The sequence below is a fragment of the Aethalodelphis obliquidens genome, unplaced genomic scaffold (genome assembly GCF_003676395.1).
Source record: "Aethalodelphis obliquidens isolate GAN/ISIS:26980383/991018 unplaced genomic scaffold, ASM367639v1 scaffold62, whole genome shotgun sequence".
In the NCBI taxonomy this organism is placed as follows: Eukaryota; Metazoa; Chordata; class Mammalia; order Artiodactyla; family Delphinidae; genus Aethalodelphis; species Aethalodelphis obliquidens.
This window is the reverse complement of record NW_020838006.1, coordinates 4944103-5014305: the sequence shown is the minus strand read 5'-3', so window position 1 is coordinate 5014305 and position 70203 is coordinate 4944103. Positions and strand designations below refer to the sequence as shown.

General features: G+C 40.5%; 1 protein-coding gene across 3 annotated transcripts; it reads left to right on the top strand.

Annotated features, from left to right (window-relative positions):
* The first annotated feature begins 22015 nt into the window (after window positions 1-22015).
* DYNC1LI1 (dynein cytoplasmic 1 light intermediate chain 1) lies at window positions 22016-67402 on the top strand. 3 transcript variants are annotated; one of them, XM_027088356.1, is made up of 13 exons: window positions 22016-22293; window positions 22487-22560; window positions 44920-45036; window positions 45774-46004; window positions 54838-55007; window positions 57290-57383; window positions 59938-60073; window positions 60658-60769; window positions 62511-62570; window positions 62697-62741; window positions 63404-63524; window positions 64461-64616; window positions 66431-67402. In XM_027088356.1, exons 1-13 carry the CDS (start codon window positions 22148-22150, stop codon window positions 66541-66543), a joined length of 1575 nt encoding a protein of 524 aa, XP_026944157.1. In that variant the 5' UTR covers window positions 22016-22147; the 3' UTR covers window positions 66544-67402. The 3 variants fall into 3 exon arrangements, with proteins under 3 accessions (XP_026944157.1, XP_026944158.1, XP_026944159.1); XM_027088357.1 differs by lacking the exon at window positions 64461-64616 and having other exon boundaries at window positions 22071-22293; XM_027088358.1 differs by lacking the exon at window positions 45774-46004 and having other exon boundaries at window positions 22075-22293.
* Window positions 67403-70203: the final 2801 nt, after the last annotated feature.

Below are 70203 nucleotides of genomic sequence, written 5' to 3'. Positions count from 1 at the left end.
TGTGTGTGTGTGTGTGTGTGTGTGTGTGTGTGTGTGTGTGTGTGTGTATTTGGCTGAGAGGCTTGTGGGGTCTTAGTTCACCAGCCAGGGATCAAACCCGGGCCCTCAGCAGTGAAAGCACAGAGTCCTAACCACTGGACCTCCAGGGAAGTCCCCATACTGTATATTTTAAATGTGGGTCACATGGCTCATTTACGAATCAGACCCTGACCCTTGTCACAGGTGCTGTCAGTGTCCCACCCATATGTCCTTCGGCTTTGTGGAGAACTTCCTAGTCTCTCTGTCCAAGACAGTCTCTGACCCTGGGAAGTGGGGCTGCTCAGTCCACTCTTGGACAGACCAGAGGCGTCACATAATTAATTCCCCACATTCAGCCCTTAGTCCCTGAGGGATGGGAGTGGGTGTATATACACTCCACCTCTCCGCCCTCAGTGGGATGGTTTTGAGGCATGTTCCAGGACCTTCAGAGTCCTCAGAGGATGAAGCCGCAGGGGCCATGACAGAGACCTGTTGATGAGCATCTGCTTCATTGTTTCTCCACCCTCCTTTCTCCTCTTCCTCACTGTGGTCCTCAATAAACCTCGTGCACCAAAATCCTTGCCTCATTCCATGCATACCTGACAATGCTCTGGGCCATTTGGAATAAAAGACATCACCTTTATCCTCCCCAAACCAAGGTGGAATTAGGGGTATCACGTTCACTTACTGCATAGGCCATAAAGCAGGAAAGTACCCTAAATTCCAATGGTTTGAAACTCAGTTGGATATGAGCAATTAATCGTTTCCTGTTACTACAAAGAAAGAACTCATTCTGGACAGTGGCTGGAAAAGAAAAGAGAACCTACGTCATTTCCCTAAAGCACTGGAGACATTTCCTCCCAGGCCAGCAAGAGCTTTGAAATGATTGTGCCCTAAAAATAACATTCTCACTCCTGAATGCGTTATAAAAACTGAAACGATGGGTTATTTTCATCCACCTCCAGACAGCTGCTCAGGAACTCTGAACGTCGGAGGGGATTATGCAATGACTTGCCACTGTCTTCCGCTTGGCAAAGTAAATCACTGTGATGGGCTTTCAAGGTAATGCAATAGGACGTGTGAGGATCCATGCAAGGAGGGAAGGAAAGGGGTGAAGAGTGGGGAGAACGAAGAGAGGATTAGAAAGGGGGTCACACGCAGGGCCTGCCTGCCTTCCTGCTTACCTTGGAGAGCACCCTGCACTTGCCCTCTGCACCTCGCCCAGGAAAGCCCTGATCCTCTCTGCCTTATTCGCCCTGGCTGTGACTTTCCGCACACCACCCCTGGACTTGACCACTGGTCTAGAATTCACTACTGACCTAAACTCCATTCCTGACAGGTCCTTGGAGAACACACAGGCTTTCCAATGGAGTCAGACACTCCCAGCTTCCTGGAAGAAGCCACTGAGGCCACACTTGATTACAACTCAATTTACACAGAGAGCTTTTTCAGTGAAGATTATACAGATATCACTGGTGTTTATCATGACTGGAGTACCAGACCAGCCCAACACCTCCTTGGGAAGTGACAGTAAGTCCCAAATAAAGAATTATTTATCTCATATATCGAGAAGTCCAGAGGTAGGTTGTTCAAGCCTAGTATAGCAAATCCACAGTGCCCTTAGGAACCCAGATCTCTTGCACTTTTCTGCTCTTCCATCCTTAGCATTTGACTTTCATTCTCTTGACTACAAAATACTACTACCTTCAGGCATCACACCTATATGCAAAGAAGGAAGCCAGAAGGGCAAAATCCATATGTCAGCTGAGTCTTTCCTTCTCTATCACTGAAATAATAATTTTGTGGAAGCCCCATCCAGTAGACTGCTGACCAAATCCCATTGGCTAGGAATGGGTCACCTGGTCTGCCCTAACCTGTATGGGAGACTGGGAGATGACATATTTTAACTGGCACATTGCCCCGAGACAAAATTGCAGTTTTGTGAGTGAGGAAGAAGACAAGAGTAAACATTGGATAAACAATTGTTAGCTCATGCCATTGAGCCCACCTAAGCACACTGGGAATGGGGCGGTGGAGCAGGCGTCTGGCCCCAAGCTTCCCAAGGCTTATCGCAGGGAGCAGACAGGGCCACTGGCTTTGTCCTCAACGTCACAAAGGGCCTCAGATTTTGTCCTTTGACCTTATATATATGTTCAATCATTGCATTTTGTGTATATGTTAAATTATAAACTTATTAAAAATAAATATTTGAGGGGACTTCCCTGGCGGTCCAGTAGTTAAGACTCTGCCTTCCACTGCAGGGGGCGCAGGTTCGATCCCTGGTTGGGGAACTAAGATCCCGCACGCCATGCAGTGCAGCCAAAATTTTTTTTTTAATCTTTTTTTAAAAATAAAAATACTAAATAAATAAATATTTGAGATATATAGTATCTTTTTTTCCCCACAATTCTCTTTTGACTTTTCTTCACTAAAAAATTTTCCCAGGAGTTTAAAATATATCCTAGTTGTCTCATTTTCTGGCTCTGTTGCAATGACTTAACTAGTAATGATGGGCAGTGGATGGACATACGGGCCCTCACATACAACAAAAGCTCTCTGTGATCAAGGGAAGTCTGCAGGCTAGGTGGGAGCAAAGCAAAGCAAGAGATGTGTGATGCTGTAATTTTGGTTCTACCCATGTGTGGTAGAAGGTGGATATCTTGGGGCCATAGGCCTTTGGATGGTCTTGACCCTACCCAAGGGGCTTCCATAGACACTTCCCAAGGCAGTGCAAAATTAAACTCCTGCCTCAGTACAGCCAAGGTCTGTTCTCTTAGGCAGGACAATACACAAGAATTCTGAGTCAAGACCGTGACATCCAGGGCACCCGCTTTCCCCAAACTGCTCCCTGTTCTCCCTGTTTCTCAGCTCTCTCCTGTAAGGAATTTCAGTCTGTCTGCAGACAGGGCAGATGCTCTAAGGGAAAAGTTGCTGTATTAGGTTCAGTTGAAGCAAACTGTGCGTTCCACTTTAGCCAGTTTCTACTCACTCCAAATTCAGACACCAAAGCACCCCTAGCCTTTGGGTTCCCGTGTACTATTCCAGCTGCATCAGCTGTTTTCCTCCAGTTGTTGGAGAAAACATCAATAATGTTAAGAATGATGCTTTAGACGCTTCTACTCAAAGTGTGGACCACACACCCACATCATCTGGGAGCTTGTTGGAAATGCAGAATTTCCATCCTTACCTCTGATATTCTGAATAAGAATCTTCATTTTAACAAGATCGCTGGTGATTCAAATGCATACTGAAGTTTGGAAGGTCAGCCTTAAATGTTAGCACCTTAAATCATGAATCATAAATCTAGCTCTCTTTGCTCATTCGTTCAGCCATCTAATGATTATAATTTGACTGCTGCAGCAGAAATGCCCGACCCAACGTCCTTTTCCTTGCCTTCTTTTTTTTTTTTTTAATGTTTATTTATTTGCCTGCATCGGGTCTTAGTTGTGGCATATGGGATCTTCATTGCGGCATACAGAATCTTTAGTTGTGGCATGCAGGCTCTTAGTTGCGGCATGTGGGATCTAGTTCCCTGACCAGGGATCGAACCTAGGCCCCCTGCATTGGGAGTGCAGAGTCTGAGCCACTGGACCACCAGGGAAGTCCCCTCCTTGCCTTCTTTTTATTTATTTATTAATTTATTTTATTTGTAAATTTATTTATTTATTTTTGGCTGCGTTGGGTCTTTGTTGCTGTGCGCGGGCTTTCTTTGCTGCGGCGAGCGGGGGCTACTCTTTGTTGCGGTGTGCGGGCTTCAGTAGCTGTGGCTCAAAGGCTCTAGAGCGCAGACTCAGTAGTTGTGACGCACGGGCTTAGTTGCTCCGCGGCATGTGGGATCTTCCCGGACCAGGGCTGGAACCCGTGACTCCTGCATTGGCAGACAGATTCTTAACCACTGCGCCACCAGGGAAGCCCCTCCTTGCCTTCTTGATAATAGACTTCAATTTTATTTGGGCAAGCAATATGCCTGCCTAAATGACCACATTTCCCAAGTACCCTTGCAGCTAGATGAGGCTGTGAGATTCTCACCAATGACATATAGGTGGAAGTGTTTATGGGACTAATGGAAACTCTCTGAAAACCAAGTGGTATAACCTTCTTTCTTCTTTCCTCCTAATTGCTGCCTGTGATATGGACATCACGGCTGGCCTTTAGAAGTCATCTTGGGACATGAGGTGACCTTGGGAATAGAAGTCACAGGCTGAGAATGGCAGAATAGAAAGAGGAAAGCTTATGTCCCAGAAGACACAGTGAAATTACTGTATCAGTCTGGATATGCCGATATAGTGTCATATATTATATCATATGTTGTGTATGTCCAGACTTCTTTTATGGGAAACTTCTATCTTGTTTAAGCCACTGTAATTTTGGGTTTTCTGTCATATGTAGTTGTTATTTAGGTAAGTGTCTAGAACTTACTGGCAAAAAAGAGAGCAAATATTCAGCCCCTTAGCAGTTAAATCTCTCTTTGTACATTAATGAGATTGAGATTCTGGTTTATACATCGGTCTTTCTGAACTCTGGTAATGTGAATCTGTCCCTGAGAAATGACCTGGTGACTAAGTGTTGGGGGAAGGGCAATAAGGGTGTCAGCCGGGAGGACCACCAGGTGGCCAGCTGGTCCCTTTCCAGGCAGCACTCTTCTCTCTTGCCTTTCATTTTCTTCTAATGTTAGTACATACTATTAGCAAGAAGAAGGAGAAATAAAAAGCCTAATAATTTCAGACAGAATAATCCATTGTTCAATCTCTAATCAACTTATTTGTAAACTGTTTTCTGAGTTATGAAGAGTTAATTTGTCTTTATAAACACATCAATATTCTAGACAGAACATCTCTTTTGAAGACTATTGTTCTATTCTTATTATTAAGCATGGAGAATTTCACTGTAATTCTGACATCTTAAATTATTTTCCAAACTACAGTTACTAATGGTAATATTTGTTGTATGCTTTCTACCTTACAAAGCCCCTTCACATACTTAGTTTTATTTAATCCTCTACAGCCCTGTGAGTAGGTATTCAACCCATCAACTTATAGATAAGGGAACTAAGATTCAGAGAGGTTAAGTAATGTGCCCAAAGTCACACAGCCAGAAAGTAGTAGTAATTTCACCAGGCTCCTGGCCACAGTGCCACACGGCTCTAATCCTTTGCAGGGCCTCACTTAATGGGGCCAGAGAGGATATACTGGGGAAGTGGCACATAGCGTCCTCTTCCATCACATCATATAGCCTTTGCATATTTATGTGTGCAACTGTCTTTTTTATGTTTTTATATTTTTATTTTTTATTATTGCTATTTTTAAAAACATCTTTATTGGAGCATAATTGCTTTACAATGGTGTGTTAGTTTCTGCTTTATAACAAAGTGAATCAGCTATACATATACATATATCCCCATATCTTCTCCCTCTTGCATCTCCCTCCCACCCTCCCTATCCTCTAGGTGGTCACAAAGCACCGAGCTGATTTCCCTGTGGTATGCGGCTGCTTCCCACTAGCTATCTATTTTACATTTGGTAGTGTATATAAGTCCATGCCACTCGCTCACTTCGTCCCAGTTTACCCTTCCGCCTCCCCATGTCCTCAAGTCTATTCTCTACATCTGTGTCTTTATTCCTGTCCTGCCCCTAGGTTCTTCATAACCTTTTTTTTTTAGATTCCATATATATGTGTTAGCAAACAGTATTTGTTTTTCTCTTTCTGACTTACTTCACTCTGTATGACAGACTCTAGGTCCATACACCTCACTACAAATAACTCAATTTCGTTTCTTTTTATTGCTGAGTAATATTCCACTGTATATATGTGCCACATCTTCTTTATCCATTCATCTGTCAATGGACTCTTAGTGCAACTGTCTTTTTACAGCTGCAGGTTACACACAGGCTGCAAGCTGGTTTAAATTTTTCGTTTCTTTCAGAGGTAGAAAGGACAGGAGGTTATCCACTATTACGTACCCCCATCCCTCAGATAAAGTCTCCAAAGCCCAAAGAAGTGAAACAATGTAATCCAAGATCTCAGTTAGATACAAGTCCTAGACTAAACCCCCAAACCCCTTACCTCTGGCAGAGTGAACGCTCCTCCTAAAACATCCTTGGTTTGTGTATCAAGATGCAACACTGGATGCTAGTTAGATCTGGCCCAGACTTCCACTGATTAACACCAAAATGAATCACTGGCTGCTCTAGGACCTGCATATTAGTACAGGAATGAGTCCACCTAGAAGCCAGAGCTTGCACAGCAGTTACTGTCTTAAATCAGCACGTGATTACCTTTTTTTTTTTTTTTTTTTTTTTTTTTTTTTTGTGGTATGCGGGCCTCTCACTGTTGTGGCCTCTCCCATTGCGGAGCACAGGCTCCGGACACGCAGGCTCAGCAGCCATGGCTCACGGGCCCAGCCGCTCCGCGGCATGTGGGATCTTCCCAGACCGGAGCACGAACCCACGTCCCCTGCATCGGCAGGCGGACTCTCAACCACTGCGCCACCAGGGAAGCCCACGTGATTACCTTTGAACTACCCTGAATTGATATTTGAAAAAAGCCTGAAATCAATCACTACATAGCTTTAGACTAAGTATTACTCTACAGGGCTGTAGACACAAAACCAGTTTTATATGTAAGCCCCAAGCAGCCAGCTTTTTTTGCAATGCAGGAGCTGTTTCTTCCACTGAGCACCAGATGAAGTAGCTGATTTGCAGTTAGGCTTCATGTTGTATGAAAAAACCCGTACCTTTACTAGAAGCACATTCAGTGTGGCCAGCCAGCGCCTTACGAGAGGCAGGTGAGCAGTGATGTGCCAGTTAGCTGGCTCTCTGAAATAGAGCATCCTGATTTGTAGCATTTGTGACATCTATGGGGTGAATACTCCCACCATAGCCAATTTCAAGCTACCAACATGATGTCACTGAACACAGAGTTGGGAAGAGACGTGCACATTTGCTCCAGTACCCGACTGAGAGCCGAGGACTGACTTGCCTGACTCAGAGATCAGTGGATTCTATCTCCCACTTTCCTCTCATTTCAGAATTCCAGAGCATATGTCCTGAATATCAGACATCATTAGCTGCATGATTGAATATTTTTGTTCTTTTCTGTGTTTTGTTTTTTTGGTCAAATGCATTTAATTGAGTCAATGCAAATGAATTGTTCCTCTGATGTCTGTCTCACCTTTAGTTGAGAAACAGGTAAATTCTTTCATGCTCAGATAAAGTGGATCACTTAGATGATACTCTGGTCACTTGGGAACCAAAGGTCCCTGTGATGGCCGGGCTGAATTTACGAAACACCGAAGAATGTGTTCTTCCATCTCTACCTCAGTCTCAGCAATACCCCCAGATTCCTATCTGCCTTGGTCTCTCCAGGCAAACAGAATGAGGAGCCAGCTTCATGCTGGAAGCAGCTTTGATATCCCCTACGTGCACGGATGTGTGGATGTTGAAACTTTATTTTCCATCACTTTTTGTTATGTTGGTGGATATTATTTATGCAAGGTAATAAAAAGAAAGTACATTAGCTGTATCCCACTAAAAATAAAAAATTAGAATTAGTATAAAAGCATTAAAATTTTTTTTGGCAAGAATCATATTCTTGACCTTTTTATTAAGGTCAATATGCATATATTAAAGTGTATGATGCACATTAATCTTAAATGTACAGCTTAAGGAATTTTTACCTAGGTATACACACACTACTAACACCCAGATCAAGACCTAGAACATTTCCAGCATCCCAGAAGTCTTCCTTATGCTCCTTCCCAGTCAATATGTGCCCTGCTCACACACACCCCCACACCGCCCCGGCCACCTGTCCCAGGTATCTTTTTATTATTATTATTATTATTTTTTTTGTCTGTGCTGCACGTCTTATGGGATCTTAGGCCCCGGTCCAGGGATTGAAACCGGGCCCTTGGCAGTGAGAGTGCCAAGTCCTAACCACTGGACCACAAGGGAATTCCCTGCCCCAGGTATTTTAATGTTTGTTGTTGTTTTTCTAAAGATAATTCTTAATCATAGGCTCATAAAATGGTAGAATTCATCCAAAATGCTTATTGTACTGACGAGGCAATGGAAACTTAGAGGCCAAGTGACCCTCCCAAAGTTGTCAATTTGTTGTCTGGGCTGCTTCTAGGAGCCAGAACCCAATTCTAGTCCAGCGGTTCTTAATGTGTGTCCCCCAGACCAGAAGCAACGGCATTATGTGCGAACTGACTATAAATGCAAATTCTTACGTAGCCCCACCCCCACCTCCTGAATCAGAAACTCTGGGGTGGGGCTCAGCACTCTGTGTCTGGACAGGCTCTCCAGCTGATTCTCATGCTCACTCAAGGTTGAGAACATCCCACTCACTTCACTCATGTGCCTGCCTTACCCCTACACGTGTTTGATCTGTGAGGATTGAAAGAGACAGTGTATGAAGAATCCCTAACATGGAAGGAAGAATATCTAGCTTGGTGCTTGGCATGCAGTTGATTCCAAAAATGTTAGTTTCCTTTCACTCTGTTTATTCATCTTGATCCCAGAAAAGGACGTTGGCATCTATTTCCAACTTTACCCTTATGCTCAGTTGTTCAATGTGTACATATAATCGAGAAGGGATATAATTGAGATGGCCAACAAAATGGGTCACATCTAACAAGGTGAGGAGAACAAAAAATGAAAGCAAATCAGGGGAGAAGAAAGAGACTGAAATTCTTCAGTCTAAGAAAATAAAGGCCGAGAGGAGACACAATCAAACCCATAAAATCTTGGACTTCTCTGGTGGCACAGTGGTTAAGAATCTGCCTGCCAATGCAGGGGACATGGGTTCGAGCCCTGGTCCGGGAAGATCCCACATGCCGCGGAGTAACTAAGCCCAGGAGCCACAACTGCTGAACCTGTGCACTAGACCCCCGCGAACCACAACTACTGAGCCCATGTGCCACAACTACTGAAACCTGCGCGCCTAGAGCCCGTGCTCCGCAACAAGAGAAGCCACCGCAATGAGAAGCCCGCGCACCGCAATGAAGAGTAGCCCCCACTCGCCACAGCTAGAGAAAGCCCGTGCGCAGCAACGAAGACCCAACGCAGCCAAAAAATAAATAAATAAATAAGTTAAAAAAGAAAAACAACTATAAAATCTTAGACAGAAGGTGTGAAAAGTGAGAATTTTGTTCAGGATATATTCCTTCCTTCTCTGCCCCACCTGCATGGGAAAAAAGTACCTCCACATCCCATGGATGCTGGGCTTGGCCATGTGGTTTGTTTTGGCCAATGGAATGTGGGCAGAGCCAACACGCTGTCAATTCTGCGTGTGTGTTTGTGAGCTCTGCACCCGGGCCTCTGGAAGATTCTGACCTCCACCAGGAGAAGAACGTGACCCGGGTAGCCACTAGCCCTCATCCTGGACCACAGAAGGAGCCCTGTGAAGCAGACCCACAGTCTGAAACCAATTCCAGCTGACCTGCAGACCCACAGCCATAAATACATGCTTAGTGTGGTATGCTGCTGAGTTGCGGGGTGCCCTTTTATGCAGCATTATTGCAGCGAAAGCTGATCACCCGGTATATCTGGTGACAAACTTTTATAATTTCCTAAATGCAAGGATCAGGCATCTAGACATTGTTTTGTGTGAAACTTCAAAAGAGAAACCATTTCTATCTGGTCCCTCTTCTTTAAAGCCTCCACTCTCACTCTCGATGTCCCCTCCCTCCATTGCCCCCGATTATTTGGTTTCAGTCATACACTGTGGGTACATTTTCCCCATCTCCTTATTTCCTCAAAATGAGCTGTCCTTTGGGCCATTCCTCAGAGTTTTACTTCCTCCCCAATGATGATATTAATTAAAGCTAATAATAAATAGTGCTTTCCGGGCTTCCCTGGTGGCGCAGTGGTTGAGAGTCCGCCTGTCGATGCAGGGGACACAGGTTCGTGCCCTGCTCCGGGAAGATCCCATATGCCGCGGAGCGGCTAGGCCCGTGAGCCATGGCAGCTGAGCCTGCACGTCCGGAGCCTGTGCTCCGCAGCGGGAGAGGCCACAACAGTGAGAGGCCCGCGTACCGCAAAAAAAAAAAAAAAAAAAAAAAAAATAGTGCTTTCTACGAGGTAGGGAATGTTCTAAGTGCTTGACAAAGTTTAACTCATTTAATTTTCACAGTCGTCTATGTGGTAAGTACTATTTATTAATTTCCATTCTGTAGATGAAGAACTAAGGCAACAGAAATTAAGTAATGGCTCCAAATAGCACAGGGTTAGTAAGTGGACGAGTGAGGATTCAAGCCGGGTAATTTGACCCTCCACTCCAAGCTCTTTGCCGTTGTCCTTTCCTTTTTAGTGGTGGGTTAAATGAATCAGCTAATCTACATTAACATTAATTAGGTATCCAGTATTGGTTTATTATTTCCTCAGATACCATAATGTCAGGGACTTCCCTGGTGGTCCAGCGGTCAAGACTCCACGCTGGCAGTGCAGGCGGCGCGGGTTCAATCCCTGGTTGGGGAACCGTGTGCTGCGGGGCCGAATAAACCCCCCAAAACCATAAGGCCATAACTCATTACGTGTGCAAAGGGCGCCCTGAAGAAATGAATCTAATGATGGAATTTCGCCCTGTGACATGCCACTAAGTAGATAATTTGAAGGAGATTTTTTTCCCATGTCCCTCGGACCATACTCTAATTTCAAGAGGGCCAAAGAATTAGCAAACTCAGACTTTGAAAGAAGAAATTTTGGCAAAAAAAGGAAGTGACTCTTGTCTTTGGACAGTGCGTTCTCCACATGCAAATCACATGACTGTCAATGCACACCTGAGTGTTGCGGGGGGGGGGCCCTCCTACCAGGTGCCTCCCCAGGATTTCAGACTCCGCCTCCTCATGCTTGTCTGGATCCTGGCAGCTTCGGTTCTATCGTTCCTGCATCGTGTCCGGATACAAAACTCCATCTCCTTGGTGGTTCCTGCAAGAATATCAATGAGACTAGGCATACGATTGTTTTCTATTTTTACTGAAAACACGTTAAGACACAGAGGAGGGGATCACATCGCAGATCACACAGTCTCTGCCATCTCGCGAGGCCCCATCCAGCGCCTCAGGTCACCTCCCTCTTTCCAAAACCACGACACCCTCTGTACACAGAGCCTTGGGTGTGCAGTCCCCAAGCTTTGGCTGCTTCTCTCAAGAGGACCAGGCCCACCAAGCCATCTGTTTCTCTAGCTTTCAGCTACCCTTTCCCCTAAAATTCTGATAAATCCAAATTTCTCTATCTTGTTACTGTAAGAAGTACTAAGGAAAGTGGTGGGCTATGATACCATTCCCCAACAAGAAAATCTACTTGAAATGAATAAAATAGTTCAGCAAAATTGGTGGATAAAGGATCAATATACAAACAGCAATAGCATGCTGATATACCAGAAACCAACAATTACATAACCTTAATTTATTATTATTCCATTAATAAATAACAAATGAATCAATGCCATTTAGCCTATTTACCAGAACTATAGGATACCTAGTGATAAGTCTAACAGAAGATATCTAATAGAACAATTTAACTCTTCCTTTGAGGGAGAGTGGATTAAATAAACTGGATTATTCATACAGCAGAATTCTGTATAGCAACTAAAATGAAAGATCCAAGACCCTCCTATATATCTAAATGGCTCAATCTTGAAAATATAATATTGAGTGAAAAAAGCAATTTGTAAAATGTACACATAGTATAAAATTCCTGTAGGGACTTACCTGGTGGCACAGTTGTTAAGAATCCGCATGCCAATGCAGGCGACATGGGTCCAATCCCTGGTCCGGGAAGATCCCACATGCCGCAGAGCAACTAAGCCCGTGCACCACAACTACTGAGCCTGAGCTCTAGAGCCCTCGAGCCACAACTACTGAAGCCCGCATGCCTGGATCCCGTGCTCCGCAACAAGAGAAGCCACCGCAATGAGAAGCAGACGCACCGACCGCAGCGAAGTGTAGCCCACCCACCCCAGCTCGCCGCAACCAGAGAAAGCCCGCGCACAGCAATGAAGACCCAATGCAGCCAAAACTAAATAAAATAAATAAATTTATTAAAATAAAATAAAATTTATGTAAAAATTTAAAACCTACAATTGAATATACAAATATACATCTGCATGAGAATGAAATTCACCTATTTTTTTTTAAAGATTTTGTTTTTGATGTGGACTTTTTTTGTCTTTATTGAATTTGTTACAATATTGCTTTTGTTTTTTGTTTTGGTTTTTTGGCCATGAGGCATGTGGGATCTTAGCTCCCCGACCAGGGATCAAACCCGCACTCTGCTTTGGAAGGAGAAGTCTCAACCACTGGACTGCCAGGGAAGTCCCAAAATTCACCTATTTTCAGGATGAGGCTACCTCTAAGAAAGAAAGGACTGGAAAAGTGGACTTCCTTTAAAAAATTCTAAGAGGATTGTATACCTCAAATTTATACAGTGTTATATGTCAAATATATTGGATAAAAATAATTTCTAAGAGGGAAAGACGTTCTATGGTGATATTATGTTACTTTTATATAATGTGCATATTATTAATGCATATTAATATAACAATAGATATATATTACTTTTTGGTGTTTATACGTTTGAAATATTTTATAATTAGAAATTGAAATGGAAATTTTATATGGGTTCAAAAAAGGATTTCAATGAGATAACGCTGAAAAACCTTTCATCTTCTTTAATTACTTTATTTTGCTCTAATCATGTATATTTCTAAATGTCCAAGACAAAAAAAGGAAAACGAAAATTTGGCCCTTAGCAGGAAGCTAGAGAGGCTAACCAAATGTTGTAAAATAAGAGATCAAACTCCCTGATTGAAATTTTACCATTATGGAAAGATCAGATCAGATGTGCAATAACTTGCCCTTATTTTGAGAGGTTTTTAGGTAATCCTGAAACAGGGCAAGTCACTTAACAATCCTGCACCTCAGTTTTCAGATCTAGTGGCTGAACTAAGAAGTCCCATCCAGGTCTAACATTTTATGAGATCCTAGAACCCTACGCTCTTCGTGTGAGGTTTGAACTCAGATCAGCTTGCCTGGAAGGGCCTGTTCCTGGCAAAAGTTAAAAGCAGTCTCTTTTCTGTCAGCTGGAGAGAATCAAACAGGGAAGGCTCAGAATACAGAGGACAATGTGGAGAGGAAATCAACACCTAGACTTGGCAGATAAATTAAGAACTGGCAGTGAGGGGAAGGATGCTGAGGATGTCAGTCCTGCAGGTAAGACAATGACTGCCCTGCCCTCTTTGACCACAGCTATGTTTAGGAAACAAGCAATATTTACTTTGTTCTTAAGTGTGGGGCTATTTTGAATTCTACTTTAACATGTATACATGCATCTCATTAACTATAGTAAAAATTGGATGGTAATTTAAATATATGCTATAAATTCAATAGTTGCAGTATGTTTGAAATAATTACTATAATGGTATACTGGTTATGGTTTTTGTTTGTTTTTTTGGCCGTGCCGTGCAGCATGCCAGATCTTAGTTCCCTGACCAGGGATCGAACCTGCGCCCCCTGCACTTGGAAGCTTGGAGTCTTAACCACTGGATGGTCAGGGAAGTCCCCAATAATGGTTCTGTTTTTAAAGAAAAAGAGTCCTTGGTTTTTAAAAATATGTATTGAAATATTTATGGGTGAAATAATACTATGTCTTGGATTTGATTTAACCTAATTCAGAGATGGAAGAAGAGGGTGAGAATCAAACTAAAATAAGACTGGCCATGTGCTGGTAACTACTGAAGCTGAGTGATGGGCTCATTATACCTCCTCTCTACTGTGATATACGTTTGACATTTTCCATACTATAAAAGGTAAAAATACTGTCGGTAAAATAAAATGCTTCACAAGCTAGCTTCTTTCCTCAGTTATCTCAGTTACTTGTAGAAATTCTACCCACTCTGACTTTAGGTGCTATCACTTGCCTGGCGCATTTTCCCAATCTGTTCCCACAACATTTGCTTGCTGTGCAATGACAAACTTTTAAATCAACGTTGAAGTGGATTTCATAATGATCGAATTCTAAGAAATTTTCAAAGATTGGAATTTTCAGCTTTTCCACGGAGGAAAACTACTATAGTCTCAAAACTACCATAAGTCTCCCATACTGGATGGACCAGTAAAGCATTTCTTATAGAAAAACTGAACTCAGATTTGTTAAGTACTTACAATATGTCAGGTATTATCTGAGTTCACTATTTTTTATTTAACGAAGATTGATTTAATTAGAAATACATATTATTATCTCCATCTTAGAGATGAGAAAGCTTGACCTTGCCCAGGTCATACTGCTAACATGTTTGGAGCCAGGATCTCAGTCTGCAGATGGATAAATCCAAAGCCTGAGTTCTTTCTGCCGCATATCCTTGCTTTGTGGTCCAGCAGTATAGATACTCACTTGGAAGCTTGTTAGAGATGCACTCTCAGGCTCCATGCCAGTTCTACTAAATCAGAATCTGCATTTTAACAAGGTTCTAAGGAATTCATGTGCACATTTAAACCATTTCAACGTTGAGAAACCCTGCTCTACAAAACACCTAATAAACTTATTTCAAATAAGAATAACAGTAAATATTTCTGCTGAGTCCTCACTATATGTCAGATTCCATTTGTTTACCTCACAACTCTATTAGAGGTGAGGAAACAGGCTTTACAGTTTAAACAACTCCAGGGTCACATAATAAGTGGCAGAGTCTAGATTTGAACTCAAATTGGTCTGATTCTGGAGCCTGGGCTGTACCCATGACCCCATGCACCTCACTGCAAACGCTGAATCCAAACACTTTATTTCATCTAAATGATGCAAATCAGCTATCTTTTTCTTTCTTTCTTTTCTTTTCTTTTTTTTTTTGGCTGCATTGGGTCTTCATTGCTGTGCGGGCTTTCCCTAGTTGTGGCGAGGGGGGGCTACTCTTTGTTTCGGTGTGTGGGCTTCTCATTGTGGTGGCTTCTCTCTTGTGGCGGAGCACGGGCTCTAGGCATGCGGGCTTCAGTAGTTGCAGCATGTGGGCTCAGTAGTTGCAGCACATGGGCCCTAGAGCTATAGGGCTTCAGTAGTTGCTGAGTATGGGCTCAGTAGCTCCACAGCATGTGGAATCTTCCTGGACCAGGGATCAAACCCGTGTCCCCTGCATTAGCAGGCAGATTCTTAACCACTGTGCCACCAGGGAAGTCCCTGCAAATCAGCTGTTTTATCTCTTGATTTATCATTAACATTGTTTAATCCAATACTTAGGTTTGATGGTGTGGACAGAGTCTAAAATGTCAGACTCAATATAATATTGCTGCTATCTAAAAAAAAAATTTTAGGGCTTCCCTGGTGGCGCAGTGGTTGAGAGTCCGCCTGCCGATGCAGGGGACACGGGTTCGTGCCCCGGTCCAGGAAGATCCCACATGCTGTGGAGCGGCTGGGCCGGTAAGCCATGGCCGCTGGGCCTGCGCGTCCGGAGCCTGTGCTCCGCAACGGGAGAGGCCACAGCAGTGAGAGGCCCACGTACTGCAAAAAAATAAAATTAAATTAAAAAATAAAAGCAAAATTTTAAACCATGAGGTCACATGACAATATACTCCTTAGGCTAGAGCTGGTGTATTAAAAAATATATATGTACTAGGGTGAAAATTCTATTAGGTTACCTGTCATCATTTACCAATGAACTGAAATAAAAGATGAGGTTGATTCTTCAACACAATCCTGAGATTTTCTGAGGAAGAATCAGATAGGACACTCTCTTTCCCGATTTCACCTTTACAGTACTTGGCAACTCTAACTTTCTGTTTTCTTATAGTAAAAAGTTGAAGATCATTAGAATCTCCTTAAACACCTTCGAATAAACAACTCTTTAATCTTAGATGATGTAAAATAACTGATTCATTTTGCTTATAAGAAACTTCCCACTGGGCAATTCATTCATCCTCTTTCCCATGTGGGGAAAATGTAATGTTTTTGTCGGTGCAGAATATAATAGGTTATATTCTAGGCTTACTTTTAGTAAAAGCAATAAGAGACCATAATTAGCTCTAGACTAAAGTAGACTAAATTGTTATGAACATGAAATCACCTGCAGCTCCAAAAGACAGTGCATTTCTAAAAATGCCATGGAAATTCATATTTTTTGCCTCATGTAGAGCCCCCAGAGCAGAAAAACTTAATGACCTTGATGATCTAGTGTTGGCAGATCTCAATCTATAAAGTCAGTTATTAGATATCTTCTCCTTTAGGAAGTAAAGAGGCTGGCAGAGTGTAATTCTGGAAATCTAAGAAGTAAGCGGCATTAAAATCACTATTCTTTTGAAAAGGTAATGGACTTGAACTTCAGAGTATCTGATTACAAGGAAATGAGATCCTCCAAAAACATATGTAAGAAGTATCCAGCTAAGAATATATTAATCAGTGAAGCTTTTTCTTTCTTCTTTTTAGTGGGAAAGAACAGATTAAAACAACAATGACAACTAAGCATTCTAAAAATCCTAATTGTTCTGTATTAAAAATGAAGAAACATTCTTCTAGCCTAAAAGATAAGTCTCTTTGTTTTCCCTGTGTCTCACAGAGCATCTACTCCATATGAATGTGGATTGATTTACAGGTTGTTACCCTCTTATTCATCACCATTTTCCAGGAATGAACATGGATATTGTGGTGAGGAGCTCAGTCAAAAATGAAAAGACAATTCTAATTATTGTCTTATTCTGGAATTTTAAAAACTATTCAGGGCATATTATTTTTCAGTGATACATTTATAAGCAAATGAAACATTTTTTCTTTGTAAACTGTAATCCTCAAATATGCTTGTACACAAACACACACAAATGCATACACAAGCATTTGTTTTTTTAAAAAGGAGGGGCATGGATTTCATTTTAGACCCAGAAATAGAGGAGATTCTCTTCTGCTGTTTCCTATGAAGGGGAAAAAAAAAAAAGCCCCTAAAAATGTCTATTTCCATCTTCTCCTGTCAGGTATTTCCCCATCTCTTTCTTTGTCTAAGATATGAAGTTCTGTCAGGGCTCACCTGATAAAAATCCTAGGTGAGTGGTAGGAGAGAGGTTAGATCTGTAATTTAGAGGGACTGGTGACTGAAAAGTGAATTAAATACCCATCATTGTATTCATTCTAAGGAGGTACTTAGAGTGAGATAAAAACGACTCAAAGGAAAGCAAAGAAACCAAGATTCGGTGTCTCTTTTCCCTCTAATTGGATCCCTGGATCTCCTGCTGGAGAGTAAGAAAGGACTTACTCTTACTTACTTGTAAGCAAGGACTCTGCCAATTCTAGCATTACCGTTTTGTCTCAAATGTCAGGGATGTTAACAACAACAAAAAATTCATACCATGTAGGGGAGGGCACTCTTTAAACTCTGAAGTTCGTTCTGACACTTTTATTTTTCAAGTTGTTCACAAAGTCAAATTTTAAGGGGCCACTCATCGCCTTGTTTATTTCCTTTTTCTTTTGGTTTTGGCTTTTCAGCTGGCATTTCTATCAAGTGTGATTGCCAGCATTTGGCGCAGTGGGTGAAGCAAGTCTTGTTTGAAAATCTGCCAGAGGCGGCCTGTGGAAGTTGGTACGTCAGGAAGCAGCTTGAAAGGTGGCTGCTTTGTCTCAGTTTTCAAACTCAGAGGGAGGCATCCCTGGCAGAAAGAGGAAGTGGCCTGCATCCCCCACCTCAGCCCTCCAGAAGGTTCCCCTCCCTAAGCTGTTTTCTGCAGAGCTCTTTTGCCTGACAAATGATTGCTTTTCTTGAGATACAGAAATACCTAACTGTGGCCTTGAGGAAGCTGATGAGTAAGCAGAGGATGATGGTTGACAGACAGAGAGGAGAGACGTAGCTCCCGAGAGATGGTAAGATGGAGAGAGGAGCTGTCCCTTCTCTGACTAGTGTTCCATTTCCCACTTCCAGGCGCCCAGGCTCAGCTGAAACGAAACCAAAAAGGATATCTGGGGTACACCCTGGGGTATCCCAGCAGGATCTAAGACTTCCCCATACAACAGCAGGATACTATTGGATATTATTGAGAAACCTAAAGCGGCCCAGAGCCTTCAAGAATAGGTAAATCAGTACTCAGGCAACCTGTTAAAGTAGCAAGAGGACATGGAATACTTTTATATCAAAAAGTGGTTAAAATATTGTAAAAGAGAGCTCCTGCTTTCCGGTGTTGAAGAATTTTTTTCTATCTCCTTCTCCTCTTGAAACACACACACACATCGTCATCATCATCATCATCATCATCATCATTCTGAAATTTTAGAAACCTGGTGACAAGCAGTAAATCTGTTCCTTTATTCATACCTTCAACAAATCTTCACTGAACGTCTGCTATGTTCTAGGCACAAAGTGCTCGGGGTACGTTAGTGAAGCTCTCAAGAGCTTAAGTTCCAATAAATAAGTAAATTCTACGGTCAGCCCTCTGTATCTGCGGGTTCCACGCCCACAGATTCAGCTAGCCTCAGATTAAAAATATTTGAAAAAAATTCCAGAAAGTTCCAAAAAGCAAAACTTGAATTTGCCATGTGCAGGCAACTAGTTATATAGCATTTACATTGTATTTACAACTATTTTCACAGCATTTACATTGTATTAGGTATTATAAGAAATCTAGAGATGATTTAAAGTATATGAGAGGATGTGCATAGGTTAAATGCAAATACTACCCCATTATATACAGTTGAGCATCCATGGATTTTGGTATCTGTGGGTGGGTCCTGAACCAATCCCCCGCAGATATCGAGGGATGACTGTACTATGTTAGGAGGTAATAATCAGTACATTTTATACTATGTTAGAAGGTAGTAAATGTTATGGGAAACAAAAAGGCAAGCAAGGTAAGAAGAACCTGGAATTGCAGGGGTGAAGATTTAAGTTGCAGCGTTGAATGAGGTGGTAAGGGTAGACCTCATTGAGAGGCTGAGAACTGAGCAAAGACATTGGAGGAGGAGAGGGAGTTAGCCAAGTAGCTATCTGGGGGAAGATATTGGTTTGGGCAGCTCCTTATCTCCTTCAAGCCAGAAGGAACAGCTAAATCAAAAGGATACACAGGGCTTCCCTGGTGGCGCAGTGGTTGAGAGTCCGCCTGCCGAGGCAGGGGACACGGGTTCATGCCCCGGTCCGGGAAGATCCCACATGCTGCGGAGCGGCTGGGCCCGTGAGCCATGGCCGCCGAGCCTGCGCGTCCGGAGCCTGTGCTCCGCAACGGGAGAGGCCACAACAGTGAGAGGCCCGCGTACCGCAAAAGAAAAAAAAAAAAACATACAAAAGGATACACAATATGTTTAAGGAACAGCAGTGGAGCCAGTGTTGCTGGAGATGGGAGAAACTGAGGGACAGGGTGGAGCAGAAAAGTCCAGAGAGGCAGTGGAGGCCAGATTCTGTAGAGCCTTGTGGGTCATTGTAAGGACTTTGGCATTTACTCTGATTGAAATGAGCAGTGACTGTGGGGTTTTGAGTAGAGGAGTAACATGATCTGATTTTTTTTTCTGGTGTGTGGGGGTGACGCTGGCTTATGGGCTCTTAGATCTCCAACTAGGGATTGAACCCAGGACTCGGCAGTGAAAGCACCAAGTCCTAAACACTGGACCACCAGTGAACTCCCTTCTGGTCCACCAGGGAACTCCTTTTTAAAGGATCTCTCCAGCTATCATGTTGAAGAGCCTTTTACAGCAATTCAGGCAAGAGATGATAGCTCAAAGTGGTTATCAGAGAATGAGTGATAAGAAGTTGGATTGTGGGTATATTGTGAAGTTAGAGACTCCAGGATTCCTAATGGATTCAATTGTGGAGTGTGAAAGGAATGGAGGAGTCAAGAATAGCTCAGGCAACAAGGAGCTGCTACCTAGTGGAGAAGGTGATGGGTGAAGTGGGATTTGAAGGGAGAGGTCAGCAGCTCAATGTGGAGCATGTTGAGTTTGAAACGTGCTGTTAGACATCCAAATGGAGATGTGGAAGAAGCAGTTGGGGGACTTCCCTGGTGGCTCAGTGGTTAAGAATCCATCTGTCAGTGCAGGGGACATGGGTTTTCCCGGTCTGGGAAGATCCCACATGCCGCAGAGCAACCGCGGAGCAAGTAAGCCCATGTGCCACAACTACTGAGCCTGCGTGCCACAACTACTGAAGCCTGTGCACCTAGAGCCTGTGCTTCGCAACAAGAGAAGCCACCACAATGAGAAGCCCACACGGTGCAACAAAGAGTGGCCCCTGCTCAACGAAGAGTAACTAGAGAAAGCCCGTGTACAGCAACGAAGACCCAATGCAGCCAAAAAAAAAAAAAAAAAAGCAGTTGGATGTATTAATCTGGAGTTCTAGTTGGAGCTCTGGGCTGCAGAGAGAAACCTGGGAGTTTTTATCATACAGATGGAATTTAAAGCAACAAGACTGCATGAGATCACCAAAGGAGTGAGTATAGATAAGAGGAACAAAGGCTGAGCCCAGAAGTCCTGTAACATTAAGTGGTCGGGAAAATGAGGAAATGGTGGAGGAGACTGAGCTAGTGAGGCAGGAAAAAAAACCAAGAGAACATTGTGACTCGGAAGCTATGTGAAGAAGGATATTTAGAAGGGGTGATCAGCTGTACCATATGCTGCTGAAAGGTCAAGAAAGATGAGGAAGGCGAATTTACCATTGGATTTAGCAACAAGGAGATCATTGATAAGAAGAATAAGAGCAGTTTCTGTGGAGTCATGGGGTAAAAGTCTGATTGAAGTGGGTTCTAAGGGCAAAGGGGAAGAGGAATCGAAGACAGCATATAAAGACAAATATTTTAAAGAGTTTTGCTGTAAAAGGGAGGAAAGAATATAGCAGTAGCTGGTGAAGGAGCAGGGTTAAGAGAAAATGATCCAGTTGAAATCAATAAATGATTATATAGCGAAAGAGGGGGGAGAATTGTTGGAGCAATGTCCTTGAGTGGAGGAGAGGAAATGAAATCTACTGCACAAGTGGGGAGATTGCTTTAGTGTAAGGGTATGGATTATTTGTCTATGATAACTGGCAGGATAATTATTATGACAGTGCAGGCACAGGAAGGGGGTATATGGGTTAGTGGAAATCTGTGGAAGTTCTAAAAGTCTCCAAGTAGGGGGGAAAAAAAAAGAACACGTAACAAAGGATTAGCAGTCAGAATGACTTTGGATTTCTCAGGGACAACACTAAAATCTAGCAGACAAGGGGTCAAGGCCTTGAAAAACCTAAGGGAAGATAATTTGCCACTTAAGAATTCTACACCCAGGCAAACTATCACTGATTGCCCTCTGGCTTCTGGTAGGGTTGCAAATGTGAGACACTGGCAGGATACCGCAGGGCAGAAAGAGCGGTTACTGCTGTGTTCCTTAACTCAAAGCCAAAGATCTTGCTGATCAACGCTTTTCCTATAGCTGCAGCTCTCTGGATTCTAGCAAACATCCCTTCCTTTTTCCCCTTCAGCCCTAAATCTTCCTGCTGTTGCTAGCCGCATCTCCTCGGATCACTCACACCTTTGTAAATAGTTCCTTCATTAAGCTTTCATCTGGGCCTTGATTGAATACACAGGTCTCCAAAAATGTAGCCATACACTTTTTTCTCATAAAACTAATGGAGAAAGTTCTCCACTAAGATAAGAAAGAAGACGACACAGGAATGAGGCAAAGAGAATCTGCAGAACAATGGTGAAAGGAGATTTCAGGATGAAATTAGGAATCTCTTTTGTATTACGTACAAAGAACCACCAATTCCAATTGCAGCAGTGACAGTGCAGGAATTCCACACCCGCTGCGGGGTTTGTGGACCCGACTTAAGAGTGGGAGGGAGCACTGTTCACCTGACACACCCCAGCGCGCCCAGTTGCAGCCTAGGGCTGCGGAGGCGGTGGCCAGAAGCGCTTCAGCCCACTGAGCTCAGGAAGACTGGGGCTGCAGGACGGCGTCCCGCCGAGCCACCTGCGCACGCGCATTTCCCCCTTCGCCGGCCGGCGGCCTGCTGCGCACGCGCAGCTCGCCGTCTCTCGCTCCGTCAGTCCCTGCAGTGCCTGGGCCCCACCCCCGCAGGCCCCGCCCCGCTGCCGTGCGCCGAACGCTGCATATCCGGGTTCTCGCCTCCGCCTCCGCCGCCGCCGCCGCCGCCGCCTCCGCCTGGCTCATTCAGCTTTGCTGGGACCGGTGTGTTCCCGACTAAGATGGCGGCTGTGGGGCGAGTCGGCTCTTTCGGCTCCTCTCCGGCGGGATTAACCTCGACTTACACGGGCGGTCCCTTGGCCAACGAGCTAACCTCGGGTAACGGCGGCGCCGCGGCAGGGGACGACGAGGACGGGCAGAACCTTTGGTAAGGACCGCACCCTTCCCCGGTCCCCGCCGGCACCCCCGGGCCGGGGACGCCCCGGGGTCGCGTGCCCGCCGGAGCTCGGCGCCCTGCCCAGGCCGCCGCGTTCTCGGCCGCCCCCGCCCGGGCGCGCGAGGCCGGTGCCGTTCCTCCCGCGCGGGGCTCCAGCCTGAGCGTGCGCCTTGTTCCCCGCCAGGTCCTGCATCCTCAGCGAGGTCTCCACCCGCTCGCGCTCCAAGCTCCCCGCGGGGAAGAACGTGCTGCTGCTGGGTAAGTGCCCCCACCTGCTCCCCCCTGCGCGGCCCCCCAGCGTGGCCTGGGTCTGGGTCCGCCCGCCGCTCTCTGGCTCGCTTTGTGCGGGCAGCCGGGGCTGGCCCCGCCCCGCCGCCCGACCTGTGGCTGACAGCTGGGGGAGAAGGAGAACAGGGACCCCTGCCCCGGGATCTGCAGGGACCCGCCCTCCCCTGAAAGTTTCTCCTCCCCTGGGTGTGTGGGGTTGGCCCTGACAGCTTCCTCCGGGAAGGACAATGCGATAGCCCCATCTGAGAGATTCTAGTTTACCTAGAAAATAAGGACGTTTTTTCTTTCATGACAAAAATTGGTAGCAGGAGGCTCTTCGCGACAGCTCCAGTGCAAATGGCATGCCATCAATATTTAATGGCTGGCTCTTTGTATAATTTACAGAAGCTAGAAATGAGGCCTGGTGTAGTCGTGATAAATGTAATTATTTGATTCCGCTTTTACGGGTACAGTGGGCTCGTGTTGCAGCTGTCTTTTTCACTGTCACTTATAATTCTGAAATTTGTAAAGTGCAGAAAACGTTTACCTTTCTCGTTCAGTCCCTTCGGCCTGATGGGTGTAATAATGAGAAATGGTCTAACGTCTCAAATCTCCTGATCTATATTCCCTCTGCTCTCTGGAAGTTATGTATTTTGTTTCTTTACTGACTCTGGGGGTGGACGTGGAGAACAATTCACAGGTTCACATTTTTGCAGGCTTAGCTCCAAAGTAACGTAGAGATTTCTTTCATATTCTTTAGATGTGAAAATTTGAAGTTTGGCTTATAGGATGATCGTTGAATTTTAAAACTTTGGTTTTGATGTCTCAAGACTTTTTAATGTTCATTTAAAAACAGGAAGGGAAACAAAGAAGTCAAATGATACTTGTCAGGGTCCGCTTTTAATGGGAATGTTTAGATAGAAACAAATCATTTTTCATGAACTCTTGACAGTCTACAGTATATGATTCTTGGCGTTATTTAAAGTTACTGGAGCTAGTTGAAAAATTAGTGTTACCTTTTTTTTAAAATATATATCACTTTATTTATTTATTTATTTTTATTTTTGGCCGTGTTGGGTCTTCGGTGCTGCGCTCCGGCTTTCTCTAGTTCCGGTGAGCGTGGGCTTCTCATTGCGGTGGCTTCTCTTGTTGCGGAGCATGGACTCTAGGCGTGCGGGCCTCAGTAGTTGTGGCACATGGGCTCAGTAGTTGTGACACACGGGCTTAGTTGCTCCACGGCATGTGGGATCTTCCCGGACCACGGCTCGAACCCGGGTCCCCTGCATTGGCAGGCGGATCCTTTACCATTGTGCCACCAGAGAAGTCCCTACCTTTGTTTTTAATGTGATTGAAAGTACCTACTGCGGATTCACCTGGGTTCATTCATGACCCTATCACATACTAGTCCTATGATCTTAAGTAAGTTCTTTGACTTATATGACCCTCAATTTCTTCTTCCTTAAAATGGATGTTACAGAAATAATAATGCCTACTTCCTAGTGTTATGGGGAGAACTGAATGAGATAATGTTTATGAAGTGATAACAGCACAGTGACTTTTTGTGATGAGTCTCTTAACTGGATTAGAAAATATTTTATCAGAACTCTTCTTAAAAATTGAGTTACTGCCTACGTAACTGATATTTATAGGGCAGATATAGGTTAGGATCCAAGAGCAAAAAAAAATTCAGAAAATGTTTCCAGATTACTAGTTTAAACAAATTACTATTAAGTGCTAAACTAAAATGGACCTAACACAAAGTGACCTCATTGAAGTGGGTTATATTTCAAATACTCTAAGTTAAATAAGACTTCTTTTCAAATACTGCCATTGTAGGGCTTCCCTGGTGGCGTAGTGGTTGAGAGGCCGCCTGCCGATGCAGGGGACACGGGTTCATGCCCCGGTCTGGGAAGATCCCACATGCTGCAGAGCGGCTGGGCCCGTGAGCCATGGCCGCTGAGCCTGCACGTCAGGAGCCTGTGCTCCGCAACGGGAGAGGCCACAACAGTGAGAGGCCCGCGTACCGCAAAAAAAACCAAAAAAAAAATCAAATACTGCCATTGTAAAGATAAGATTCCTGAATTTTGTTTTCATTTTGTAAGTTCCTCCCAATTATTCCTGTGCATTAGATGTTAGTTACATGGTTCTGTTTTTAGTGAAACAAAAGTGACAGTTTTGTTCATTTCTTCTTTTTTTTTTAAATAGATGTTCATTTCTTAACATTCCTAATTTGCACTGAGGTTGCACCATGCTTTTTTTTTTTTTTTTTTTGGGGTACGCGGGCCTCTCACTGTTGTGGCCTCTCCCGTTGCGGAGCACAGGCTCCGGACGCGCAGGCTCAGTGGCCATGGCTCACGGGCCCAGCCGCTCCGCGGCATGTGGGATCTTCCCAGACCGGGGTACGAACCCGTGTCCCCTGCATCGGCAGGCGAACTCTCAACCACTGCGCCACCAGGGAAGCCCTAAATTTCCTTTTATATAAGCTTTTTTTTTTTTTTAATTTATTTTATTTTTTGGCTACACCATGCGGCTCGCAGGATCTTAATTCCCCAACCGGGGATCAGACGTGTGCCCCTTGCAGTGAAAGTGCAGAGTCTTAACCACTGGACCACCAGGGAAGTCCCTTATATGAGCTTAATAGTTCATAAAGCTCCATCTAGTATCAAGTTATACAAGCTTAAAAATAAAAAAATTTTTGAGTACTGTTACTATTGGGATTTTCATCAAAGTCCTTTTCAGCTTTGGAAAAAGCTGATAACAGATTTTTATACTGATTACATAAATAGGATTAATTTTCTAGAATACCTCTAAAGATTTCTTAAAGACATTTTACCATCACATATTACAGCCGCATTCAGTTTATGCTGGTAGAGGGGAGAAATAGAGAAATAGGGATTGTGGTTTTCTTTGTTATGAGTTTGAAGGTGCTAGGCAGGAGGATGCTTGGCCCTAATATGTCTTTCATGAATTACGGTGATCTCTGGAGTCTCATATTTAAAAAACCAAATCTGAGACTATAACAAGGTTTTACATTTCCAGCAACTGTATAGAATAGGAACATTGATCAAGACTTAAGTACCCCAAACACAAATTGCAGTTTAACTTTACCTTGCTACATGGCCTCCCCTCCCACTGCCTGTGGGTGAAAGGGGTCAGAACTAGCATGTGTGTTAGCCATCCTCAAAGCATTTTCATACGAATCTTAGTTTGCCTCCTCTGTCCCCCTTTCCCCATCCCCCCCAAAACCTGGGAGATAGATGTTAACACCAATTATAGATGAGGTACTGAATCTTGGAGACCTGTTCAGTGAGTTTTCCGAGGTCACACAGCTGTAAAGACCCTGCCTTCTGTGACTCTGGCCAGGTTTTCCAACTTGATAGAAGTCCCTTCAAGGGAGGAAGTGCCACGTACTCTTCCTACTGCATAACTTTTTTTAAAAGGCCATCTTTGAGTAAAAATACTAATGATTATTTTAAAGTAAAATCCAAATATTTGTGGGATTCTAGGATGTAGCTTAATGAGGGACACGTCTGTTGCCATGGCATTTGTGTTGAAGCAGTCATTTACTCTACCCGGGCCTGACCCCTAGTGAAACCCAGAAACACTATGGCATTAGCATTTAACCATTGTTTCATGAAAGATTTTGCGAATGAACTTGTTTGTTCGTAATATTAAAAGGAAAATCTTTTTTTTTTAATATTTATTTATTCATTTGGCTGCATTGGGTCTTAGTTGTGGCACGTAGGGTCTTTCGCTGTGGCGCGAGGGCTTGTGGGCTCTGGAGCACGCGGGCTCAGTAGTTGTGGTGTGCTGGCTTAGTTGCCCCACTGCATGTGGGATCTTAGTTCCGACCAGGGATCAAACCTGTGTCCCCTGCATTGGAAGGTGGATTTGTAACCACTGGACCACCAGGAAAGTCCCTAAAAGGCAAAATTTCTTGTGCATGTATTTTAAGTAGGATTTAACTTATAAATGGACCTTTTAAGAAGTGTTTTTTCCTCTTTACCCTTTATATTTAATGAAACTTTACTACAGTGATTGTAATTACATGTATTTCAATAGCTGTTTTTGAGGGCACTTTCTCCATACCTTGGTTACTTAACCATGTTTTGATAAGAAAACTACCTAAGGAAAATAACAACAACGATACTTAAAATTTATAGAGCACTTACCTGTACCAGCCACATAAGGATTGTTTACATACCGTGATTATCCCCTTAAAGATCAGGAAACAAACACAGAGCTGTTAAGTAAATTGCTGTGAGGTTACATAGCCAGAAAGGGGCAACATCAAGATTCTGAATTGTGCAGCCTCGCTCCACTGGACTGTCTCTGCAGGAAGAGAGCTTTCTTTGTAGGAAAAGCAAAAAGATGTCTAGCAGTTATTAAGGAATTTTATCTGATTCTCCGTGATGTAATCTGTCTCACTGCAAAAAAAACTCACTGATAAAAGATTAATTGAATTCATTGTCGGTGAAGATACATATGTAGCCCTGGACCCCAGCACAGTGCCTGGCTTACAGATAAGACATCAGTATAACTTCCTGATTTAAGGCCAGCGTGAATTAATGAAAACTAGTTGGCCCTTCCAGTAAATCATGTAAGCCTCATTTTTCTCATCTGTAAATTAAGGTATTTGGATTTAATCATCTCTTAAGTCTTATCTCTTCTGACATTCTGTAATTATTTCTAATTGTAAAGCTTGTGAGTTGTATATTTTTAAAGAAATGTTTTGAGAACATATTGCAATTGGATTTAAATTAGTAAAGTATTTCTTGGTATATGTGGGCTGTTTGATTCCACTCAGGGAAGAAATCTCGAGTCGGCATTTTTCCCCGAAGGTGATAATTCAGGATGGTGTGCAGCCAAAAAAACCCCCACAAAATACTGAGCATCATCAGGAGTAAAACTGGTTTCTATTATGTTTGAATTATTGCAAGTAGGAAACCTCAAGACATACACTGGACTAGAGATGTGTTAAGAGAAGTAACTTGTCAAGTAAGTGAATGGTTTTCTGTGTGAGGACTTACTCTAAAAATAATGAGATTGTTCAGTCAGAAACTTAATTTTGGGAGAAGCTGGGATTAAAGATCCCCAAGGTTATATGACTTGTGGGAAACACAGATTTCTATCAGTTGATGCTGTTTTCTGGCATGATTGGTTATGGGCATGTGATGCAAGGAATAGTGTTACCACATATATGATACTGGACTGGTAATTTTCAAAGGATTAAGGAAACTATTGCCTGTTATGTGTCACTACTGCTAAAAAATATGTTTTTGAGAGTCCAGTGGCATATTGATATTTTATGATGGTCAGCAATCTATTAAGGCCACATAGTAAATAATCCAGGCTCTGTGAGCCATAATGGTCTCTGTTGTAACTACTCAACTCTGCCCTTGTAGCCCCCAAAGAGCCATAGATAATCCATAAGTGGATGGGTGTGGCAGTATTCAGTAAAATTTTATTTGCAAAAATAGGCAGCAGACCAGATTTAGCCTGTGGGCTCTTTGTAGACCCTTGCTTTAGGCTATTACGGGCATCAATTTTATCAGTAAGCACAGGTGCCAGTTAATAGAGGTTTCTGGTTAATGGAATATGATGTTTGGCCCCTAATAGGTGCTCAGTAAATAAACATTGGATGATTGATGACCAGCTTTTACTTTATTCCAGCTAGAGGTATAGTTTCAATGCAGGTTTAAGAAATGTCAAGAGTGGTTCATATATTTCCCCTTAGTGCTGCTGTCAAAAACAGAAAACAGAGCTGGAAGAACTACAGATGTCGGCCAATACAGTGGTAAGTCAGCTGGTGTGAAGTCCATGTGAGAGAAGGTCAGCAAAAGTACTTTGAAAATGCAAAACACACAGGAGCTTTGAGTTAGGAAAAAGAAAAGACCCAAGTTCAGCATGGGACTGTTACTATTGAGTGACCATGGACTAACATTTTGGGGCCTTATTTGTAAAGTCAGGGCAGTGGCTGTTAGACTGCACAGGTAACCTCTTTATTTATTTGTTCATCAAGCATTTATTAGAACGTGCTGTGCATAAAATGCTCTGCTGGGTCATCAGGAGGAAACGGGGCTCACTAGGTCCCTGCCCTCCAGGAGCTTATAACCTTCTGTGGGGAAAGACTCAAAGTATATAGTAAAAAAAATCAAATGTCAGTCTGAAATAATTGCTAAATAGCTTACATAAGTTATTATGGAAAAGGTGGTATCTGAGTAAAATTTTGCTAAGTAGGGTGGGGAGGAGGACACTGCAGGACTAAGGGAACGTGTTGCTGTAGCTAAAAACCTGGTGAAAAGACCCGGGGCGCTCAGGTGTGGAAGAGTCCTTAACTAGAGGCCCCCAGGTGTGGGAGTCAGCCCTTCCTACCATTCAAAGCTGTGGGATTGTGGGGCAAATTACAGCCTCCTAACTGAGATTCTTTCATAGTTCCTGGGATTAAAAGAACTGAAAGAAATTATGTGTAACATACCTTCCTCTTAAAATTAGTGTTCACTATTTTAAATTATAAAAGTAATACGTGTTTCTTGCCAGAGAGAGAGAGAAAAAAATTTATGAGGATAGGAATGTTCATTTTTTCTATGTGTATATTTGTTTTTTAAACAAAATAGGCTCATACCTTGTGTTTTGAAGTCAGATTTTTTTTCTTTATGTATCAGAGGGGTTTTTTTGCGTGGCAGTAGATATGGATTTCTTCCCTTTTAATGACTGAATAAAATATATGGCTCTATCATAATTATAAGATTGGTAAACAGATTATTATTGTTATACCCCGTTTTCTGCTTGCCAAATATTATCTTTGGGATAAATTCTTTTAAGTTGAATTGCTGGGTCAAAAGTATATATATTTTAAGTCTTTTTGTATATTACTAAACAGTATTTTTGGAAAGCTGTACCATTCTACATTCCCACCAGCAGTATGTGAAAGTACTTGTTTGTCTAGCACTATTGCTGACACCAGGGATTATTCATTTTAATCCTTGCCTATCTAGTAGGTAGGTTAAAAATTGGCATGTTAATTTAAAGGCAGTTTTATTGTACAATATATATCATGTTTGTTAATTAAGAACTATTGCATTAGTGTGACTTTGACCTTCTGGAGCATAGGAACTGTTAATAACCATTGGATCAGCACTTGTTGGCTTTGGTGAATGTTTATTGAATTAAACTCAGTGGTTTTCAGTTCATGTCTAGTCAGGCTGCAAGAGTGAGAGAAATGATTTTAATGTGATGTGGATTGCTGAATGATGATATTCAAAGGTAGGGAACTGATGGGGTGGGAGTATCATATATTATGCTTGTTACTTGAGTGTTCTGCTAGGTGCTTTACTGTGTAGCATGTTCACTGTTTTGGAGAAGAGGGCTTTGAACCCCAGGTTACACAGCTGAGCTAGGATTCAGGGTTGGGTTTGTCTAACTTTCCACTGTATGTGCACTCCTTGACGTATTGGAGGGAGGTAGTCTTGAGTCACCGGGTGCAGATGCTACAGCTGGTTAAGTTTCTCCCTGCTCTTGCCGGCTGAGGAAAGGGAGGAGATACTCTTTGTGAGATGGACAGCAGATCAAAACCCCCCACCCTATCTGGGTCATGAGATAATTTATGGAAGGCCATGCAGAGGGTCCAAGCCCAAAAGTACCTCCAGTGATGACTCCTCATGGCTCTTGTCACCAGAGCTTTCAGGTAAAATAGGATGATTTATTTTATATCATACAAAGCGAAATCAAAAACGTTAATTTTACAATGTTGGTATCTTACTTGGGTAAAGAAGGAATATGGCAGGTTAGAATTCTCTCTGTCATGATGCTGTGGACCATAAAGTTTCCTACAGAAGTGTGGAAGTGTGAATCAAAGGTCTGCATAGAAAGCAGGCATCAGGCACACAAACCTGTGCTGAGCAAGAAGAGTACAGTGCTTCAGCTTTCCACAGTAGCAGGAAAGGAAACTGGGAGGAAAGGGAGGCAGAGTGCTGCTTAATTTTACCTTTTGTCATCCCTGTCTGTCTTGAGCTGTGGGGGAGAAGACTGGAAGCTGCTCCTGATCAGTGACAGTGATAATAGTGTGGAGGAGCATTGCTGGATTTAAATCCTGACCGACCCTTCTTTAGCAAATTGCTTAATCTTTCAGATTATACTGTTTGCCTTTTAGGATTATCCTGAGGATTGTATGAGGTAATGTTTGTAAAACACTTCAATCAGTGGCATACATGGGAAGTGTTCAAGATAGCTGTTGCTAACGTATTGTGTGTACTTAGTGTTCTGACTGCTCATTTTCATGATTCATGTTTTTATGTTATCTTTTTAAAACACTGTTGAGGTCTTACAAAAATTTTTTTCTAGTGTATCACTGATCAAGGAGGTATGAATTGTAATAGTCAAAGAATTCTAAATCCATCACTTCAGAGATTTGTCTGGATTTACCTCCCCCTCTGTTTCGAAGACAGGGAGCAAATGGAAATACCTGACTTGTCTGGGTTCACACATCTTATGGTGACAGTGTTATAGTTGGAAATCACATCTCCTAGATCTTCACATATTTAATTCATTAATTAAATTATCATTATAAAGTTTACGGACAGTACATTGTATTGTTGAATTAGATCTTTTGAGGACGTAAAACAATATCATGAGCACACCTTTACCTCTATACTGTTTTGGTGACTTTGTGTGGAGTTTTTCTTTTGTAATCAATTTGGTTTTCAAATTTGAGCTGAGAAGTGAGAGCTGATGGCTGTTACTGCTTTATGGTAAAACCGAAGTTCTTTTAAGTGCTTGGATCCTCTACTTGGTTCACTCACAGAGAGTGACTTATTTGAATAGGGTTCAGACAAGTAATTTGAAATACAGGCTTATTTGCTATGGAGAATTTCATTGTAATTGGATCAACAAATCTTTCCTCCTTTTGGTCCATCCACTAGGACAGGGTTTGGCCTATAGACTGTTTTAGTATGGCCAGCAAGCTAAGAATGGGGTTCGTTTGTTTTTTACATTTTTAAAGAGTTGGAGGGGGGGAACTAAAGATAAATATGTGACAGAGACCTTATGTGACCTGCAAAGCCTACAATATTGCTATCTAGTCCCTTACAGAAAAAGTTGCCCAGTGCCTGGATGAGGACATGAAAATAACTTTATTATAATAGAATTTGATCTAATGAGAAGTTACGGTTTTTTTAAATTTTTATTTTATGTTGGGGTATAGTTGATTAACAATGTTGTGTTAGTTTCAGGTGTACAGCAAAATGAATCAGTTATGCATATACATGTATCTTCTTTTCCAAATACTTTTCCCATTTAGGTTATTATAGAATATTGAGCAGAGTTCCCTGTGCTGTACAGTAGGTCCTTGTTGGTTATTTTAAAAATAGTTGTTTGTACATGTCAATCCCAAACTCCCAATTTATCTCCACCCACCCCTCCCCCACCGCCCGCCTTTCACCTTTGGTAACCATAAGTTTGTTTCATTCTGTGAGTCTGTTTCTGTTTTGTAAATAAGTTCATTTGTATCATTTTTTAAAATTTATTTATTTATTTATGGCTGCATTGGGTCTTCGTTGCTGCGCGCAGGCTCTCTCTAGTTGTGGCGAGCAGGGGCCACTCTTCTTTGCGGTGTGCGGGCTTCTCATTGTAGTGGCTTCTCTTGTTGTGGAGCATGGGCTGTAGGTGTGCGGGCTTCAGTAGTTGTGGCTTGCGGGCTCTAGAGCACAGGCTCAGTAGTTGTAGCGCGTGGGCTTAGTTGCTCTGCAGCATGTGGGATCTTCCTGGACCGGGGCTCAAACCTGTGTCCCCTGCATTGGCAGGCAGATTCTTAACCACTGCGCCACCAGGGAAGCCCCACTGTATCATTTTTATAGATTCCACATATAAGTGGTATCATATGATATTTGTCTTTATCTGTTTGACTTACTTCACTTAGTATGATCATCTCCAGCTCCATCCATGTTGCTGCAAATGGCACTATTTCATTCTTTTTAATGGCTGAGTAATATTCCATTGTATATATGTACTACATCCTTTTTATCCATTCCTCTGTTGATGGACATTTAGGTTGCTTCCATTTCCTGGGTATTGTAAACAGCGCTGCAATGAACACTGGGGTGCATGTATCCTTTTGAACCTTGGTCTTCTCTGGATATATACCCAGGAGTGGGATTGCTGGATCATATGGTGGCTCTATTCTTAGTTTTTTAAGGAACCTCCATACTGTTCTCCATAGTGACTGTACCAATTTATATTCCCGCCAACGTAGGAGGGTTCCTTTTTCTGCACACCCTCTCCAGCATTTATTGTTTGTAGACTTTTTGATGATGGCCATTCTGAGTGGTGTAAAGTGATGTCTCATTGCATTTTTTTTCCCCTTTGGCTGCATTGGGTCTTTGTTGCTGCGCGTGGGCTTTACTCTAGTTGTGGCAAGCGGGGGCTACGCTTTGTTGCAGTGTGTGGGCTTCTCATTGTGGTGGCTTTTCTTATTGCAGAGCACAGGTTCTACGTGTGCGGGCTTCAGTAGTTGTGGCTCATAGGCTCCAGAGCACAGGCTCAGTAGCTGTGGCACGTGGGCTTAGTTGCTCCACGGCATGTGGGATCTTCCTGGGCCAGGGCTCGAACCCATGTTCCTTGCATTGGCAGGCGGATTCTTAACCACTGCGCCACCAGGGAAGTCCCTCGTTGTAGGTTCGATTTGCATTTCTCTAATAATTAGCTATGTTGAACATCTTTCCATGTGCCTCTTGGCCATCTGTATGTTTTCTTTGGAGAAATGTCTATTTAGGTTTTCTGCCCATTTTTTGATTGGGTTGCTTCTTTGAGCCGCATGAGCTGTTTGTAGATTTTGGAGATTAATCCCTTGCATCATTTGCAAATATTTTCTCCCATTCTATGGGTTGTCTTTTCATTTTGTTTATGGTTTCCTTTGCTGTGCAAAAGCTTTTGAGTTTAATTAGGTCCCATTTGTTTTTATTTCTATTACTCTAGGAAATGGATCAAAAAAGATATTGCTGCCATTTATGTCAGAGTGCTTTTCCTATGTTTTCCTCTAAGAGTTTTATAGTGTCAGCTCTTACATTTAGCTCTTTAATCCATTTTGGGTTTTTTTGTGTGTATGGTGTTAAAGGATATTCTAATTTCATTCTTTTATAGATAGCTGTCCAGTTTTCTCAGCACCACTTATTCAAGGGACTGTCTTTTCTCCACTGTATAGTCTTGCCTCCTTTGTTGTAGATTAATTGACCATAGGTGTGTGGGTTTATTTCTGGGCTGTCTATCCTGTTCCATTGATGTGTATTTCTGTTTTTGTGCCAGTATCAAACTGTTTTGATGACTGTAGCTTTGTAGTATAGTCTAAGTCAGGGAGCCTGATTCATCCAGCTCTGTTTTTCTTTATCAAGATTGCTTTGGCTGTTTGGGGCCTTTTGTTTCTCCATACAAATTAAAACTTTTTTTGTTCTAGTTCTGTGAAAAATGCCTTTGGTAATTTGATAGGGATTGCACTGAATCTGTAGATTGCCTTGGGTAGTATAGTCATTTTGACAGTATTGATTCTTTCAATACAAGAGCATGGTATATCATATCTTTGCATCTGTTTGTGTCGTCTTTGATTTCTTTCATCAGTGTCTTAGTTTTCCGAGTACAGGTCTTTTGCCTCCTTACGTAGGTTTATTCCTAGGTGTTTTATTCTATTTGATGCAGTGGTAAATAGGATTGTTTCTTTAATTTCTCTTTCTGGTCTTTTGTTGTTAGTGTATAGAAACATAATAGATTTCTGTGTATTTATTTTGTATCCTGCAAATTTACTGAATTCATTGATGAACTCTAGTAGTTTTCTGGTAGCATCTTTAGGATTTTATATGTATAGTATCGTGTCATCTGCAAACAGTGACAGTTTCACTTCTTTTCCAATTTGGATTCCTTTTATTTCTTTTTCTTCTCTGATTGCTGTGGCTAGGACTTAAAAACTGTGTTGTATAAAAGTGGCGGGAGTGGACATCCTTGTCTTGTTCCTGATCTTAGAAGAAATGCTGAATTTTCTTAGCTTTTGCTTGTCAAATCTGAATGAGAACCTTGCTGAGTGTTCTTTTTTTTTTTTTTTTTTTTGCGGTACGTGGGCCTCCCACTGCTGTGGCCTCTCCCATTGCGGAGCACAGGCTCTGGACGCACAGGCCCAGCGGCCATGGCTCACGGGCCCAGCTGCTCTGCGGCATGTGGGGTCCTCCCAGACTGGGGCACGAACCCGTGTCCCCTGCATCGGCAGGCGGACTCTCAACCACTGTACCACCAGGGAAGCCCCTTGCTGAGTATTCTTGGTTGTAGGTTCTTCCCTTTCATCACTTTCAATATATTATGCCACCCCCTTCTGGCCTGTGGAGTTTCTGTTGAGAAATCAGCTGATAACCTTATGGGAATTGCCTTGTATATTATTTATTATTTTTAATATTTTTTCTTTGTCTTTAATTTTTGTCAGTTTGATTGCTATGTGTCTCAGCATGTTCCACCTTGGGTTTATCCTGCCTGGGACTCTCTGTGCTTCCTGGACTTGGGTGACTGTTTCCTTTCTTTCCCATGTTAGGAAAATTTTCAGCTATTATCTCTTCAAATGTTTTCTCAGGTCCTTTCTATCTCTCTTCTCCTTCTGGGACCCCTATAAAGTGAATGTTGGTGTGTTTAGTGTTGTCCCAGAGGTCTCTTAGATTGTCTTCATTTTTTTTCATTCTTTTTTTCTTTATTCTGTTCTGCGGCAGTGATTTCCACCATTCTGTCTTCTTATCTGTTCTTCTGTCTCATTTATTCTACTATTGTTTCTTTCTAGTGTGTTTTTTATTTCAGTTATTTACCGTTTATTTCTGTTTGTTTGTTAGTTCTTCTAGGTCTTTGTTAAACATTTCTTGTATCTTCTCGATCTGTCCCTCCATTCTTTTTCCAAGATCTCGGCTCATCTTTACTATTATTACTCTGAATTCTTTTTCAGGTAGATGGCCTATCTCCACTTCACTTAGTTCTTTTGGGGTGTTACCTTGTTCCTTCATCTGGAACATTTCCCTCTGCCATCTCATTTTCTCTACCTTACTGTGATTGTGGTTTCCATTCTGCAGCCTGCAGGGTTGTAGTTCTTCTTGCTTCTGTTGTCTGCCTCCTGGTGGATGAAGCTGTCTAAGAGGCTTGTGGAGGCTTCCTGGTCAGAGGGACTGGCTGCTGCCCTGGTGGGTGGAGGTGGGTGTTGTCCCCCTGGTGTGCAGGGTTGTGTCAGGGAGTGTGTTTAGTGGGGAGCTGTGTGCTCAGGAAAACTTTAAGTATTTGTCTGCTGATGGGTGGGCTGTGTTCCCACCCTGTTGGTTGGTTGGCCTGAAGCATCCCAACACTGGAGCCTACAGGCTGTGGGGAGGGGCCATGTCTTGGTGAGAAAATGGCCGCCTCCAGGAGGGCTCACGCCCCTGAGTACTCCCCAGAACTACTGCTGCCAGTGTCTTTGTCCCCGCAATGAGCCACAGCTGCCCCCCGCCTCTGCAGGAGACCCTGTAATACCAGCAGGTAGGTCTGGTCCAGGTTCTTATGAGGCTACTGCTCTTTTCCCTGGGTCCTGATGTGCATGAAACTTTGTGTGCGCCCTCCAAGAGTGGAGTTTCTGTTTCCCCCAGCCCTGTGGAATTGCTGCAATCAAACCCTGATGGCCGGGCTTCCCTGGTGGTGCAGTGGTTGAGAGTCTGCCTGCCAATGCAGGGGACACGGGTTCGTGCCCGGGTCCGGGAAGATCCCACATGCCGCGAAGCGGCTGGGCCTGTGAGCCATGGCCGCTGGGCCTGCGCGTCCGGAGCCTGTGCTCCGCAACAGGAGAGGCCACAACAGTGAGAGGCCCGCGTACTGAAAAAAAAACAAAAAAAAAAAAAAACAAAAAAAAACAAACCCTGGTGGCCTTCAAAGCCAGATTCTCTGGGAGCTTTTCCTCCCATTGCCAGACCTGCAGGCTGGGGAGCCTGATGTGGGGCTCAGAACTTTCACTCCTGTAGGAGAACTTCTGTGGTATAATTATTTTTCAGTTTGTGGGTCGCCCATCCGGTGGGTATGGGGTTTGATTTTATCGTGATTGTGCCCCCTCTTACTGTCTCATTGTGACTTATTCTTTGTCTTTGGATGTAGGATATCTTTTTTGGTAGGTTCCAGAGTTTTTTTGTTGATGATTGTTCAGCAGTTAGTTGTGATTTTGGTGTTTTTGTTAGAAAAGGTGGGCTCACATTTTTCTACTCTGCCATCTTGTCTTGGAAGCTCTAGTTATGGTTTTTTTTTTTTTTTTTTTGCTGTGCCCCATGGCTTGTGGGATCCTAGTTCCCCGACCAGGGATTGAACCTTGGCCATCAGCAGTGAAAGCATGGGATGCGAACTGCTGCACCACCAGGAAGTTCCCTGATTTGTTTTTAAAACACCTTTAAAATATGCCCTCTTTAAGAAAACCTAATATAGAAATGCACATTTAGATGAACTATTTAGAGAATAATTTTAACATCATCACTGAAGAGTGCTTTGTAGAAGGGCTTTCATCTTAGTCTGTTTAAACAGGAACTCTCTGCTTGTACAGGTATATGTTTACAGATCATTAACTATTTGGCTGGCACACTTAATGCTGGTGTGTCTGTTTCGCTGCCAGCTGAAGGCTGAGGAATTGAAGATAAAACTTTCTTAAAGTTCATAGATGTTACGTAGGTGCATTCTTTCAGCATTGTTTGAAGCCACACAGGCCCCATTGTCCTACTTGCCACTCTTAAAGGTATATTAATTGGATAGAATGAAGTATGTATGTAATTTTTACTTTATTTTACTCATACTATTAGGCTCTGTGTTGTGTTTTCCAAAAATGACTTGGAATTTAATGACTTTTGTTTATTGAATGGTTAGGCCATTAAAGATGATTTTTAAATGTCCATCAATTCAAAACATAGGCATCCTGAATTTTAACATTTTTCGATCCTTCTAATTGTATAGTAGAATAAAGAGAAGGTTCGTGACAGACTTTTTAGTATCTTCAAACTTAGTTCAGCTTGGCTGTGGCAAGGCAGCTGAATACCGACAACTCGGTACAGTGACTAGAAAGTTTTCCTAAGTTTAGTGAAGGAGGTATGTTTTATGATCTGTTATTGATGAGAGGGAGCCGCTTGAATTTCATAGGTATGAGTGATGAATTATTATAGTAGATTGTGGTAAAGGCCCAGGATAAGCAATGACAGATGAGGTATAGTTATGAAAACAGAGACTCCATGTGGTTGTGATTAAGAGATAAGAATGTTGGTAAAGGATCTTCTGTGTATAGGACAGGTGCTATAGAGTGAATGAGTCCCCTCAAATTCATGTTAAAATTCTAACCCCCAATATGATGGCATTAGGAGGTGGGGTCTTTGGCAGATGATTAGGCCATGAAGGTGGAACCCTCATGAATGGGGTTAGGGCCCTTACAAAAGAGATTCCAGAGAGCTCTCTCCCCCTTTCTGCCATGTGAGGACACAGTGAGAAAACTGTCCCTGACCCAGGAAGCCAGCCCTTACTAGACACCAAACCTGCCAGCACTTTGATCTTGGACTTCCCAGCCTCCAGAACTGTTAGAAATACATGTATGTCTGTTGTTTAAAGCCACCCAGCCTATGGTGTTTTTGTTATAGCAGCCCAGAGAGACTAAGATACGGTTTCTGGTTTTGGCGAGCAAGCAAGCAAGTACCCGTTAAGAATGGGATAATTTCTTTCCTGTAAGCATCTTAAAAGCAAGGACTTTATATCTTGCTTACTGTTAAGATTACTTGCCCAGAGAATATTTGTTGAAAGAAGGGGACAGACGTGACACACTGAAGGAAACACACAAATAAGCTGACACACTACAGTGAAGTATATGAAGTGTGTGGTATGTTGTGGAAGTACAAAGGAGGGTGCTTAACCAGACTTCTGGAATAAGAGAAAGCTTCTTAGAGGAGACTAAACTGAGACAGGAAGGATAAGGTAGGGTTCTCCCACGTGCAGTGAGGGGAGGGGAAGAATGTTCCAGAAAGAAGTGAAAGCGTGTGTGAAGATTTAGAGTTGAGAGAGCAAGGCCTCTCTGCTGCACTGGAAGAGGTTGTGAGTGGCTGGAGCCTAGCGTGCAGGTGGTGGGACATGGTGAGAGATGGGCAGGAAAGGTGAGGGAGCCTTTGCAAGGGACATTGGCCTTTACAGTTTGCCCTTTACTGCGAGAACAGCAGGAAGACCCTTAGGGTTTTTTTTCTGACATTTTATGAAAATTCCCAACATATGGAAAAGTTGAAGGAATTTTACAGTTAATATTCATATACCCAAACCCAGATTCTTCCATTAACAGTTAACTATTTTTGCCTTATCATATGTGTCCCACCATGCAACTATGAAAAAAGTGCATTTCAAAGTAAATTGCAGATGTTGGTATATTTCCCTTTAAATATTTCAGCATGAATATCATTAACTAGAATCCCTTTCAGGGTCTTAAGAGGGAGAGTGGCATGATTCAGGAAGATCACTCAGCTGCAGGGTACGGAATGGATTAGAGCGTGGTATGAACTTGGTGAATGTTCACTTTTGAGTGGTATGTTTATATAGTGAGAGAAGAGAACTGGGAGGCCGATGGGTTAAGACAGAGAAAAAAGCAGTCTAACAAATAATGTGGTTGGAAGATGTGTATAACCCTAGAACAAGACTATATCTTTGCAAATACCTCAGATGAGATTTCTGGAAATAGTAGGTAACAAATGAGATTTTGTTTACAGAGTATGTCTTCATTGGCCTCTGTAGACCTTTCAGGAAATCTGTTTTCAGATGTCTGCATTTGCCATCAAGACAAATCATGTCAGAGTTCATTTAGGTGTTAAAAAAAAGGTGACAGCAACAGAAAATGGTCATTATAATTGAGGCTTAAGACTTATTTTAAAATGTGTAGAATATGAATGTTTAATTTTCAACCATCTGTAACTTCCAAATGTCATTAAAGTTGAAGACGGGAGAAATTTTGTTCCCAGAAAGACTTTGTTTCGGCAAGCAAAGTGCGTCTTCAAGCATCTTGAGAATCTTCTTTGTTAGTTAGGTTTAGAATATTCTTGAGAATAAGATATTCTTCTGTTTTTCTTCCCTTGTTGTATTTTCTTCTGAGGACAAAGGGGAGTTGCACTCTTGAGAAGGTTGACTTGGATTCTCTTGGGAGTTTTGGATTACTGTCACCATGTTCCCACAGTCTTTGTGACTGTGGCCTGGCCTGAGTTTCCTCATCTCTAAGTAGAGAGGATGTCGTTAGAGTTCCTTATAACCTGTGTGTGTTTATGAAATGTTCTTTATTCTCATTGTGAACACTTGTAATTTGTTACCAGAAATGAGAAATTTCAAATCACAGAATGGGAAGAAAAAATCTCTAACTACCATATTTACCATATAAAAATCTCTAACTACCATATTTACCGTATTCCATTTATTTGACAGTATACTCTTTTTTTCCAAATTTAATGTTGTAAAATTTTTCTTAAAATGGGTCCCCAAGGGCTTCCCTGGTGGTGCAGTGGTTGAGAGACCGCCTGCCGATGCAGGGGACATGGGTTCGTGCCCCAGTGCGGGAAGATCCCACATGCCGTGGAGCGGCTGGGCCCGTGAGCCATGGCCACTGAGCCTGCGCGTCCGGAGCCTGTGCTCCGCAACGGGAGAGGCCACAACAGTGAGAGGCCCACCTACCGCAAAAAAAAAAAAAAAGGGTCCCCAAGGTTTAAAATTCCAGGAGAGAAGAAATTAGTATAGTAAAACAAACTACTTTCCCAATCCTTAGAGGTAGAATCAGGAGAATGGGAACATAACCATCCATCACTCAGAGGCTGCCCCCAGAGAGGACTGCATTAAATCATTTTTCTTTTTCTTCTGAAAATAAGTGACCCCTGGAAGCAGGAATGTCTTATTCTTTTGTCATAATACAAAAATAATAAGCAGTATGTTTAATAGTCTTCTAAAGATTTAATTATTGTTTATTTGTTGTATATTGGAAAGAGGGTGCTTTGGAGTTCAATTCATATGATTTCAGATTCTGGCCTTGTCATTTCCTACCTGTTTGAGACTTTGGATAAGATACTTTAACAATTCTGAGCCCCAGGTATCCTCAAATGGGAGGTAATCATCATTCCGCTAGAGTTGTGGTTGTGTTGGAATTACTGCTGGTTAGATGCATACGGTAGGCACTGTGTGTTTGCTGCTCCTGCTGCTTCCATAGAGATGGAAGCAGAAGCCAATGATGGTTCTGTTTGACTAGGCTGTGGGCAAAGGGAGGTAAACTACAGTCCTTTAATTTTTCTTATATAGAAGCACATTGATGGACTTGAAATTTCATCCCTTTTCTGTCCTGACTTCTGAGGCTTTTGCATTAATGCACACTAAAGTTTAAAAACCCTCCCAGGACTTCCCTAGCAGTCCAGGGCTTAAGACTCTGTGCTGGGACTTCCCTGGTGGCACAGTGGTTAAGGACCCGCCTGCCAGTGCAGGGGACACGGGTTCTAGCCCTGGTCTGGAAAGATCCCACATGCCATGGAGCAGCTAAACCCGTGTGCCACAGCTGCTGAGCCTGCACTCTAGAGCCCACGAGCCACAACTACTGAGCCCACATGCCACAACTACTGAAGCGTGTGCGCCTAGAACCCATGCTCCACAACAAGAGAAGCCCGTGCGCTGCAACGAAGAGTGGCCCCTGCTCGCTGCAACTAGAGAAAGCCCACGTGCAGCAACAAAGGACCAACGCAGCCAAAAATAAATAAATAAATAAAATTTATTAAAAAAAAAAAAGACTCCGTGCTTCCACTGCAGGGGGCATGGGTTTAACCCCTGATCGGGGAACTAAGATCCCGTATGCCGCAGGGCACGGCCAAAAAAAAAAAAGAACCCTCCCTAAGTGGGTAAGGGGACAGAATTTGTATTTGTTCATTCAGGGATTTGTGAAACTTGTATTAATATCTTGGCATATTTTTTTGTTGTTTGAGACATCTATCAGTGGCTACTGTGTAGGAGGATTAGGAATATACTTTTCACTATGAAGAGTTAATAGGCACTGGAGATGCAGCAGTTATCAAAACACAAAAATGCCTGTTCCTCTGGAGTTTTGGGGGGTAGGGAGTGACTAAGCAAAAAAAAGAAAAAGCCGTATTATGTTAGTAAGTTCAATGGAGAAAAAACAAGAAGCAGTAGGGGTGTTGGGAGGTTGTGATTTTATTGATTGATTGATTGAGGTTGTGATTTTAAATGAGGTGGTTAGGGACAACAGCCTACCTGAGGAAGTGATATTTGAGGGAAGTTATGAAGAAGCTTAGGTAACACATAGAAGAGTATGTTCTAAATAGAGGGAACAGTGGATAAGGGCCTTGATGTGGGACTCCTTTATTAATAATTATGTAAGTGAATGTTTGGGGGGAAAATGCAAGATAATGATATTAATACTTCTGTGCATATTGAAATGTGAGTTATTTATGGGACATCCAAATAATGACGACTAGTAAGTAGTTCAGGAGAGACTGAGGCTGGAAAGAAGTCTGTGAGTCACCAGATTATAGGTGGTATTGAAGTCTTGTGTGGAGATTCCCCTAGAATTATATGTAGAGCGAGAAGAATAGAGGTCTGAAGAAGGAACCCTGGGAGACACAAATGTTGGGGGTGGGGGTGGAAGCTTGCAAGGAAGACTTAGGACCAACCACCTAAAGGTAAGTGGTAGAACAGGAGGGGTGGCGCGACTGTAGCTGTGGCAAGGGAGGGTCTTCTCTGCCCTCTGTGTCTCCCTTAACCTCTCTGCCAGCTCCCAGCCAAATCAGCCTTTGAGTTCAGCTGTCGCATCACACCACTAATACTTTAGTTAAGGCCTACCTCATTTCTTGCTAGGACTCCAGTAATTGTCTATTATCTAGTCTCCTTACTCCCAAACCTACCCTTGTCAGTCACTCTTCCACACCTCTGTGATAGCAGTCTTCCTAAAATACCTAAATACTGCCAGTGACTCTTCAGGATAAAGCCTAACCATCTCAGCCTGGCATAGGATGCCCTTTGTGATCTGGCATTCCCTTTTTATTCTCACTTTCTGGCTCCTTTTCCCCCTTACATTCTAAATTTCATGCATTCAAATTATTTGTCCCTTCTAGAAGGACACTTCTTTGTCTCCAGGCCTCTGTATATCTTTCCTACTTCCTGGAATGACTAACTCTCTGTGGTTCATTAACACTACAAGATCTGGCTGAAGTGTTACTTTCTGTGCAAAGCCCTTTTTGACTTCCAAGCAAATCCAGGATCTTCCCTTTGGTCTGGTTTCCTGCTTGTTGCACATCTCTAGTGCAGTCCTAATGACAGTATCTTGAAATTGTCTTCTGTTTGTTTTCCCTCTCCAATTTATGATCTCCTAGGACAGCAACTTTGACCCGTGGGTCTTTGTAATCCTAGCGCTTGGCTTAGTGTAGTAAACGTCTAAGTGACATCTAAACGTCTGAGTTCTCAAAGTGTGGTCCTTGGACCAGCTGCATCAGCAACACCGGAAACTTGTTATAAATGCAGATGCATGGGCCCCACCCCAGACTTACTGACTCAGAAAGCCAGGAGGTGAGGCCCAGCAGTGTGTTTTAACAAGCCCCCCAGGTTATCCTGATGCATTTTTTTTTTTTTTGCGGTACGCAGGCCTCTCACTGTTGTGGCCTCTCCGGTTGCAGAGCACAGGCTCCGGACATGCAGGCTCAGTGGCCATGGCTCACGGGCCCAGCCGCTCCGCGGCATGTGGGATCTTCCCGGACCGGGGCATGAACCCGTGTCCCCTGCATCGGCAGGCGGACTCTCAACCACTGCGCCACCAGGGAAGCCCTCCTGATGCATTTTTGAGAACCATTACTCCAGTGAAATGAATGATGGTCAGCATTCACTGGGGAGGAGTTTCCACCACGGTGAAAAGCCCGCACACCGCATCAAAGAGTAGCCCCCACCTGCCACAACTAGAGAAAGCCCGTGCGCAGCAACGAAGACCCAACGCAGCCTAAATGAATAAATAAAATGAATTAAAAAAAAAGTATTTATGTATTTTATTTTTCACTGGTTAACCTTATGATGTCCATTTTAAGCATGATCATAATGGAACTCATGTCATTATCATAGATATTCCTGTTTTCAACCCAGTCTGTATTTTGATGGACCATTTTAATGGTTCACTGCAAAAATAGTACTGAAAAGTAAATACTCATTTAATGGCAAGTTCTTTATTGCTTAGTTAAGTCTATACTTATTGCTGTGAAATGTTGGAAATGGTTCAGAACCATTCTGACCAGTACAGTTGAAAATAGCACTGACTGCTCTGGGACACTTTCTTTTGAGTTTGGCATACCTATGTGGCCACTCTCTTCTCTGTTCCGTCTGCATCACTTGGCCTCAGCTTGGTACCAGAAGGTGATAAACACCATTGCAGAGGTGGGTACTGCAATTTTCTGACAGCATTTAGATATAAAGATAGTTATTCAGAAGATCCAGGACATATAGAATTTTTTAAGTGCTTAACATGAAAATGAAAATAACTTTTAAATTCTCAGAGAACTCATGAGTCTTCAGAAATAAGTCCTTAAATCCAAGAAACTCACCTTTATTAAGTACCAATAACACAATATTGCCAATAACAAAATAAGTCCATGAAATAGTAACATGTAGTATTTAAATAAATTAACAATATATAAGAAACTCACCAAAACATTGACTAGCTAGCCTAGTTTTAAACTTTTAAAATTTGTGCCAAGTTTAAATCACATGATTTCTTGCTATTAATATTTTTTAAGTCTACATTTTATTTTTGTCTATTCTGCATTCTCTCTGCCCTTGTTTTTGCCCAACTCACTATCCCCAATCCTCACTCCTCTCCTTTGCGCATATTTCTTATGGCTTCATGGTTTTGGTGAGGCTACAGTCACAGTTCCCTGCCCAGGTCAGTTTTTATGTATTATCCTTCCTCCATGAGTAGCCCTTAGGTATGCACATAACCCCAGCTGGGCCAACTAAGAGTCTTTACCTGAGAGTCTTCAGACTGAAAACTGACAGAGAGTCTTTTGTTCCTTGTAGATTAAATGAGGATGGCATAAGAGTTGAGCCTCCTGAAAAATACCCATAGAGGAAGCCATTTGTAATAGGATAAAATGAGACTTAACAAGAGGAGCAGAGATACCAAGAGAGAGAGAATCCTGGAGGTGAAGTCTGCATCTTCACCTGTATAATTACCTAGTTATTTTCCAGCAAATTACCCTTTTGGTTGAAGCTCGTTCCAGTTGGGTTTTCTCTTGGCACACTAGAAAGCATTCTTTAATAATCCATATTATAATTTTAAAGATTTGTCCTTTTTTACAGGTGAAGATGGAGCTGGAAAAACAAGCTTAATAAGAAAAATTCAGGGAATAGAGGAGTACAAGAAAGGAAGAGGATTGGAATATTTGTACTTAAATGTTCATGATGAAGACAGGGATGGTGAGTGTCGTTTATTTGTAATGTAAGTTTACTGAAGTCTTTCCAAGTTGCACTGCTGTCCATATTAATATTAGTTTTTGACTTTTCTTAGTGTGTCATTTTTTACTAGGAGACCTACTATGTCATGCCAGTCAGTAAATAGTTATGTTAGGGCATACTTTTATTGGTTTGAGATTGGGATTCATATAGTGGTATTTTTAAACGTCTTAAGGTATTGGTGTGCAGACTTTAGCTTTCTTGCTAACCTTGAAGAATCTCAAATTTTCAGTTCATTTTCCCTCCGATAGTGAAATAATAGTATCCTATGATTATTTTGCCCTCTTTTTACCATCGTCTCATTTTTCGACATGAAAGTGTCATTTACTCCCCAGCTTTTCTTATCTGATCAGCCATTTTTTTCTTCTATAGATCACTTGCCTTCTCATTTTCGTATATAATATCTTGAATATGCATGGCTCTATCTGCTGATGGTAAGAATAGAAACATGTTATTCAGTCTGTGGTTTGGGATTGAGAAATATGAAGTAGAGGATGCTGATTTTCTGTGTTGGCAGTTAAATCATTTTCTTGAGTATTCATTAGGACTTTACTGAATTGGTAGATGTAACCCAAGTAGGTGAACCTTGCCAAAGGAGACATCTCCTGTGGAGATGCCTTAAAATACCAAGTAGTATTGTTAGTTGGATGATGAAATGACTTTATCCTGTTGCCTTGGTAACTTTCTTTTGTCTGTTGTAGATCAAACAAGATGTAATGTATGGATCTTGGATGGAGACCCGTATCACAAAGGCCTCCTTAAATTTTCACTGGATGCCATTTCTCTGAAGGACACTCTAGTTACGTTGGTTGTTGATATGTCAAAGCCTTGGACTGCTTTGGATTCTTTACAGAAATGGGCAAGTGTTGTTAGAGAACATATTGACAAATTGAAAATTCCTCCTGAAGAAATGAAAGAAATGGAACAAAAGTGTGAGTAGTCTAGAAAATAGATTTCAAAGACAAAATATCCTAGCTGACTATCAGAATTGTCAGGAACTTTTGACTTTGAATAAGGTTTAATGAAGGAAACTCAATGAGAGTACTGCTTTTGAAATTCAATTTGAATGATGTGCTGTTTTAATATAGTTTTACATTGGAAACATACACATAACGGCAGACTCTTTAGTAGAGGCGCCTTTTCTTCTTTGCCAAAAGGCCGTATATGTTCATTTTGGAAAGCGGGTTTTCAGGATAAAAAAATCTGAATCTTTCTTCAGCTGCTCATTTTCAGTAGTCTCGTTTCTTGATAAGTAGAGCAATCTTTATTAACCTTGTCAAAATGAAGTATGTCCATAAAGATGTTGAGTAACAACACAAATATAAAGATGTTAAGCTGGTTTTATGATTTACAAAGTACATAATATATTTTGTACGTGCCCATGTAAGTTGGAAATTTTCATGGAAATTATGAAAATGATACGGGTCATTTCTAACAAGTTGTAAGCCACTTGTCACAGTTCTTAATTTCACTGAGAGCTCTTCATATGTCAGTGTTGCACTTTGCTTAAGAAAATATACAGATGGTATGCTGCTGTTCTTTGCTATTGTTAGCCGATAACTTTTAGGGGAAATTTGACAGCTTACTGGAATTTATATGCACGGAAACAGTAAAAACTTAAGAGACTGTATGTCCTAAATTATTGAAAAGGATGTCTAACTGCTTTTAATCTATACCTTTTTTTTCTTGTTGGCCATTACCTCTAGGGCTTTTCTCCCCCCTCTCAAAATTTATTCTATAGCAGTCAGTGGTTTTCAGTGTGTGGTCTTAAGACCAGCAGCATCAGTATCAGTACAGTTGAGAGCTTGTGAGAAATACACATTCTCAGGCCCTTTCCCAGACTGCTGAATCAGAAACTGCTGAAATCTGGTGCATGCTGTAACTTGAGAACCAATTAGATTTCAGCCTCTGATTTGAAGGGTAATAGCTACCAGAGCTGCTAAAGGTATACGCATGCCCCTCTGTTCCTGGTGGAATCATGCTCAACTGTTCAAGATTCCCTCCTCCTGACCCCATGTAAGTTCAGGACAGTTTTCCTTCTTTGTGGCTCTGTATAATATTCCCCCATATACTGTTTTAATCCTGTGCTGTGGATAATTTGTTTCCAAATTGGTTGTTTTGCCTTTAAACATGAAAATCAGTTGTATGGAAATTGCTGTGTGTGTGTATCTGTCACTGGTCCCTTAAGAATTCCTTGAAGAGTAATTACTAAATCAAAGTATACATTGTTAACGCTCTTGGTGTATTCACATTAACTTTTTTTTATTCAAACAGAAAATCACAAAAATTATAATCATCCTCATCAGTTCACTCAGTCCCATGTAATTAATTTTTTTTCATCTTGATCTTTTGTTAGCGCTTTTATGAATCCATCAGTTTTCCATTAGAGTTCTGAAAATGCTCATTCATTCAGTTCAGCAGTATAGTCAGTTACCAGAAACCTGTATTGTCAGAGTCTTTTCCATGAATTCCTTGAAGATGAAACCCTTTCATAAGAATATTTTTGCAAAAGCATCAGAGTACACCCGGAACTCTCTGTAAATGACAAAAGACTTAAAAATGACCACGGTTAAAGATTTGATGAGGGCTTCCCTGGTGGCGTAGTGGTTGAGAGTCCGCCTGCCGATGCAGGGGATGTGGGTTCGTGCCCCAGTCCGGGAAGATCCCACATGCCACGGAGCGGCTGGGCCCGTGAGCCATGGCCGCTAAGCCTGTGCATCCGGAGCCTGTGCTCCGCAACGGGAGAGGCCACAGCAGTGAGAGGCCCGTGTACTGCCAAAAAAAAAAAAAGAAGGAGCAGTCATGAGGCTGACAATCCCCTAGACAACAAAACTCTGAAAGAGGCAGGCATCCTTGAGGCCCCAGCTCCTACTGGAGGATCCTTAAAGAGAAAAAAAAGAAAAAAAAAGATTTGATGAAAGTTCATAATAATGCAATTGACAAGGAAATTCAGTTATTTCTGAGATATACATTTTAAATAACTAGAATTATGACTTATAACATTATACCAGAACATATAAGATTTTTAGAAATTTCATGTAGTGTCTGAAACATTTATATTAACATATTTCCATACAAATAACCCAAAGAAAGTTTAGTGTTAGTTTTTTTGTTTTTGGTTTTTTATACTGCAGGTTCTTATTAGTCATCAATTTTATACACATCAGTGTATACATGTCAATCCCAATCGCCCAATTCAGCACACCACCATCCCTACCCACCGTGGTTTTCCCCCCTTGGTGTCCATACGTTTGTTCTCTACATCTGTGTCTCAACTTCTGCCCTGCAAACCGGTTCATCTGTACCGTCTTTCTAGGTTCCACATACATGCGTTAATATACAATATTTGTTTTTCTCTTTCTGACTTACTTCACTCTGTATGACAGTCTCTAGATCCATCCACGTCTCAACAAATGACTCAATTTCGTTCTTTTTATGGCTGAGTAATATTCCATTGAATATATGTACCACATTTTCTTTACCCATTTGTCTGTCAGTGGGTATTTAGGTTGCTTCCATGACCTGGCTGTTGTAAATAGTGCTGCAATGAACATTGGGGTGCATGTGTCTTTTTGAATTATGGTTTTCTCTGGGTATATGCCCAGTAGTGGGATTGCTGGATCATATGGTAATTCTATTTTTAGTTTTTTTTTTTTTTTTGGCGGTACACGGGCCTCTCACTGTTGTGGCCTCTCCCGTTGCGGAGCACAGGCTCTGGATATGCAGGCTCAGCGGCCATGGCTCGTGGGCCCAGCTGCTCCGCGGCATGTGGGATCTTCCTGGACCGGGGCATGAACCTGTGTCCCCTGCATCGGCAGGCGAACTCTCAACCACTGCGCCACCAGGGAAGCCTTATTTTTAGTTTTTTAAGGAACCTCCATACTGTTCTCCATAGTGGCTGTATCAATTACATTCCCACCAACAGTGCAAGAGGGTTCCCTTTTCTCCACACCCTCTCCAGCATTTGTTGTTTGTAGATTTTCTGATGATGCCCATTCTAACTGGTGTGAGGTGATACCTCATTGTAGTTTTGATTTGCATTTCTCTAATTATTAGTGATATTGAGCAGCTTTTCATGTGTTTCTTGGCCATCTGTATGTCTTCTTAGGAGAAATGTCTATTTAGGTCTTCTGCCCATTTTTGGATTGGGTTGTTTGTTTCTTTAATATTGAGCTGCATGAGCTGTTTATATATTTTGGAGATTAATCCTTTGTCCGTTGATTCGTTGCGAATATTTTCTCCCATTCTGAGGGTTGTCTTTTCATCTTGTTTATGGTTTCCTTTGCTGTGCAAAAGCTTTGAAGTTTCATTAGGTCCCATTTGTTTATTTTGTTTTTATTTCCATTACTCTAGGAGGTGGATCAAAAAAGATCTTGCTGTGATTTTTGTCAAAGAGTGTTCTTCCTATGTTTTCCTCTAAGAGTTTTATAGTGTCCAGTCTTACATTTAGGTCTCAAATCCATCTCTTGAGTTTATTTTTGTGTGTGGTGTTAGGGAGTGTTCTAATTTCATTCTTTTACATGTAGCTGTCCAGTTTTCCCAGCACCACTTATTGAAGAGACTGTCTTTTCTCCATTGTATATCTTTGCCTTCTTTGTCATAGATTAGTTGACCATAGGTGCGTGGGTTAATCTCTGGACTTTCTATCTTGTTCCATTGATCTGTGTTTCTGTTTTTGTGCCAGTACCATATTGTCTTGATTACTGTAGCTTTGTAGTATAGTCTGAAGTCAGGGAGTCTGATTCCTCCAGCTCTGTTTTTTTCCCTCAAGACTGCTTTGGCTATTCGGGGTCTTTTGTGTCTCCATACAAATTTTAAGATGATTTGTTCTAGTTCTGTAAAATATGCCATTGTTAATTTGATAGGGATTGCATTGAATCTGTAGATTGCTTTGGGTGGTATAGTCATTTTCACAATATTGATTCTTCCAATCCAAGAACATGGTATATCTCTCCAACTGTTGGTATCATCATTACTTTCTTTCATGAGTGTCTTATAGTTTTCTGCATACAGGTCTTTTGCTCCCCTAGGTAGGTTTATTGCTAGGTATTTTATTCTTTTTGTTGCAGTGGTAAATGGGAGTGTTCCCATAATTTCTGTTTCAGATTTTTCATCATTAGTGTATAGGAACGCAAGAGATTTCTGTTCATTAATTTTGTATTCTGCATCTTTACCAAATTCATTGATTACCTCTAGTAGTTTTCTGGTGGCATTTTTAGGATTCTCTATGTGTAGTATCATGTCATCTACAAACAGTGACAGTTTTCCTTCTTCCTTTCCAATTTATATTCCTTTTATTTCATTTTCTTCTCTGATTGCCATGGCTAGGACTTCCAAAACTATGTTGAATAATAGTGGTGAGAGTGGACATCCTTGTCTCGTTCCTGATATTAGAGGAAATGCTTTCAGTTTTTCACTATTGAGAATGATGTTGGCTGTGGCTTTGTTGTATATGGCCTTTATTGTGTTGAGGTAGGTTCCCTCTATGCCCACTTCCTGCAGAGTTTTTATCATAAATGGATGTTGAATTTTTTCAAAAGCTTTTTCTGCATCTGTTGAGATGATCACATGGTTTTTATTCTTCAGTTTGTTAATATGGTGTATCACATTGATTGATTTGCGTATATTGAAGAATCCTTGCATCTCTGGGATAAATCCCACTTGATCATGGTGTATGATCCTTTTAATGTGTTGTTGGATTCTGTTTGCTAGTATTTTGTGAAGGATTTTTGCCTCTATATTCATCAGTGATATTGGTCTGTAATTTTCTTTTTTTGTAGTATGTTTGTCTGGTTTTGGTATCAGGGTGATTGTGGCCTCAAAGAATGAGTTTGGGAGTGTTCCTTCCTCTGCAATTTTTTGGAAGAGTTTGAGAAGGACGGATGTTAGCTCTTCTCTAAATGTTTGATAGAATTCACCTGTGAAGCCATCTGGTCCTGGACTTTTATTTTTTTGGAAGATTTTTAATCACAGTTTCAATTTCATTCCTTGTGATTGGTCTGTCATATTTTCTGTTTCTTCCTGGTTCAGTCTTGGAAGGTTATACCTTTCTAAGAATTTGTCCATTTCTTCCAGGTTGTCCATTTTATTGGCATAGAGTTGCTTTTAGTAGTCTCTTAGGATGCTTTTTAGTTCTGCGGTGTCTGTTGTAACTTCTCCTTTTTCATTTCTAATTTTATTGATTTGAGTCCTCTCCCTCTTTTTCTTGATGAGTCTGGCTAATTGTTTATCAATTTTGTTTATCTTCTCAAAGAACCAGCTTTTAGTTTTGTTGATCTTTGCTATTGTTTTCTTTGTTTCTATTTCATTTATTTCTGCTCTGATCGTTATGATTTCTTTCCTTCTGCCAACTTTGGGTTTTGTTTATTCTTCTTTCTCTAGTTCCTTTAGGTGTAAGTTTAGATTGTTTATTTGAGATTTTTCTTGTTTTTGAGGTAGGCTTGTATAGCTATAAACTTCCCTCTTAGAACTGCTTTTGCTGCATCCCATAGGTTTTGGATCATCGTGTTTTCAGTGTCATTTGTCTCTAGGTATTTTTTGATTTCCTCTTTGATTTCTTCAGTGATCTCTTGGTTATTTAATAACATATTGTTTAGCCTCCATGTGTTTGTGTTGTTTACGTTTTTTTCCTTGTAATTCATTTCTCATCTCATAGCGTTGTGGTCAGAAAAGATGCTTGATATGATTTCAATTCTCTTAAATTTACTGAGGCTTGATTTGTGACCCAAGATGTGATCTATCCTGGAGAATGTTCCGTGCGCACTTGAGAAGAAAGTGTAATCTGCTGTTTTTGGATGGAATGTCCTATAAATGTCAATTAAATCTATCTGGTCTCTTGAGTCATTTAAAGCTTGTGTTTCCTTATTTATTTTCATTTTGGATGATCTGGTGTAAGTGAGGTGTTAAAGTCCCCCACTATTATTGTGCTACTGTCTATTTCCTCTTTTATAGCTGTTAGCAGTTGCCTTATGTATTGAGGTGCTCCTATGTTGGGTGCATATATATTTATAATTGTTATATCTTCTTCTTGGATTGATCCCTTGATCATTATGTAGTGCCCTTCCTTGTCTCTTGTAACATTCTTTATTTTAAAGTCTATTATATCTGATAATGAGTGTTGCTAGTCCAGCTTTCTTTTGATTTCCATTTGCATGGAATATCTTTTGCCATCCCGTCACTTTCAGTCTGTATGTGTCCCTAGGTCTGAAGTGGGTCTCTTGTAGACAGCATATAGATGGCTCTTGTTTTTGTATCCATTCAGCGAGCCTGTGTCTTTTGGTTGGGGCATTTAATCCATTCACGTTTAACATAGTTATCGATATGTATGTTCCTATGACCATTTTCTTAATTGTTTTGGGTTTGTTCTTGTAGATCCTTTTCTTCTGTGTTTCCCACTTAGAGAAGTTCCTTTAGCATTTGTTGTAGAGCTGGTTTGGTGGTGCTGAATTCTCTTAGCTTTTGGTTGTCTGTAAAGCTTTTGATTTCTCCATCAAATCTGAATGAGATCCTTGCCAGGTAGAGTAATCTTGGTTGTAGGTTCTTGCCTTTCATCACTTTAAGTATATCATGCCACTCCCTTCTGGCTTGTAGAGTTTCTGCTGAGAAATCGGCTGTTAACCTTATGGGAGTTCCCTTGTATGTTATTTTTCATTTTTCCCTTGCTGCTTTCAATAATTTTCTTTGTCTTTAATTTTTGCCAATTTGATTACTATGTGTCTCGGCATTTTTCTCCTTGGGTTTATCCTGTATGGGACTTGCTGTGCTTCCTGGACTTGGGTGGCTATTTCTTTTCCCATGTTAGGGAAGTTGTTGACTATAATCTCTTCAGATATTTTCTCTGCTCCTTTCTGTCTCTCTTCTCCTTCTGGGAACCCTTTAATGCAAATGTTGTTGTGTTTAATGTTGTCCCAGAGGTCTCTTAGGCTGTCTTCATTTATTTTCATTCTTTTTCTTTATTCTGTTCCGCAGCAGTGAATTCCATTATTCTGTCTTCCAGGTCACTTATCTGTTCTTCTGCCTCAGTTATCCTGCTGTTGGTTCCTTCTAGTGTAGTTTTCATTTCAGTTATTGTATTGTTAATCTCTGTTTGTTCTTTAATTCTTCTAGATCTTTATTAAACATTTCTTGCATCTTCTCGATCTTTGCCTCCATTCTTTTTCCAAGTTCCTGGATCATCTTCACTATCATTATTCTGAATTCTTTTTCTGGAAGGTTGCCTATCTCCACTTCATTTAGTTGTTTTTCTGGGGTTTTATCTTGTTCCATCATCTGGTACATAGCCCTCTGCCTTTTCATCTTGTCTATCTTTCTGTGAATGTGCTTTTTGTTCCACAGGCTGAAGGATTGTAGTTCTTCTTACTTCTGCTGTCTGCCCTCTAGTGGATGAGGCTATCTAAGAGGCTTGATGGGAAGGACTGGTGGTGGGTAGAGCTGACTCTTGCTCTGGTGGGCAGAGCTCAGTAAAACTTAAATCCACTTGAGTGTTGATAGGTCGGGCTGGGTTCCCTCCCTGTTGGTTGTTTGGCCCGAGGCAACCGAACACTGGAGCCTACCTGGGCTCTTTGGTGGGGCTAATGCCAGACTCTGGGAGGGCTCACACCAAGGAGTACTTCCCAGAACTTCTGCTGCCAGTGTCCTTGTCCCCACAGTGAGCCACAGCCACCCTCCGCCTCTGCAGGAGACCCTCCAACACTAGCAGGTAGGTCTGGTTCAGTCTGCCCTGGGGTCACTGCTCCTTCCCCTGAGTCCTGATGCACACACTACTTTGTGTGTGCCCTCCAAGAGTGGAGTCTCTGTTTCCCCCAGTCCTTCGAAGTCCTGCCATCAATTCCCACTAGGCTTCAAAGTCTGATTGTCTAGGAATTCCTCCTCCCATTGCCGGACCCCCAGGTTGGGAAGCCTGATGTGGGGCTCAGAACCTTCACTCCAGTGGGTGGACTTCTGTGGTATAAGTGTTCTCCAGTCTGTGAGTCACCCACCCAGCAGTTATGGGGTTTGATTTTACTGTGATTGGGCCCCTCCTACCATCTCATTGTGGCTTCTTCTTTGTCTTTGGATGTGGGGTATCTTTTTTGGTGAGTTCCAGTGCTTTCCTGTCGATGATTGTACAGCAGCTAGTCGTGATTCTGGTGTTCTTGCAAGAGGGAGTGAGAGCACGTCCTTCTACTCTGCCATCTTGGTTCCTCCCCCACATTAACTTTTTTTAAGTGAAGGTTTTGACAATTTTGCAAACGATTTCTAAAAACTTACTAGTATTGATAATATCTCCCTAGTTTTTATGGGGGTTATAGGGTAAACATGGCTCAAGATTGCACCTAGGTAAAGAGGAGGAGACCTGAATAAAGGGTTTTGAGAAAGGAAGTTAATATTAGAAAGCCATCTGGAACTGTCTTTTAGATTGTAGAAACCTTACCCCCCCACGTATTTATTTTTTCTTCTATCCTTTCAGTGCTGTTTGTGAATTAGAGAGGGTAGAGGGACAGAGCTCAGTTGTGACTTGCCCACAGTAATTTGCACAGATTGAACCAGGCCTGCATTGAACCCCACTCTTTGGAGCCACTCAGGTTTTATTCTGCCTCCTGATAATTAATGTGGGTCCAGAGTTTCTGTACTGTCTTTGAATTGGATTTCTCAAAACCTTTTTTTTCTTACACAAGACTAAGTGTGAACTCCAGTAACATATTTATTTAGACGGCAGAAAAGCTACCTGCTGAAATAAAAAGCCATTTCTAAACTATGTATTAAATTATTTACTTTGATTTTCAGTGATTAGAGACTTTCAAGAATATGTAGAGCCAGGAGAAGATTTCCCAGCTTCTCCTCAGAGAAGAACTACCGCATCACAGGAAGACAAAGACGACAGTGTGGTTTTACCTCTGGGTGCAGATACACTTACACAGAACTTGGGCATTCCAGTACTAGTAGTTTGCACAAAGGTTAGTTTGCTTCCTACAGATTCTACTACTGATACTAACCAAGGATGAACAACTATTTTATTTTCTAGGCTCCTTTTGGAGTTGACACATTAGTTTTCCTAGGTAACTTTTCTTAATAAGTAGATATAATAGTTTAAAATATTGAATGATGTTCACATGTTTGTTTTGTGAACTTAATCATAGTTTTCTTTGAAAGAAAATGTTACTTCAGATATTCTAAAATTTGTGATCAAATTTCATTTTCCTAATTCCAGTTAGACTTCAAATTGTATAGTCAGTTTAGTAGAGATAGTTACAGGTAAGATGAAAACTATCAACTTCATAAAATAAAATATTTTTCCACAGTAAGTTTTATATACTAATATCTTGATATTAGTAAATGTACTTAAAATAGACTTAATTTTAAAGATGTATCAATACTCATTATGTAAAGTTGATATGCAGTTATCAAAGGCCTTTATTTAAGAGATTCTGGTAGGATTACTATTATAAAAATTCTGTTAATTTAGTTCTGTCACTGTATACACTCTATAATACAATCAAATTTCCTTTAAAAAATAATTTAAAGTTCATCTTCTCCCCATTTGGTCCTAAGTAGTATGTCTTTACTGTGTAAGCCATGGAATAGTTAAGATAATTACAGAACATATAAACGCTTCTGAGATCTAAAATTATTATGTTTTTTGTAATGTAAAATTTTCACATCTGAGTGAAGGAGGGTGTGGAATTTGTTCACCTTTGGAATAAAAATATAAAAAATTTTAAATATAGCTTAAGTTTTACTTTAAACACTACAAAAATTATCAATAACAAAGGAATGTGGGGGGAGCATTTAAAATAATTAAGTCAAAGTCTATTGTCTGCTTTTCAAATGGTGATTCAGGTGTAGTTAATTGTTACTTATATCTTTTGCATAAAATTGTGCTTAAACTCTTACAATAGAATCCTTTTGTCTGTGGTTTGTTTGGGTTTTATTTTGTTTGGCAAAGAGCTGTTTATTGGCAGATATTTTCCTGTTTTTACACCACAACTTGCCTTATAAAAAGCCCTTTATTTTTCAAAGAAAAAATGTCAAGCTTTCAGGGGACCTGAATCAGTATCAGATGAGTCATAGATTCATAAAATTTTCAAGCCAAAAGTGATCATCTACAGTATTTCACAGAATCAAAGACACCGTCAGTTCTGCTTCAGTTTAAGAGCTTTTAAAGTGTGTGGGGGGGATGGGGGAATGTGTGTCTCAGGATAGATGAAGAATGGTAGTTCAACTCAGTTTAAAGATGCTTGAAATTGAGACAGAGAGACTAGGTTTCTTGCCAGATCCTCATATTTCAGTTAAAAATGTTTTAAAAAGTTTACTAAACTATCATGCTTCACCAAAAATGTCGTAAGTCAACAATATAATAAGTATCTTTAATACTTTGAAATAATTACTCAGTGTTCTATAACATAGACAGTATGCTATATCATGTTTTTTTAAGGAGACTGTCCTATGTTATATATATGCATAACAAAAAATTACATATCAAAAAAAATGACATCAAATTTGCCCCCAAACTAATATTAGGTATGATGGACATTGTTTATTTTTAAATTTCATAACCTTCAATTCACAAAAGTTTTGATGAAGTTATTTGGATATCATGATGTTTGAACATGCCTTAATTTTTTTCCTAACATTTTTTTTGTAGCAAGCAGAATTCAGAATTGTTTCATTGATTGTACAGGTGACATTTCAGAAATAGCCTGTAATTCCCCTTTTTTGCTGTTGGTGAAATTGAAGTGAGAGTGAATAAAAGCACCAGAAACGAAATAAAGGTCAATTAAGAGCTATTAAATAAGCAGAGGAACAAAGGGGATATAGTGAGAGGTGCAGACTCCCTGGATATACAGAGTGTTTTATAGAACTAGAATAGATTTTAGATCTTAAAAACTTTCTTCTAGGACATAAGTCGTTGAGTTAGCAAGTATGACCGCCCATTATAAGCTTGTCCTGTTATTCTTCATTCCTTTATGTACTAAAACTTTCTCTTTGGTGTTCTCATCACATTCAATATATCATAGAAATCAGAGCTTTTTAAAGAAATAAAAGTATTCATTAGTCTTACAACTCCAACTAAAAGTCTCTAGACATATAGGACTAATTAATATTCTGGGTTCTACTGATGAGTCACTGTATCAGAGTGGTAGTTTTGTGATATTCCCTCACCCAACATTGAACTGTTTAAATCATTATATTATTATTTAAAGTTAATATTGTTTTTTAAATTATTTTAACCCATTAGTGTGATGCCATTAGTGTGTTGGAGAAAGAACATGACTACAGAGATGAGCATTTCGATTTTATTCAGTCTCATATCCGGAAGTTTTGTTTACAGTGTATCCTTTTAATACATTGATTGGTGCAGTGTTCCTTAGCTGTTTGCTTGTTTGTTTGTTTGTTTGTTTAAGTAAAGGAATAAATCGATGACTTCAGAAATTCCATAAACTTTTTTCCTCCTGGTTGGAAATTCCATAAACTTTTTTCCTCCTGGTTGGAAATTTCAATTCCCAAATCATTTATATCTAGGTATTTTGAGATATAAAAGCAAGTATTGAAATATGTAACTTTGATTTGCTGTTTTTAAACTACTGTGATTAAGAAAAATAATGATCAGACTTACGTAGAAAATTCTAATGAGTTGGCATTGAAAACATTCTCACAGAAAACTGGTATTCATTTCTTGGGGGTGGGTGGTAGGGAAAGATCAATATTTGGGTTTGTGTGTTCTTGTTTTTAATTTGTTTACTGTTATCTCCACTATAGTCTAATGCAATGATTTTTAAATCTGGCTGTGCCCATCTAAGACTTACTGAATTGGAACATTCCAAGGGGAGGCTGGAGAATCTATGCTGAATTTTAAAAAAGCTTTCTGGGTAATTCTGATGATCACAAGGTTAAAAAACCTAGCATAAGGAATCTTGTGTAGTCTAGGTTGCAAGGATTATATGAGCCAGTGAATAACATTTACAACTAAACAAAGGATAAAATGAGTGAATGCTTTTAAGAGAATTTCGTGTTGAAAACTTCAGACAGCTTGAGAGCACCAAAGAGAGGTGTTCTCACTTGCCCCCTTGGATCAGATGTTTTGCAGTTGCATTCACCAATCAAAGCTTTTGGGTCTGAAAAGTGAAGAAATGATAGTAGGAGTAGACAGGAATAAGTAATGTACACATGTTTATAGTATCTGTAGTTTTTCATCGTCATTAATGGACGTTTAATTTAAGGACCACTTGGCAAGAGCCTCGTTGAATAATGAATAAGATCACTTGACACTGGGAGTTTCCCTTTTCCCTTTTTCCTTCAGTACTTTGTCCTCCATGGCACTTTCTCTTCTCATGTCACATAATGGTTAGTTGGATTGAATTAAAGGGCATTTGTCTGCAAAAGAAAACAAAAAGAAGTAATTGAAGTAGGTGTTGATAGCCTTTTTTGTTATCTTTGCAGATTAGAAAATTTGAGAACAAACAGTCTCTTTAAACATTTATTTAAAGCTACACTTGGAAATGTACATATAGAGATGTAATCAGGAAGGAGACTGTCCACTACAATAATTACAGACCTTTAGTAGAGCTGGTTGATTTTAAAAGAATACAAAACAAGAAATCACTTCAAGATAGTGAGAGGGGGGCTGCCCTGGTGGCGCAGTGGTTAAGAATCCGCCTGCCAATGCAGGGGACGTGGGTTCAAGCCCTGCCAGGAAGATCCCACATGCCGTGGAGCAACTAAGCCCATGTGCCACAACTACTGAGGCTGCACTCTAGAGCCTGTGAGCCACAACTACTGAAGCCCATGCGCATAGAGCCCATGTTCTGCAACAAGAGAGGCCACTGCAGTGAGAAGCCTGTGCACTGCAACGAAGAGTAGCCCCCAGCTCACCACAACTAGAGAAAGCCTGTATGCAACAACAAAGACCCAACACAGCCAAAAATAAATAAATAAGTTAAAAAAAAAAAAAAAGATAGTGAGAGGGTTGTGTGTGTGTGTGTGTGTGTGTCAGTGAGGACAACAATTCAAAATCATCTGCATTTTAAAAATTAAAAAATTTTAATTGCATTGTAAAATTTCCAGCTGTGTAAATCTTCCAAATTATAAATTGGCTCTTGTGAGAAAGATCATTCATGAAAAGTTCACACAATTAAGCATTTACTTAAGATTATGATGTTTGTTTTTACCAAATTAAGTATTACGACAAGTAGTATTTAGCCAATACCATTTTAAGGTTCATAAGCCTTGGTTTGTGTCCTAGAAAATACGAGTATCCTAATTCAGAAGTTAGACTATTCTCATCATTTCCTCTTGGCCTGAGTCACCATCTCTCTTGAGACCCAATGGCTAGTGCTAGCATTTTGGCCATGAAGTCTACTTTTGCCTTGGATTGTTCCTGAAAGCTTCCTGATGGTTCTTGATGGTTCATCTTCTCTGTTCAGTGGATCTCCTGAGCTTTCTCCCCAAAGTCCTAATTCCTGGACCAGTAAAAACTATAAGAGACACTAGTGCAAACCACTTTTGTTGAAAAGGCAAAACAGTTTTTGATAAATAATATCCCTCCTTCATGAAGTTTAGGAAGGTTAAAGACAAAAATACATTGCCTCTTCATATGCTTTAAATGTAGAGGTAGTAGTGGTGTCAGTTATTAAATTTACCTTTACTTTCTTGGCTAATGAGATTTTTGCCCTCCTAAGTTAAATCAATTATGTAGAGATAGTTTTATTTGCATCTTAGCCTGTATATAAGTATTTTATAGTTTTGAAAGCCTTGATTACCATGTAATTATACCTTTGGAAATTATTTTTGAAACCAATATGTATAAATGCTAAGCTGAGAACACAAAATTTTATGGTACCTGTTGATGGAGTTTGTCCAAAAATTTCTTTAACGGTGTTCATTCAGATGGTGCAGCACTTATTTACACTTCAGTAAAAGAAAACAAAAATATAGATTTAGTATATAAATACATTGTTCAGAAACTCTATGGATTTCCCTATAAGATTCCTGCTATTGTTGTGGAAAAAGATGCAGTATTTATGTAAGTATACTCTTAAATGTATTGTTTTATCATGTGTTGTTGCTCCAGTTCGATGGTGTATCATCATCATCTCATTTTCATTTGAAGTGAGACCAGTAGACTTTTCCATGATGAGTAGGTGAGAATCTGTTCCTAGATTGTTTTATTTATAACCTGCCTTGATTTATTTATCTTTGCCTTTTAGTTTTACTGCTGGCCTGAACCCTTTTGAAAGGCTTGCTATTATAACTAAACTATCTATTGGGTGCATATATCAATGTATCTACTCACTAATTGGTTATGATACATAAAGGACCCAATGTATAATCTAGACATGCTTTGAAAAGTTATCTGAATAAATTGGGAGGTAAAAATAATTACCACCTTCTCCCCAAGAAACCTGTAATGACAGTTTTAAAATCAGGAAGATTGATAATAATTTTAAGTAGAAATTAGTAAACTTGAGTATTATAATAAAACTGATTAATTTTCCATAATTTGTCAAATTTAACTTCATAAAAATATTCCCCTTAATATGATCATGGATTGAATGAAAGAATGACTATATAAACGCTTGAGAATTTGTCATGTGCATTTCTTTCTAGTCCAGCAGGGTGGGATAATGATAAGAAGATAGGAATATTACATGAAAATTTTCAAATGTTAAAAGCAGAAGATAATTTTGAAGACATCATAACTAAACCACCTGTCCGAAAGGTAACAGTTTTAGTATATAGTCTTAATATTTAAGCTTTTAAACTGAGAGGGAAGTCCATAATTTTAAGATTGTAGGTAGAAAGGTAAGGGGGTCCTTTTCTATCAAGTTGTGTACTTTACAACCTAGAGCTCAACCAAAAGCCGAGAATACCTTGTTAGAATAATTGTATTGGCTTCTGTCTGTCTAGGCAGATCTTGCATCTTCATGGTCATTAGTTATTCATACTAGCCCACAGCTGTCCAGGGGCTGCCAGGTTCCTAGATTTAATTTTAATCTTTACTGTTACATGTCATTCTTATAACTATTAAATCTCGTTTCAGAAGGTATTCTTCTTTTATATATCTTGATTTTGCTAAGCAGTATATGGTGATTTATGGTTAGATAGTATAGATGCTTATGAAAAGTTGTATAAAAATGAGTGTTTGCATGTAGTACTTCTCACTGGCTAATTTGAACGTGTTTCGGGAAAAAGTAATTTTGATTTAACATATAATAAAGTTCTTAATTAAGAAGTCAAATATTTACATTAAGTAGTTAGAAATAAGAAAAGTAATGTCAAATGAAAAATCAGTTGGTGTGTTACTTGGTTTGGATGTCTGTTAAAAGAAATGCACACATCAAAAAAAAAACCCAATTTTTCCCATTCTCTCTTTTACCAGCAAAATTGTGCGCTAAGTTGTCTTTTATTCATTTTGCAAATATTTATTGAGCCGCTGTTTAGGCACTAGGTGCTGAATAGGAGGGTGATGCAGTAGTGAATCAGTATATATGCCACCTCTCAAGTGGTGATCAGTGCTATGGAAATGAAGCCGAGTGAGGGAAGGGTGAGTGAGAGGACCGAGGTGGGGAGGGCTGCAGTTTTAGAAATGATGAGGGCATGTCTCTGATGAGAGGGGAGAATGTTGAAGGCACAGGGAGCAGGAAGTGCACATGCCCTGAGGCAGGAGTGTGTGAATGGGCCAGAGAGGCTGGAAAAGAGCCCCAGAGGGCCAGAGTGGTAGGAGAGAAAGGCCTCATCATTAGGCTGCAGTCAGGACTTTGGATTTCATGCTGAGTGGGATGGAAAGTGATGGGGGTGGGGGGGGCGAGTTTGAGCACAGGAGTGATATAATCTGACCTAACCTTTCAAAGGTTCGCTCTGGCTACTGGGTGGAAAATAGACTATGGCGTGCCTTGTACAGAAATAGGAGGAGCAGGAGACATTTGCAACTCCTTTTTTTTTCTTATTATTCAGCCGGTAGAAGAGGCATTATGTTTTTATTTCAGGGAAACCAGGGACAAGTTGATTTTCACTCAGCTGGGATATTATTGGCCCTTTTAAAACACCTAACTGTTGCTTAGCAGATTTTATAAGCATGACTGATATGCCTGTGGCTCTCAGGTTGTGCTGTCTAATACAGTAGCTACTAGTCACATACAGCTTTTAAATATAAATTAAGTAAAACTAAATAAAATTAAAAATTCAGTTTCTCAGTTACAGTAGCCACATTTCAGCTGCTCAGTAGCTACAGGCTAATGTATTGCACAGCACAGATATAGGATATTTATATTATTGCAGATAGGTATCGGACAACTCTGCTGTAGGGCCTTGGGGAGGGTAGCTCACCCATGTAAATATGGTTTAGGTAATGTTCATATTCTTGGTGTTTTTTTTAAAAATTATTCTAATCTAGAGAGTAAGTTGTGAATGACATTAACATAATATATGAGACCTGCTCATTTATGCGTTGCTCATTTCAGTTTGTGCATGAGAAGGAAATTGTGGCAGAAGATGACCAAGTGTTTCTTATGAAGCTACAGGTATGAAATTACATCAGAAACAGACTTAGTATGATTAATGGTTAAACTATTCTTGTACATATTTTCTTTAAAAATACAGCAATACATGCCTGAATATCTAACCTAGAGTTTTTGTGTGTTTTTCAGTCCCTTTTAGCAAAGCAACCACCAACTGCAGCTGGAAGGCCTGTGGTCAGTATTACAGATTTTGACAAAATTATTAAAATGCAGTGCATATTGTTTTAGTTCTTTTTTTCTTAATTATATACCTGTCTCAAATGGGTATGCTTTCATATAAACTTGAATTAAGGATTCTCCTGGAATTTGTGAGATTTTAAAAGATAAAAATTCACTCCCTTTTAGAATATTGAAATCATAAATATCTATTTTGCAACATTTGTCCCACATGAGTTACTGTGCCAAACCATTTATATGTGCTATTTTATAAATCCTCACAGCAGCCAGATGAGGCAGGTCCCCCATTTTGCTGGTGGGGAAATGGAGGCTTTGGAGGACATCATGGCTTGCCTGAGGTTTTACAGCTGGTGGGATGGGATGCAAGTCCAGATTGGAGTCCAGATCTGACTCCCAAGCTTATACTCATAACCACACCTCATATTCAATATGTTCTTCTTTTTCCGTTGAAGGGAAAGTTAGTATTCTAAAATGCAGTGGGTCTCTGGTATTCTAATAATGAGGGCACAATTGCTAAACACTTCTGCCCAGGGCTTGCAGCGTAAAGGGACCAGTAGAAGATATGGGGGACAGTTGCAAAGTAGTTTCTTTTTGTGATAATTTCTGTGAAGTTGAAAGTTTCAGGGTTCTGTAATTATGGCTTTCCTATTTTTACTTAGGATGCCTCGCCAAGAGTCCCAGGAGGCTCCCCTCGAACACCAAATAGATCTGTGTCGTCCAATGTTGCCAGTGTGTCACCCATCCCTGCTGGGTCAAAAAAAATTGATCCAAACATGAAAGGTACATTTCTCTCTTTCTTAGAGAAAGCAACACAATACATTTAACAATAGAAATCTACCTAGAGTCATTCCACATTTTGCTTTAGCTATTTTCATTTTTATTCAATAGCTTCTAATCTTTGTGTCTGTCAATACAATCTCATAGTTAATCAGACTGTGAACCATTTTACGGTGTAGTCTTAACATATCATCTCTGCTGTGAGCTTTATGAAAGCTTTGTGTTATATTTAATCATTCTGCTATGGTAGGTCATTGAAGAAATTCATGTTTTTCCTATAATGGGTTATCTGCAGTTAACATAAAGGAAAAAACTATATTATAGTTATTTCTATAGGAATAATTGCCATAAGTGGGATTAGTAGGTGAGAGTTTGTACCTTTTTATGCCTTTTGGTGATGTTTCTCAAATGGATTTTTCAATTTACATGTCATCAACATTGAGTGTTGCAGTTTGCCCACAACCTACTCAGCATTCTCTAAGTACTAACTAATAAGAGCTTTCCCCCCTAGTATTTCCTTTCTGTTTGTATTTTTCTTCTGTGAATTGTTTATTGCTATCCTTTGCCCATTAATATCTTAGAACTCCTACTGGTTTTCATATAGCATTGGGTAACTTTTTGTAATACTTGAAGCAAATATTCTCAACAGTTATATTTTTGAAGAATGCCTTTCAAAAGAGAGATATATTTGCATCTAACAATCTGTTTTAAATGCCTTTTGCCTTTTAAAAATAACTCTCTAATTTTTTAATAATTATCTTACGCTCTTAACAGTCATATTTTGTTTTATATATGAGTAGATTAGAGAAGTTACCCAGCCTCAAAAGATTAAACTTGAATTTGGAACATTTTCTGTGTATAATTCTACAATAATAATTTATAGAAAAGTTGAATGCTTTGAGTACAAGTTTTTTATCTTAACCTTTTTTTTTTTTGTAGCTGGAGCTACAAGTGAAGGTGTCCTGGCAAATTTCTTCAATAGTTTGCTGAGTAAAAAGACTGGTTCCCCAGGAGGCCCTGGTGTTGGTGGTGGTAGCCCTGGAGGTGGGGCTGGAGGTGGAAGCAGTGGTTTACCACCATCTGCCAAAAAGTCAGGTATAGTTACCTGGAGCTTTTTTTTTTTTAAACAGCTTTATTGAGATATAATTTACATACCATGAAGTTTGCTCATTTAAAGTGTACAATTCAAAGTTTTAGTATATTTACAGACATACGTAAACCATTACCATAATCTAATTTTAGAACATTTTCTTCTCACTAAAAAGAAACATCCAACCTATTAGCAGTTATCCTTGCCTAACGTCCAGCCTATTAGCAGTTATTCTTCCCTCCCCTGAAGTCCTCCTAGGCAACAATGTTTTCTGTCTCTTTGTATTTGCCTATCTGGAGATTTCATATAAATGGAGTCATATAGTGTATGCCTTCTTTAAAATAATGTTTCCGAGGTTCATCCATGTTGTAGCATATGTATCAATATTTTGTGTTTTTTTTTACTGCTGAAAAAATTCCATTGTATAGATATGCATACATACTTTATTTATCCATTTATCAGTTGATGGACATATGTTTTCATTTCTCCTGGGTATATATCTAGGAGTGGAATTGCTGGGTCATGTGGTAACTCTATGTTTAAATTTTTAAAGAACTGCCAAAGTGTTTTCCAAAATGCTATACCATTCTACATTCCCACCAGCAGTTTATGAGGGCCCCAGTTTTTCTCCATCCCTTCCAACAGTTGTTATTGTTCATCTTTGTGTTTTAGTTGTTTTGTTTTTTTTGGTTTTGCTTAACCAAGTCAAAAATGTCTCTCTATTTGTGTGTGTGTGTTTTAATTGAAATATAATTGATTTACAATCTATTAGTTTCAGGTGTACAACATAGTGATTTGATATTTTTATACATTACAAAATGATCACCACTTGTCCATCTTTTTGGTTAGAGCCATCATTTTGGCTGTGAAGTTGTATCTCATTGTGGTTTTGATTTGCATTTCCCTGATAGTTAATTATGTTGAGAATCTTTTCATGTGTTTAATAACCATTTGTATATCTTCTTTGGTGAAATGTCTACTCAAATCCTTTGCCCATTTTAAAATCGGGTTATTTCTCTTATTGTTGAGTTCTAAGTGTTTTTTATATATTCTCTTTACTAGACCCTTATCAGATATAGAATTTGCAAATCTTTTCTCCCCCTGTGTTGGTTATCCCTTCACTTTCTTGAGTGTCCTATGAAGCACAAAAGTTTTGAATTTTGATGAAGTCTTTTCCTTTTGTTGTTTTTATAATTGCTCTTCAAGCAGACTTTTTAACCCATTCTCCTTTTTTAATCACACCTTCTTGCCACCTTTTTCACAAGTACCTGCAGCTACCATTTTTGAACATTTTACAGGTTTCTGGGTATAAATTGAATTATTTTCTGGCTTCTCACACTCTCAGTATTGAAGATTACCTTTCTCAGTACTGCTGATTTAATTACCACTCACTCATCTTTCCAAATTCCGAAATTTTGTTGCTATTTTTCTCTTTTACTGTTCTTATTCTATGCCTTTAAAAAAGTATACCTTTATGAGATTAAATGGTAGGTGCTAGTTTTACTTCTATTTGATAACAGACCCCACAATTTAAAATGAGGGAATTTAGGGGCTTCCCTGGCGGTCCAGTGGTTAAGACTGTGCTTCCACTGCAGGGGGTGCAGGTTCGCTCCCTAGTCAGGGAACTAAGATCCTGCATGTTGCGTGGTGAGGCCAAAAAAGAAAAAAAAAAGGAAATTTATTTTTAAATTAAGGATGTTTATATAACTGTGTTTTAGATAAAGTTAATGAAACTGTTGGCAATTGTTAAATGAAGACACATTGGTGTTAAGGATATTTTGACTTATGTCTAAATCTTGGTTTCTTTTCCTTTAAATAGGCCAGAAGCCTGTCCTATCAGATGTTCACGCGGAACTAGACAGAATTGCACGAAAACCAGTTACAGCTTCTCCTGCAACACCCGCATCTCCTACGGAAGGAGAAGCTTCTTGAAGATACCAAATAAAGCCATTTATTCAGTTTTCTGGGATAATGTAAACTTGCCTCTGCCTTCTCCTTCAAAAGTGGAATTAGGGAGCTGGAGTGCTTTTTCAGATGGACTAATAAATTCATGTCTTTTTTGTGTATGTGGTTGCCCATTTTATAAAAGGGAAGTATACAGAAGAAAAATTATTCTACACTATGTAGGATTGCTATTTGCATTGCCACTTTGCGTAAGGAAGTAATTTTGGATTTTGAAAAACTCAAATTTATAGATCTGAAATACAGCCATGTGATCATATTCTAAAGGCTACTTAAAACATATAGGAGGATTTGAGAAGGGCAGAAAATAATATGCTTTGGGCATTCGACTTACTTGGAAGGAAGTCCAAGCTTATTTTAGTTAAGACTATTAAAAAAATCATTAAAAAAAATTATGTGTTAGTTTTGCTGGAAAAGAAGATCAGTTGTCAGATTTTCCACACCAACATAAATATACCACCACACATGGAATATGCTGAGAAAATGATCAGATAGCATTTCATACACTAGTCATTGTCTCAATCCATGATCCTGTAAGTTGTCATCAAAATATGATTTAGATATTGGTCAAGATTTGTTTCTTTAACTGAGAAGAAAAGAAAGCACACTGCCTAAATGTGTAAAAGAAAAATGCAGAGGTTGTTAAAATGTAAAGAGGTAACAGTCTTTGGATTTGTCTATATATATATATATCTACATATATATATATATCTATATCTATATATCTATATATATATTGATATATATATATATGGCTCTGCCTTAATATACCCCTTTTTTGTTTGTGACTTTCAACTATAATCAGTTAATAAAGTATTTATTCTCTGCATTCAGGTTCAAATAACTTGTTGCATTCTCTTATATTTAAATTTGTATTTATCATATAATGAATAAGATTTGTTAGTATTTTAAAGTGTTTGACTTAATAGGATTATTAAGCTTTCTGATCTTCTTTCTAAGAGATGAGTACATGAGATTCACTGCCTTGTCAAAGGAATTTACCTTGATCAGTACATCTTCCCCATAAACATGTCTTGAACTACAGAATCTTACATCAGCATTCCTAGTAGTAAAAATAGAGCCTTATATCATTATTTAATGGACACAAGCTGTTTTAAAAGTTTGGCAAGTGCACTGAAACATAGCTACTCCTTTACAGGTGAGATCACCTGGTAATAGTTCCACCTTTTCAATACTCAGATTTCAGTCCTTGTTTTGGAACCTTCATGAGAACAGTTTGATTTTCCTACTGAAGTTCAACTAAAGAACACATGTACATTTGACCTATTGTGTAATTTCAGATAATTGGGGGACAATGGTTACTACCATTTGCATTGGTCTTTGTTATAACTTTAAAATATATATTCCAAAGATGTTTTTTTTCAACAAAATATTTGAGGACAGTACCTCTACTATCGAACATAATTCTTTCATTAGAACTTTAAAATCTGTTTGGTTTTATAATAGTATTTGGCTCCTAATGGTTGAATGTAAATACTAAAAATATATGAGAGGGTTATAATTTGTTTCAGTGTGGGAAAAACTTAGGATGTTTGTGGGCATGGAAAAATTAATTTGCAAAAACATTTTGTTTAATAAAATATGAGATGAAAAATGCCATTGATAAAATCTTCAGTCCGGAAGGGGTTCTGCAGTCCTGGTGTTGTAAAGACCAGTTTTTCTAAACTAGTAGTACTTGATGAAGTAAGTGAAACTAATGAAGAGCATTGCAGACTGTGCATTATGGTATACTTTGGTATGTCTCCTGTGTTTGCATGTCTAGACCAACTCATGTTTTTTTTCTGTGTGACATTGGAGATGTACTAGAAAATCCTCAGAATTACATTGTTACCTGAAGTAATTGTAATTGTTCACTTTATATGGGATTCAGTTTTAACTAATCAAAAATCTTGTGTTTACTGTGTTTAAACCTATTTTTGTCCCTATTTTTTTTTTTTTTTTTTTGCAGTATGAGGGCCTCTCACTGTTGTGGCCTCTCCCGTTGCAGAGCACAGGCTCTGGACGCACAGGCTGAGCGGCCATGGCTCACGGGCCTAGGCGCTCCGCGGCATGTGGGATCTTCCCGGACCGGAGCACGAACCCATGTCCCCTGCATCAGCAGGCGGACTCTCAACCACTGTGCCACCAGGGAAGCCCTGTCCCTATTTTTGCAAGGAAATTTGTTTTTAAACTACTTAATCTTTTTTGTTTGTTTTTTTAGCACTTTTTATTGAAGTATACAATACAGAAAAGTGTACAAGTTACAGGTGTATGGTTTGAAATATCACAAAGTGACCACATATAACCAGCATCAGGATCAAGAAAGACGGCGTTATTTGCACCCCAGGCGCTTCCCTTGTGCCCCTTATCAGTCCTCCCACCCACCAAGTAACTACTGCCCTTTCTTCCAAAGCTGTAGATAAGTTTTACTTATTTTTAAGCTTTATATAAATGGAATCTTAACATTTATATTCTTTTGTGTCAGGCTTCTTAGTATTCTGTGGTTCCTCCATTTTGTTGCCTATAGCAGTAGTTACCCATTCTCATTGCACCATAGTATTTCATTGTGCAAATACACTGTAATTTTTGCAGTATGCTATTGATGGGTGTATATTAGTTTCCTATTGCTGCTGTAACAATTTACCAAATTTTAGTGGCTTAATACAGTTTTATTATCATACCATTCTCGAGGTCAGAAATCCAAAATCAGCTGTACTAGGTTAAATTAAACTGTCAGCAGGGCTGGTTTCTTTTGGAGGCTCCAGGGAGCATCTGTTTCCTTCCTTTCCAGCTTCTAGGGGCTGCCTGAATTCCTTGGTTCCTGGCCCCCTCTCCATCTTCAAAGCCAACAGCATAGCATCTTCTACTCTCTGCTTCCATCACATTGCTTCTCACTCTGACCCTGCTGCTTCCCGCGTATCAGGATCCATGGGATTAAACTTTGGCCCACGTAAGTAATCCAGTATAAGCTCCCTCAGCACGTCACTCGTCTTGCTTGCATGGTTTCTGTAAAGAAATTGGATGTTATTCTTAACCTTTGCTCCTCCATAGGTGTTTTTTCCCTTTGGCTTCTTTTAAGATTTTTTAAGTCTTTGATTTTATGCAGTTTGAATATGATATGCCTAGGTGTAGTTTTTTGGGGGAGGTGGTTATCCTTCTTAGTGTTCTCTGAACTTCCTGGATCTGTGGTTTAGTATCTGACATTAACTTGGGGGAAATTCTCAGTCATTATTGCTTCACATACTTTTTCTGTCATTTTCTGTCTTCTCTCAGGCATTTTCATGTATATGTTACAACTTTTGTAGTTGTCTCACAGTTGTTGGGTATTCTGTTCCCTCTTTTTCTTCCCCAGTCTTTTTTCTCTTTGCTTCTTAGTTTTGGAAGTTTCTGTTGACAGGTCCTCCAGCTCAGAGATGCTTTCCTTAGCCATGTCTAATCAACTAATGAGCCCATGGAAAGCATTCATCATTTGTTAGTTTTTTTTTTAATCTCTACCTTTAAAAAAGAATTATTTCGGGTTTCCCTGGTGGCGCAGTGGTGGAAAGTCCGCCTGCCGATGCAGGGGACGCGGGTTCGTGCCCCAGTCTGGGAGGATCCCACATGCCGCGGAGCAGCTGGGCCCGTGAGCCA

Bases quoted from the DNA above. Each gene is read 5' to 3' on its own strand.
- DYNC1LI1 (XM_027088356.1), top strand. From the start codon at position 22,148: ATGGCGGCTGTGGGGCGAGTCGGCTCTTTCGGCTCCTCTCCGGCGGGA. The intron at 60,770-62,510 runs GTAACAGTTTTA...TGCTCATTTCAG, and splicing joins CTAAACCACCTGTCCGAAAG to TTTGTGCATGAGAAGGAAAT. The intron at 64,617-66,430 runs GTATAGTTACCT...TCCTTTAAATAG, and splicing joins ACCATCTGCCAAAAAGTCAG to GCCAGAAGCCTGTCCTATCA.